A 58,344-nucleotide genomic window follows, 5' to 3' on the forward strand; every position below is an offset into this window, starting at 1 on the left:
TGAACGCTCCCTTGTCCAGGCGATTCACGCGTTGCAGTATGGTATATCTGCGGTGTGTTCTATTTATAGAAAATGAGATAGGTAAGTAGGTCATGCTAAGAATAGAAATAGAAAACTTGACTTACAGAGTAACCTCCCTTATCAATAAATCGGATCAACATTTTGACGAAATTGTAAATGAAAAAAATATGTTCTGCACTACAAATAAGGAGAGGAAAGATAGATAGCATTGTTTTAAATCACATAATAAGTTGCATTACATACATTTTTTATGTTTTCTTTTTGCCATTTTTTTGTTTATTCACTAAAATCTATTGTGCAATATCGTTGATCCTTTTACAAACTATTCACTGTGTTCAGTTTATCACTCCGAAACTATTCATTACCATCTTTACAGGGTCCGAAATAAAAGTGTATCCCATATACTCGACGCCGCCATCTGGGCGGCGTCGAATAAGCATGAGCACTTTCCTAATAAAAAGTTTATTTTCGATTGTTTTATATGACTCCGATCGGGAGATGTTCATAACCTGTTAGAATTATTTTGCCAAAAACATACAAGAGGACCCAGTTCAGTAATTTGAATGTCGCGTGATGGGCACGCGCAGTCCAGAAGACACGAGCTCACGTGATACGGATATTATGCATATCTAGTTATAACAAACGTAATGATATATCCATCTTAATACATGCATACGGCGGCGTACCGGTATTTCAAATAGTAACCTAGGAAAATAAATTGACTTACAGTTTCATCAAAGTACTGTGACAAAATGTCATGACGAATCCATATTATTTAATGATGCGATTTTAACAACTGAAACGACAAACATTGCTGACCTATAATCATCCCAATGTTAGCAAATGTGCGCGGGGTCTTAATGCAATACAAATGGCATGTCGTATACATGTATTTACAAGTGCGCAAAAAGATCTGATAGTGAAAACTTGGAAATATTTGGTTTGACAGAAGAACATTTACTGCAGAAATTACAACAATGATTAAGGTCAGACAAAAGAAAGAGATCTTACCACTACATTTATATACAATATTTACAAAAAACGGGCAAAGATTTTATCATAAACATGCAGCCATTGTTTTATTGGGTATAGATGAACACATCTGTCTCTTCTGCAATGATATGACATTAGATATAATGTTTATATTGTTTTGAGAAGTAATTAGGCCACTAAAATCAAATAACAAAACGTGTATTTCGAACTGCTGAACTGTTGATAAGTAGTTAAGTCAGTTATCATTCTTGGAATAAGTCTACATGGTGTTCATAGACCTTTGAGTGGATTTGGAAGACTTATTCCTAGAAAAATAACTATATGAGCCGCGCCATGAGAAAACCAACATAATGGGTTTGCGACCAGCATGGATCCAGACCAGCCTGCGCATCCGCGCAGTCTGGTCAGGATCCATGCTGTTCGCTTTTAAAGCCTATTGGAATTGGAGACACTGTTAGCGAACAGCATGGATCCTGACCAGACTGCGCGGATGCGCAGGCTGGTCTGGATCCATGCTGGTCGCAAAGCCACTATGTTGGTTTTCTCATGGCACGGCTCATATCTTATTTTTCTTATTATCTCTCTTAGTCAAGTTGTCTTGATCGAAACGAAAAGTGCTAAAGCAAATTAATTCAAACTGCATACAAATATAGAGAACATATAGGAAAAGTGCAGTGTATGGGAACTGTACATAACTCTTTGTTGAAAAACATTCGAGATAGCTCCCTTAGTTTTTCTTACCCCGAGCATATTTCCTAAATTATTCAAGACATTTCAATAAGAAGGTATTATTGCGAGGGTGCAAGGGAGTGCATTGCAACACAAAAAGCAATTTTGGATGTTGGTTCCAAATTATCACGCATTTTGTAATATAGAATAATGCTATTGAGAGGGAGAGCATTGCATAAAGAGCATATTTAAATTTTTGATATTTTTGTTTCACATCATCTCCCATTTTGCGTGCTTCCTTGTTTCAGAAATGCTGACCAAGCAACCAAACGAAATTTCTTGGTAGTTTATAGATATATGTATATTATTGTTTCTTAACATTGTAATTATTTTAGACCAAAAGACTTGACTCACACTGCATTCCCAAAATAGATGTTTTGTCGATTCAACATGCATGTTACAAAAATCACAAAGGCTAGAACAGACTATTTTGCACTTGTGTAAAAATGTGTTTGTCGGCAAAATTCTTGTTACATATTTGTATTGAAAAGGTCTAAGTCTAGTGTCGATAGTGCTGTTATTTATAAGCGTTAAGATGTATATTTCTCCAGTTTAGACTTTAAAAGATTTTGTTCCAGTTTTCCCCAGCTTTATTTTTAACAGAAGTGTTATTTGCTTTTAAGATTGTGTTATACAGAAATTGATTGGTTGTTTTCTTTGTAAGAAGTTTTCTTAAAGGAGATTCTACACTTATAGAGTGGTCATATTCCTGTAGCATACTATTTTTTAATTTTAGACTGATGTATTTAATCAAAATCTGGTGTTCTAGAAAGTCTGCGTTTTCGATACCAAAGTCGGTTTTTACTTTTACGAAATCGTAGAATTTTCTTTTGCTAAAATCAAAAATATGTTCTATACATTTTATACCCTTTTGGTACAATTTTTTGTAAAACAATGCTCTTTTGTTTACTTTGATGTGGCTATTATTCCACATCACTTGTTTCGCTACATTTTTTTTTCTGAATTGTAGTTTATTCTTGCCCATGAACATACAACATCTGGTTTTCCGTCCCATAATAAAGAGAAACGCGTTTTATTAAGGTTAATAGTTTTAACATATGGAGTTTCAAGTACAGTCGATGGTTCTACCCAGATGTCCACCCTTGATGAAATAGTGCACGGAGGGGCACCAGGGGTCTTCCTCCACCATCAAAGCTGGAAAGTCGCCATATGACGTATAATTGTGTCGGTGCGACGTTAAACCCAGCAAGATAAATAAATAAATCAACATATTTTGTCAAAATTGTAATTATTTGACATTTAGTAATGTTCTCAATAACGTTATCTCGGTGCATTATTTCATTACTCCCAGCAGAAACTTTATGAGTCAGGCCAACTAATTTGCATGTTATTTATATATAATAGATTAATCAAAAGACATTACAGTATATCGTTTTTTAAATTAAAATGTTATTCCTCGAAGAAATTCTATGTGCCTGGTCAACTGTAATTAAAAACTTACTTTCACTATATTCGCTAACTGTCCGTTATAATCATACATATTTCATAAGGTGGCCATATATCGCGAATATTTTACCTCGTGACAAATTGAGGCTAGAAACTACAATAATTAAAATCATTTAACGGTACTCGGGCACGGAATATGAAAGACTCGTAACTGCTTTCAAACCGAGACTGCTGTTATTTTGCTTGGTTGCGTGCTATGCTTCTAGCGGATATCTTCACAGATTTTATCAACTATCTCAACAACAGTCTTTAAGTGTCTTTGGCAGCTGTAAAATGTTTCCCCGTACTTTAACTTACTGTTGTTATATTTTCTGTCCCTTTGGGATCATGGAGTACATTTATTTTACTATGATGGAATTCCGCTTAGGCTTAAATAGTGTTGCACATTTCATTATCTCAATCGAACCTAGTCTGCTATTGTTTTGCTTTGTTGCATTCTATGCTCCCAGAGGATCTCTTCACAGATTGTATATCCTGATACAAACTTTATACAATAGAGATATCGATTTTCAATTGCAAGTAAACGTAAGATATTATTTCTAAACAAATCGATAGCCTTTAAATAGATGGAGGGTAAGACCGCCATTTTACTTTATAACATCTGTACCGCACTCGTCTAACAAAGTCCTTATAAAACAGGGCTACATGTTCACCGAATTGGTTTCAAAGAAAATCACTTAATGAAAACAGTTGAATCACCTCTCTTAATGTTTTTATATACCCGTCAAAAAATAAGTCTCTAATAATTTCAATATCGTAGCTGTTTAAATGAATAATGGTAAATGAAATCAAATAATGTCCATTAATCAAAATTTATAGCCTAAAAATACACATGGGATTAGTTTTCTACATACTTATTACAATTGTAAGGAAAATTAAATGTCATTAATTTCTATACAATAATTGAATAACTATCGTCTCTTTCCCCTTTATTTACAACATTATACTAATTTGGCATTATAAAAGCCGCGAATATGATTAATTTTGTTCTTTCAAAGTATGTTTTTGAATCAGAAAGCATCATGTGATAAATAACATTCACTGTCTGTGAATTATATTTTATTAAAACCAGGAATAACATATAAGGGTTATTATTATTACTTCTTTTTAAGAAGAAGAAGAAGAATATTTTATTAGACTCTAAACTTTACAGTTTCTGGTCTATAACAATAGGCAATCATATATACAAATATAAATAAAGGTCAATCTAAGATTAATTATCTACATACATGAGGGTGGATCAACATCTGGTTAGAATTTACACTTTCTCCTACACATACAGTATCTAAGCTCATGACATGATGGTATGAGGAATAAACTGTATAATACTAATGTAGTTCTTTAATGATATTGAACGACCAGATTTACACGCACCAACAAAACTTCTCCAGTGTCTTACAGAATAGCCATTTCTACATAAGACGGATTAAATGTTTGCCGCTAGTCGGAATTCTTGGGTGCGCACGGATATAGTTCTACTGTTACTGCACTGCCTCTTCTATCTTATATCAAACGGACATTCAGTTATTTCTTACACATATTTTCACTGTAATAGACTCACCCCAGGCATAAGTAAGTCCCGTTTTAAAAAATCCACGTACATTATAAAAGTGAGAAATAACTTATTTTTCTTAATTATATATGCCAATAAAATATTTTAAACAATGTTTCTTTATTAAATGTCTTGTCAACTATTACACCCGAATCTTCCCTTAATTTTAGTTTTCGTATTGAAAAAGAATCATGATTTGTTGTGTTGCTTTGTTGCAAAAGATCACCTCAGTGTGTTTTCAACGTTCTTGTTTTTAAAGGTGGTCAATCACATTTGAGCAGCATTCATGACATTCTTCAGTTTTCGTTTATTCTGTTAGAGATTTGTTCTAGGAACAAAAAGACCCATTACATAGACTTCCATCTGTATTGGAAATGAGTATACTTTATTACATTTTATGAAAATTTGTAATTACAACCCTTTAATATAAAAGTATTTAAAAAGTGTTCTATTTCTTTTGATTTCAATATCATGAATTACTATTTTTACATTTGCATTTGATAAATATTGGTATATTTAAATCACAAAAGTCAAGTTTGAAAACAGCGTGTAGCTTCATAGTTCATCTATTTTCAATGTTTTATTATTATTATTATTATTATTGTTACACCAGATTTATATAGCGCCCTTTTCATGATAAACACGTTCAAAGGCGCTTCACATATATACAAAGGCAGCCACTCAGGGCGCGAAGTCATCCTCTACTACGAGTAGTACAGACACAGAGCGATCTGACCAGAGGGACAGAGTGAGATAAAGCCCCAGAACAGATGGAGAGAAATCCTTTTTAGATACAGGCATGTCCGGCTAACCGTTAGCCTAGCTCTTTGCAAATAGACTGTCTGGTTGTTTAACGTGCCGGTGTATAGCACCGATTCACGCGAAGTCGTCTTTCCTGGGAAGAACTAGTACAGGCCTCGACACTCAAGAGCATCTATCTCAGAATTTTCCAGTGCCTGGACCGGGATTCGAACCCCAGACCTCTGGATTGACATTCTAGCATGTTACTACTAGACCACCGGCCCACCCATAAAAGTCTATCTTGGTTGCACAACCGAGATAGACATATGGAGGTAATAATAATTCTGTACACTTGCATTTCCAAACTGTGTACTTGTTACAACTTTAATACAACAGTGCTTAAATTCATATCATTCTTTAGGCAAAATATGCTTATTTAATTTATACTTATGATAAAATAATGCTATCAGGATAGGAAAATCAAATTTTATAAATACTTCCAGTGAAAATCTGAAGTGTAGTAAGAACTCTGTGGACAAAAATAAGTGTAAATGATCGGCTAGTTAAGTTTTGAACAAATAGATTAGTTGGCCAAAATCTGATTAACCATCTATAAAGATATAAAGAGGATACGTCTTTTGTTTAATAACAGGTGAATAACAGGTGTATGGGTAATTTTCAAGGTATATGTACTTTATTGTTAAAATTCCATCAATTGCTCTAAATTTTATCCATTTTGTTGTACAATAATATAGTTTGATATTGTCGCTGTAAAATGAACAGTTATATTACCTTTTAGGGTAGCCACTAGACTGATAATTGAAGGAAAACTACGATAAAATTATTTTATTTTTCATAATTTCAAGAGATTATTTATACGTCTGCGGCTTTCCTTTTGGTTATAATGGCCAATTTAGCAACAATAAATGAGATAAATGAAGATATAAATAATGCAATAAGGGAAGATGAGGTAATAAGAACAGTAAAGACACTAAAAAATAATAAAAGCCCGAGGGTAAATAACATTTTATAGGAACATATAAAAAGTACATTAAATACGGTATGATGATACCAATATATTTAAAACTATTTAACATTATACTTGATCATGGAATAATACCTAAATGCTGGACTGAAGGTAACGTTATACCAATATATATAAAACAAAGGAAACATCAAAGCACCTGAAAAGTACAGACCAATAACACTTTTAAGCTGCTTAAGCTATTCACTGCAATTAAAAACAACTGGTTGAATAAATTTGCTGATGAGTATGACCTTATAGTTCTGCCAAGCGGGATTTAGAAAAATCATTCCCCAACAGATTTGTTTTAACATGTCTATTAGATATACTAGGTGCACAAAAGAAAAAAAAACTGTTCTGCATGTTTATAGATTTTAAACAGGCGTTTGATACGGTATGGTGCCAAGGTCTTTGGACAAAACTACTTAACCATAATATAAATGGTAAATGTTTTAATATAATCAAAACATGTATATTGATATTAAATCTAGAATAAAAACAAATACAGGTTATTTTATTATTATTAGTCACAATTTTTCCCTTGTATGGCTGGTGTTAGACAAGGTGGAAACCTGTCGCCCATATTATTTTCAATCTTCTTAAATGACCTGGAAAATTATCTAAGTAATGAAAATGTGAATGTTATCAAATGTAACATAAGTCTTAATGATATTGGTATGTACTTTAAACTATATATAATACAATATGCTGATAGTAAGTGAAAGCTGTAAGATCTACAGAAACGCTTAAGTATATATATTAAGTATATTGAAGAATACTGTTATCAATGGAAACTTGAAGTCAATACTCACACAAGAGGGTCATTGACCCTAAAGCGCTCACCTGTGTACAAGTCTTCAAGTGTGTTTATATAACGTAATGGTACAATTACAGAGTTAGCTTTCTTCTGTGTTAGCCTATATTATATATAAAAATGTATATGTCACACACATTTTTAAACCTAGGGCAAAAATTTGAACAGTTACGGTAGATTGTAAAACACTGATATCACACGCCAAGTATCAAGGACCTAGCTATTATGGATTCAGAGAAGAAGATTTTCAAAGTTTCTTATATATAAGCCTATAAGTAAGTACATGTCACACACAGGGGCGTGGTCATTTTGACCTTAGGGCAATAATTTGGACATTTAGGGTAGAGAGTCAAACCGTTATATCACAAGCCAAATATCAAAGCTCTAGAGAAGAAGATTTTTAAAGTCTGAAAGCTAGAAAACCTATTTTTAACCAAAAATAGCCATATGTTCAATGAACCGAAACCTTTGAACAACTTTGTAAGAGAGCTACCAAGAGATCATTTGTATAAAGTTTCATCAAAATCCATTCAGTGGTTTTGGAGAAGATGTCGTTTAAAGAAATTGTTGTCGAAAAGTGATCACGCCCTCTGGCGGCCATGCTTTTTTACAAATCAGAAAAAAATAACAGTATTTGCAGAAGGTCACACAAGGACAATTTGTGTGAAATTATTTCAAAATAGGGCTAGCAGTTTCACACAAGAAGATTTTCTAATATTCTACTATATACATCACGCCCCACTGGCAGCCATGTTTTTTGACGAATCGGAATAATTTGAAAACTCTTCAGAAATAGCTTTAGAATCAAAACATAGCTTAATAATGGTAGGCGATAAATGAAGACCAGCTTAACATGCCGCACCACATTTATTTATTTGGGCTTTACGGCGCACCAACACAGTATAGGTTATATGGCGCCAAACAGGACTACAAATTTTGGTTCCGCATCTCATTTACATTTAAATAAAAACATGAGGTATGGAATCAAAAATGCCACACCACAAGTTTTGTGATATACTGGTATTAAACAATATGACTAATTTTCTACTCGAATTGCATCTAACTCCAGAACGTTACTTGGATGTTTGAAGCAACTCGTCTGAAATATTTTTCCATTACAGCTTCTTTTTGTTGATGGCCTACTATGCAAATGCGTGGCTCTGGGGCTGTGTTTTTGGTGCTCTGTGCTTCCGAGAAATCTACCCTTACCTATTATCTTTTGATCCTATTGCTGTTACAAATAATATTCATGTTTTTGATTCAGGGGTATTGGACCTCTTTCATTTCTTATCTATGCAAATGATACAGCTGCCTCACTTTTAAGTATTACTTAACTTTTCGCAGAATATAGTTCTCTAGCCGTATCAACAAGTAATATGGATACGGTGACAGAAACTCTTAATCATGTCCTCCACAAAATCAAGTTATTGTCAAAACATTGGTTAGTAAATTCTAATCCTTCTAAAACAAAAATTATGTTCTTTTCCTTTTGTAATAGAAATCGTCCAAATTCATATTTCGATAATGTGCACCTTTATAATAGAAATCATCCAAATTCATATTTCGATAATGTGCACCTAACATGTGTTGAACATCATAAACATCTTCATGTAACATTCAGTCAAGACGGGTCATGGCATGAACATATCGCCACTCTAGTTTCATCTGCATCAAAAATCTTAGGGTCCATGAAAATGTTTAAATTTCAAGTTCATTGAAATACCCGCAATAAAATATATATCTTATTTACGTCCACGTCTAGAATACGCCTCGTTGTTATGGGATAATTGTGCCAATTATGAGAATGAATCTTTAGAAAAAAATACAATACGAAGCTGCTAGAGCTGCAAAGGGTTTAAAACAAGAACAGTGCCTATTCAAAAAATATCAAAAGAAATCGAACGAGTATCTCTTGCGAATAGAAGAAAAATAAAAAATAATTTTAGTATACAAAGAAAAAACATCATTTATTGAAATTGTACCTATCACAGTTATTCCTCCTGTAGTCGAAAATATATATGAAAATTAATACTGGTTGAGAAACAACGTCGATTATGTATCAATGGCGAGAAGAACCGAAATATATTCTAAGAGCAATACAGCTTTGGAATTAATTTCTTTTAAACACTAGAGGATCAGACTCATTCGCAAGTTTTAAAAGAAAACTCAAAGATATATACAAACCACAATTGTTCCATCATATTTTACGAGTGGCGAACGTTCGCCATCAGTACACCAAGCACGCATTAGAAACAACTGTAGCAACCTGAATTTAGATTTGTATAGCAATCATCTTATTCCAAATCCTGAATGCGATTGTGGAGCTGTGATAGAGGATGCCGAACACTTAAATCTATTTCAGTGAATCAAAGGAGAAATCTTTTAATCATAACACGTCAATTACAGCCTCTAAGCATGAAGAAGTTACTTTTTGGTATTGATACCCTGAACGATTCTCAAAATGGGCTCTTATTTCATCATGTACATCATTTTATAAAGGAAACTAAGAAATAATTTTGGTATCTTTTATACAATTTTATTGTTTAGATTTCTGCATTGTTAATGATACACCTCAAGATAGAATGGACCACAGATAAAAAATAAACAGACAGGAGAGGTGGCGTCTGTAAAGGATCAATGGCAAATGTATCTAATTTTCTCGTATTTTTTATCATTGTCTTTTTCTTTACGATTCTTTTATGTTCATCTTTTCTTTTCTTGAGATGATAAGTGAGTGTTCACATATATCACGTAATGACAGTGTTTTTAAATAACATATCGTCGAGTTAGAGCAAAAACCTAGTATCTCCATTTTTGAAAACTATTCACGAGAAGCAAAAACAGTATCATTTTTATGTACCATTTATTTGTGGAACATTTTTTTACACATATACTGGAAATAATATATTCTATGTTCAATATAAGTGATTTGTCAGTAAACTTAGTAATTGTAGAGTTAGAAGCAAAAATTGTTTTTGCACAGTTTGTGTATATTTCAAATATAATTTTTGTGCAAAAACCACGTACTATAGTATATTGAGAAACAGTGTTTTTGTTGGAACAGTTACTCGAAAATGCAAAAGAAATCAACTATGCAAAAACATTGCAGATGCAAATACAGGCTTTTTGCTGGCACATTTATGTTAATTTCAGTCCTAATACACCCTGCAGAAACACTGCAGATGTAAATACTGGATTTTTGCTGTCACAGTTTGATTATATTATCACTAAATTGTTGCGCAAGAACATTACTAATAAAACTGAGTGGGTTATGCACTGAAGATACTCATAAAAGTACTCGGTAAAAACCGTGTAGAAACATAGTATATTCAGATAAAATATTTTGCCATAACAATTATAGCAAATTTTAAGAAAAAAATAATTACAATATGTAGCATATACATTTATACAACGTCTTTGCTCAATTGATTGTCTATGAAACGGTGTGAAAAGCAGAAAAATAACAGTATCTGAAGTACATTTCTTTAATAAAAAAGTACATATGGAAGCATACAGTAATTAATATTAAAGAATGTATGCGAGTTATCTGGTATATTTCCGATCTTTATTCCTGGCATTCAAAAATAGTCAGTGGGTAACTTTTTGTTTTGTTCCGCTTCCTTCAATAATAGTTCATACGAGGATCTGTGTCTATATCGCTTCCCTCAAAGTCGTTCTGCAAGAACTTCATTTGTCAATTTACTTGTCGGAAGAGACTTGTAATAATCATGAAACTCACTGGCAATAATTCTTTTTACAAACTGTAAAGAGGTTTTTCTTTTTGGCGGTTGATATACAGCTTCGGTAGTTGGTCTTTGGCTGGTAGTTGACTATCTTTTGTGAGTTGTATCCTCTAAAAATCCTTATCAGTCATACAACATTTGAAGTAACAAGCCTGGGATTGTCTTAAGTAAACCTGATCCACTTTATTTTCGTCCAGTTTACTTTCACTCCATTGTCCGAATGTGTGCTCTTGACTTAAGTTGTTTGAAATTAAGAAAGTTTTTTTTGTTTGTGTTTATGAAATAACTTGATGTACATGCATCCGACTAATATACCACTGTTTCAACTGTTTGTGGTAGAGATTGTAGGTAAATGTATATACCCGTAGAAATCTCATAGGAACTCATATTTCCACTCCTGACCACACATAACATGAACCGTTGACGTTTCCGTAACTGTAAACTGATAGATTAAAGCAACACAACTTCCTCATACACTGACTAAACTACAAGATGTGTACAACACTCATTGTAGATCAAAGGTGCATGTGTGTTGCTATTATTCTGCTTGGTTGCATTCTTTGCTTCCAAAGGATCTTTTTATAAATTCTATTTACTGTCTTGCTTCGCAAGATTTTTGTCTTTTCCCTATTTTCCCAAACTGTTATTTTACATTGTTGGTCTTCTTTCATTTTATCTGTTAACACAACATCTTTTTCAGCTACATTGTATTTTGCACACAAATTGCAATGATCATTCTTAGAAACATGGAACGAGAGATGAAACTCCTCATTAAATATACGTCTGTACATTCTGACCGTTTTGAAACGTTACTGTTCATAATTACGGTACGCTGCACTATGTTATCAATAATGCTTGTGTTTCCTGGTGTTATTTCATTGTAACACGCACTATTTTTACGCCTTCAACGTTAGTGACCATCACTATATTACTTTGCACTGAGTTATCATTATTGCTTGGATTTCCTGGTGTTATTTCATTGTCACATGCACTGTTTTTCAACGTTATTGTCTATCATTAAGTTTCGTTGTATTGCGCCAGCTTTATCATTGTTTATTGCTTGTATTTTAGGTATTATTTCTTGGCTTTGTCATACGCAGTATTGTGAGTGTTGTTAACGTTAACGTTACTTTTCATCACAGTGTTATTTTACACTGTGTTATTATCATTAATTGCAATCCAAATTGTTATTTCCTGTTATTTCCTGTTTCACATGCACTATCTGGACCATCGTCAACATTATTATTCATCATTGTGTTACAAGTTTTACAAGTTTACAAGTTTATTCATATAAATTCCAGAAGGTCTTAGACCCAAGAGGACATGTGATACATTATATTGTGTTATGTTGCTTCTTGCTTTTATGTTCAGATAAATAAAATTTTCACAAGGATCATTTCTAAATTCTTTAGTTTCATCATTCACTGTTATTGATATATTTTCACCACTATGCTGCTGATTTTCTACAGCTGAATTTCCGCCTTCTGTGGTACAAAACTCAGGGCACCTTTGACTTTGTGTGTCTTTGTTTTCTAGTTCAACTACATCTACTATTTGTTGTCCTTCATTTGAAGAATCAGACCACATCTATGAAAAATATAAGGTGCTAATAATGTTACATTTATTAAATTATGAGTTTTCTGTTTAAAAGTTATACTTGATAAAAAATACAATTTGTTTTATATAAAGTTTTCAAAGTTTCAAAGTTTTTATTTTCATTAAACCAGAAGGTCATAGACCCATGTGGTACATGGTACGCTATATATACATGGCAACAGTGAACATTTAATCCATAACACAATAAACAAATGATTCGTATAACAATTCCAACATCTTCAACAGTTCATGTATATTTATGCTTCAATCTGACAAGTCAAACAGATTCATCAAAGATTTAAATGTTTCCGTATTAACGTATAATACCCCAGTCACACATACGGCGCGGATAGCTACGTCTAGCTACGGATATAAACGTAGTAACCCGTATCGATCCGTACCTGAGCCGTACGAATTGGTACGGATTGATACGTATTACTACGTTAAGGTACGGCTCAGGTACGGATCGATACGGATTACTACGTTTCTATCCGTGGATAGACGTAGTTATCTTCGCCGTATGTGTGACTGGGGTATTAAGGCTATCTAATAGTAACTATACTAGATTGTGATATATATAACGGTAAAATGATCTTGATTGAAAACAAAAAGAAAACGAAATATCAAGATCATTTTCCTTTCAATACACTACATAATTTATAATATGAATGAATACATGACTAAAGCTATATTTGTATTCCACGGATGACCGTTCTTGTAAGCAAGAAAGCGAAAGGGCCTTACAAGAATCGGCTTGTGGAATCTTCGCCGAAATTGGCAAAACCATTGTAATAACACATTAGTAAAAAATTTGATTCAAATAATGATATTAATACAATGTAGTAATAATAGCGACAACTATAAGTGACAAGCACTTGCATCATTCCTACATTTCAGAAATAAAAATGGTCACTTACATTTTGCTTTAACTTGTCAATTTTATAACTACACAATAACTGTACCAAAACGTTTGATGACCTTTTCTATATAGATATTTATCGGCTATACAAAAGATGTGATCTTGTTGTAAATGCTTTTTCGATATAATTAGATAAATTCTTTACAATGCGTGGATTTTCTGAATTTACAAGTTCAATAAATTTATACATGCTAGGGCGTCTCCAAAAGTATGGTGGTATCAATCGTTTCCTTAAATCAATATACGTGTTACATTGTATTACGAAATGATATTCATCCTCTAACAAGTTACAAACATTACATATTCTTTCATTTATAGGTGTACTTACAGGCTGATTCCATCTACCAGTTTCGATACAAAGGCGATGAGATGATAAACGTAAACGCGATAAACTAACACAAAATTTCTTAATATCTAATATATCTAAATATGGCTGAAACCTAAAATTACATATTTGTCTATAGAACAGGGCTCTGCTGGAATCGTTTAATCTTTCGTTCCAATTTTGTAGAAACTGATCTTTTATCCTTTGTTTAACAATAGTTAAAAACATACTGGTATCACCTACTGTTTGAAAAATCCATGCTTCATGAAAACCCAATAAACACAGTGAATTTTTTTTATCAAAGAACACCAGTTTTTTCTATAAGGATAATTTAAAGTATCTTGATATAACATAGTGTACACTTTTCTTATATATTTTTTACAATCCGTATGTAATATTTTAATCCAAAATTTAATAATATTATAATATCTCATATTTTGCAGAGGCATCCGACCTAATTCACCATAAATAAAATCATTTTGTGTACTTCTTTTGACACCTAAAAGGCGTTTACAGAATTGCAAATGAATTCTTTCTAATGATTTACCGGCATGAAATCCCCATACTTCACTGCCATAATTGAGAATAGGTAATATCAGCTTGTCAAAAAGTTCTAATTTATGTTTTACAGATATGTTGGTAAACTTATACAGACATCTGTTCATTTTAAAGATCGCTTTCAGTGCTTGTCCAGATAAGGTATTTTGAGCTTCCGTGAAAGACCCAGCTGTTGAAAAGACAATTCCAAGATACACAAATTTATTGACTATTTCAAGGTCGCATTCACCATAATGAAAATTAATATTTAACGGTAAACGACCACCTTTTCTAAAAATCATAACTTTTGTTTTGCCAGAATTTACTAATAACCCCCCATTTATTACAATAATTATACAACAGATCTAAGCTAGATTGTAATTCATCTTTAGTATTTGCAAATATTACAATGTCATCGGCATACAGAATTAAAAATATTTTAAACATATCAACATCAATACCATCTAAGCCGCTTGCTACATACATATATAAACAAACTAGTAAAATAAGATATTTATATTAATTAGATTTTTAATAATTATTACCTTAACCCTTACCCTTCTAAATTTCTAAAACGGATTGGTCCATCATTCAATTTGGGCAGTACCACTTTATTCAAAGAGGTGTTCACTGAAAATTTACTGACTGTATAGCTAACAGTGCAGACCATGATCAGCCTGCACGGATGTGCATGCAGGCTGATCTTGGTCTGCACTTGCCGCCAGCAGGCTAAAGGTTAAAACTGTTTTTCAGTTACTATAATTAGTATTGAGTATAGTAAAGATTTGTTTAAAATATAATAATCTTACCTTGGTCTAAACAGTATTTTATTACCTTTTTAGATTGTTTAATGTCTTTGTTTTTCAAACATTAAAATACAGATACGGGTAAGGCTTAGAGGGATAAAAACTATATATTAAAAAAAAATAGATCATAAAATAAGTCATCCCAATAAGCCAAATGAGTAAGGCTAGACTAGCAACTAGTCTGATAATAAGTTTTTTTATATATATATACTTGTATTTCCTAGTAAGATATCTTTCATTTACAGATTGCTCCCTGTTGAATATCTGGCTGTAGAGGATGTAAACGGTGGAAAAAAATACATATAAATTATCCCCTCAGATGATTGAAGCATTGAATTCACCAGGTACATTATGCATGGGCTGTTAACAGTTTTAGATGCATATAACTTATAAACTCTTAAAGAAATGCAAATTAATCATAAGTAAACTTACTCCAAATGGCATTGGGATATGGGGAATTCTGGTTACTGATCACAAGTAGATAGGCTGCTTTGATGGCCAAGACATCAGAGTCACTGACTGGTAAACCACTGTTATTTTCAATACTGGGATGTTTTCAAACCTTGCTGCGGGCTATGTTACATAGCTAGTATTGTTTAGATGAAAAGAAAACGTCTGTCACCCTTTGATTTAGTCAAATTCCAGACGATTCCCCCACAAGACTATTCACTCCAAGACGACCCCCGCAGCAAAACCTGAACTGAAACCCTAAATGTTTTTTTTTTTAATTTTCATAATATCTATGTTACATAAGTATTTTATCAGTGAAAGGCTGAATGAAACTGGCTGGTTGCTGACCATACTAGGTAGAAACGGGTAGAATATAGGTATTTTTTAAATGACTTTGTGTAAAAACATTTCAAGGACAGGCCTCTCTAATGTACACATGCTTATAAACATATTTGTTTTTGTCCCGTGTTCCTTTTCATTCCATTTACACGTCCCGGACAGTCTCGTGTTCCATTTCATTCCATTCACACGTCCCAGACAGAACATTCAGAACGTGTCCAGAATGGTCGAATGGAACGCAATATACAATAAAATTTGATAAAACTAACGACTTAGGAGACGGACCTGGTCAAATTTTTGCGAGCCTCGCGGAACTTCAGTTCAGTCAGCGAGGGCTATACCCGACACACGGAAGTCCGTGTACATAGCAATGGAGAAAGTGATTAGATTAAAAGTGTCATTTCTTTAAATATCATCGGTAAATTCTGAATATTTCAAAGAAACATTTAAATCGGACGTTTTGGAGGTCGTTTTGGGACAGCATGATAACTTTTGACTGTCGCTGTCCCGATGATAGAGGGATGACAACTAGCTCTATAAAATAACAGATCATAAAATAGTAAAGTCATCTAGGTTATTTGGTGACTATATATGTAAATTAAGAATAGGCGAATTAGCGGCTAAATGTCCAGCAATGTACCCGTGTTGTATGGCAACCAGAAAATAGCAGATCCCAGCTGCAGGCTACTCGCACGTGGACGCCGAGGGAGCCTTGATGTTTTGCAAATTCGCCAAGTACCTAACAGATTTGAAAACTGCCCGCCCAGCTTGTCCTAGCAGGAAATCCGTTTTTTAACGGCATTACATCAAGTCATGTGACCAAACTATTTATATTTATAATGCCATGTGACCTTCATGCTATTTTAATCAATCAGGTCAACTAAATATAGATCAACGCGTTGTGAGCTAAATATAGATTTTAGCCTAGCATGATGAAATATGGTGAAATACTATACATGTATAATCTAGGTATGGTATATATAGGTAAAATTTTAAACTGAATCATTCATTTTTGTCTGAAAAGGTAAGCATTAATTTAGCAGTGTAAATGTTTAATTACAAAATATACATGTAGAATCTACTGTAAGACTAGCTATTTTATATTAATATTAAAAATAATCTTATGTTAATTGATGATTTTTTTTCTTTCAGGTGAAACAAACTATCAATGATGGAATAATTAAGTGACAATAGATACACACTGATCCCTAGCAACAAGTGTTGCTAGGAAAAACTGCTTTAGACAATGAAAATAGTACATAGTAACATTTCAAAGTGTGCTGTTGCTAAGCATTTAACTTAGCAACAAGGAATGACAAATATGACATGGGACAAGGAAGATATTTGGAATAACAAGTTCCAGATAATGCAGATCTTGTTATGGGGGATGCGATTTTGGTAGGTTTGCGGATTCATAGGAACTAAAATCTTTCCTTGCCATCAATATGACCTGCACCCCAGATCTTCGGAGTCTGGGGCAAGAATCACCTTCACCACGGCGTCAGAATATCCCCTGTCCCCGCTCCTGCAGGCCCGTCTGGAGTTTCTGGGTGTGGCTAGGAGTGGGGACATCAACATTTTCATGGAAATATCAAATCTTTCTGGACTCTCTTTCCACTCGACTAAGTACCAAGACTGCACTGAAAATCAATTTTCTGAAATAGACTATACAAATCAAAAAGTAAGTGAAACAAAATCAACAGAAAGTGAGTATCTGAAAGACAATAAATTGTGCACAAACTCTTGTCCTACTCCGTCTCTCAGTGAATCACTTTTATCTAAAGAACCTTCTGGAAAAGTTTTAGACAGATCAGCTGCTGGAAATATCTGCCAAGTTTCATACAGTTTCAACACAAACACATTGAAGGTTTACGACTGCCTTCACAAATTCAAAATTCCGTATGAAACTGAAATATACAAACCAAAAGAAGAACGTCTCAACGTGGATTCAAATATATTCTACTGCAAGAATTTATTTCTCAAGGACAGGAAGGGACAGTTTTATCTGGTAATATGTCACGAAGATTTCAACATGGACCTTAAGCAACTACGGAAATCTGTGAATGCAAACAGAAATTTCAACTTTGGAACAGCAGACGACATGAAGCAACTTCTTGGAACTGAACCAGGGGGAGTAACTCCATTAGCTCTGATTAATCCAAATGCAGCAGATGTAAAAATGGTCATCCATAAAAGTCTCGTGAAAGAAGATGCTTCACTTATGTTTCATCCGCTAGACTTGAAGCTGGCAACCAAAATAACATTACCTAGTTTACTAAGATACTTAAAATCCTGTAATCACTCGCCCATCTTTGTCAAGTGAAAAAGTTAAATGCACAGTTTTCAATTTGGTTGATGTTAATTAAATTCGACTCTTTCAGTAAATAAAGTGGAGATACAAGAAGGCTTTAATTTATTTCCTTATTTGTTAGTTCAGCTGAATGAATGATCAGGTCAAGTAGAATCCCGAGCAAGCTGATACATTTGCCTTATTAACTGTGGTTAAATATTAGTAGTCTCCCGCAGGCTTAAACACCCCATGTATACCATGTTGAGAACCCGCAAATTTCTCATTTGCAGTAGTTGCCTTTATGCATGCCTATATTTTGTATGTTTCCGAAAATTAATAAGGAATCATAGAGTAGAAATTTCTTTAAAACTACTGAACTTGACAAAGTTTCATTAGATAATTGTACATGTTGAAAGCCACAGGTGCTCGGCGCATGACCTGGTCCGAAAACATGCTCCCCCCTACTCTACAGCCTCCCAGTAATAACTAAACACTTAAAATAGTCCATTTGCATATAGATATCATCCAAAATATCATGTTACAACATTGTCACAAGTTTTTGATAATTTTCTACTAGTGACATATAGAATCATTTAGTACATATAACATATATATGATATATAAACAATATAAAGGTCATGAAACATCATAGGAATATTATTCAGCATGTGAAGTTGTGCATACGGCATTTTGTTCTGGATTTTTATCAGTCAGACAAGAGTTCTGGCCCTCGATTGTAAAAAATTATGCATAATTTGGATACATGTTTGTGTTATATGTATCTCAAAAAATAAATTGTTATATAGCATGTGAAGTTGCGCATCTGGTGTTCTGTTTGGGAATTCACTCATATGGTCCTTGACATAGTGAAAAATACACATAAAGAGCTTGTGTTGCATACATCTTGAAACAAGAGCACCGCCTTGCGGGTGCAGACACTCCTCTGATTTTTTTTGTCTCTGTATAATAGAAATGTCCTACCAATGATTTCAAAAGTCCAAAAGGGGCCATAATTCTTACAAAAAGCAGGATGGAGTTATGTTTCTTCATATACAGAGTCAGCTTATGATGGTAAACAACTGATGCAAGTTTCAAAGCAATAGCTTTGATAGTTTAGAAGAAAAGTTTACCTAAACGTAAAACTTAACCAAGAAATCTCATATTTTCTTAGTCCAAAAGGGGCCATAATTCTTGCAAAAAGCAGGATGGAGTAATGTTTCTTGCTGTATGGGGTCAGCTTGTGATGATGAACAAGTGTTGCAAGTTTTATGGCTTTGATAGTTTAGGAGAAAAGCTGACCCAAACACAAGTTTTAACCAAAACATCTGATTTTCTAAGTCAAAAGGGGCCATAATTCTTGCAAAAAGCAAGATGGAGTTATGTTTCTTGCTGTACAGGGTCAGCTATTTAAGGTGAACAAGTATTGCAAATTTCAAAGCAATAGCTTTGATATTTTAGGAGAAAAGCTGACCCTAAACATAAAACTTAACCAGGCAACGCCAATGCCGATGCTGATCAAGTGACGACAATAACTCATCATTTTTTTCCAAAAAATCAGATTAGCTAAAAATCACCTAGAATCATGAAATATCCAGCACTTGAATTTGTGCACTGCATGTCAAAATCTACTCGACCTAGAGTCATAAAACAGATAATTGTTTTACAGCTTATGCACCAGGTGTTCTCAGACTTACTGTCCTTCACAGTGAAAACTAAAATGTGTCTGTAGGACACAGGGTGTGCCCCCCACTGGTACATTTGTCACAAATAAGGGGCAATAATTCAAATGTTTGCAGTCTTAATGGGGTATAGCCTCAACAAACATTTTATGAAAAGGATTCATTATTCTTGGCCCTATACTTTTTGAGCTATGAGCATCACAAACAAAAAATCCACTATTTTGGCTATTTCAAGGGCCAAAACTCTGTAATAAGCACTAAGATTCTCAAGATGAATGCAAAGTGTGCAAGGTCACATCACAATAAAGACTCCAGCAACGTTTCCTGAATTTACATCTAATACTTTTTGAGCTAGGCACATAATTAGGTGAACAAGTGCATATTTTTACTATTTCAGGGGACATAACTTTAAAAACTGGGGGTAGAGTCAGCCAAAAAATTAGAGGTGTGCAAGTTTATATCATGATAAAGACTTATGCATGTTATCAACCATTTATATTAAATACTTTTTGAGCTAGGTGCGTCACAAGGTGAAAATGTACATTTTTGACTATTTCAGGGGCCATAACTCTGAAAATAGGAGGCGGACCCAAATGAAAAATAGTAGGTGCGCAAGTTCATATCATGAATAAGACTAATGCAAGGTTTCATGAATCTATATCAAATACTTTTTGAGCTAGGCATGTCACAACGTGAAAATGTGCATTTTTGACTATTTCAGGGGCCATAACTCTGAAAATAGGGGGCGGAGCCAGATGAAAAATAGGAGGTGCGCAAGTTCATATCATGATAAAGACTCATGCAAGGTTTCATCAATTTATATCAAATACTTTTCCAGCTAGGCGGGTCACGAACTTCGGACAGACGGACGGACAGATACACGGACGGACAAGACCAAATCTATATGCCTCCACCACTCATGGGGGTGGCACAAATACACATAAAATTCTTAAAAGTTTGTGCTGCAAACATGTTAAAAAATGTTAAACCTCGAGTCATAAAACCATATACAGTGACAGGAGTAGAGGGCACCTGTGTCCTAGTCTTTTCACTAATTCGTCAGTTTTGCCTCTAACATAATGGACAATAAAAATTGATACAGAAATACCGCAACATTCCTAACACAACATATTTCAAGACAGCAGGTCATGATTCAAAAACAACAAAATGCACAATCTAAATGGTATATTTATTTTTCATGAATAAATTAAATATTACACTTTTCAAAAGCTTATCAAGATGTTTCAAATTTTTACAAAAGGACTGGTGTTAATAATTTTTAGCCACAGTTTTTAGCACTTCATACATGAACTAATATACAGATAATACAATGTCTAACAGAACAATGAAGGGGGCAGATGGAATAGTTTGCTTCAAACAGTTCTACTTTTTTTGATCCCAATGTTTCATCTAGAAAAATGGAAAGTTTAAACGTAAACCTTGTATATCAGTTCTAATCACTTTGCAGTCTGTCTGCAGGAGACACAGAAAACTAAAAGTAACATTTTCAAAAATAAATTTTCTAGCGGTATATTTTTTCTTTCTTAATCGTTAAAAGTGTACTTAAACTGATTAAAAAGCAACTGCAGTTGCTAAAACGTAAAGGTTAAAAAAACTTCTTTTTCTCTTCTGTTTTCATTTTTATGCTGAGTTGCAATGCATTGTACATTATATTTCCACAAAATCAAAGTAGTATTCCAAGTACACTGTTCTTAAGTTTTTTTTTATATTATAGGTAAACTTGTTTAGTTTGTAACTTTACTCCTTAAAAGTGCAATGATTGGCAAACATTACAGTGGTGTAATTCTTCTGAAACGCACAAATTAAGTTACTTTCAAAGATTTGAAATATCAACTTTTCATTAGTTGCAAACACCAATATTTACATAGGTGATGAAAACCAAGTATCACCATTTAAATGCACAATCACAACTTGACAAACTTTTCAAAAGAACAGCAACAGTATCAATTACAAGCTAAGGCTGAAGCCGAATAAAGCAAAATATTCCAACTGCCCCCTTAACTATAAAGTTAATTTCTCAAAGCACTGTTTATAACCTTTAAAAGAGAGACACATGATGTTTGTAACAAAAACAGTCTCAGTCAGCTAGTAAAAAAAATTAAAACAAATCTGTGTCACTGGAAGCTTGCCAGAAACACAGTCTGTAGAAGCTTCAAAACAATTTTAATCTGGTTGAAGGAGACGCTCTTATGTCGGATTACTGCTGTACAGTCTGGGCCTGCTGGGCCTGCATGATTTCCAACGCTCGTAGACTGGTCTGTACGTTAGACAAGTTCTGTTGCCATTTGATTAGATTCTGATGTAACAACTGCCAGTGTTGGCGTCCAAATGTACGATGTGTCGTCGAGGTAATCACAACTTTCTTCTGCAGCTGGTCAATTTTAACTTGCACCTGTCGAGTCTTTACAACTGGAACCAAGACAAAAACTTTAGTCAGTTGAAGCATTTGATAGTAGTTGATAACTAGACAATATAGAAGGAAGTTCTTTTTACATAGATTAATAAATATAATGTACTATACAAACACAAATGCTCACACTTGCTCTGTTAAGAGAGGTTCATTTGCTAACTTTCCCACTTTTCTGTTATAGGAAGACCCAAGAAATATTTCAGTAAGCCAGTTTCAATTTGATAAAATTTACAATATCACAGTGCAACTTTGGGAAACTTTTAAGGTGTTAAAGAAGTTATCAAATAACTAAAACAGACCTTATATTTCTGTTAAATTGAACATTTAAACAATTTATGTAATAATAAGACCTAGCTGTTATGGAGGAACACACATTATCTCCCTTGGCATTAACACTGCGATGGGCTAAAACATTCCTAAAGCCACTGTAAGCATGCAGGATGGAATCCTTGCGTAAAATATTCCAACTATGGCAAGGCTCAACCCCACAGTAGTAATGGGCATGTAATTTGAAGTAACAGACATAGCCACTTGACTATGGTGAAACTCCGTAACTGACCTTAAAAGCAGCATAAGAAGTGGAGCTAAGTTTACATATTTTTATCATACCATCAATGATGAAAATTTCCACTTCACTTTCAGACATGTCCATCTCTTTCTGTATACTAGCATAGTCAATATCCTTTCTGGTCTCAGCCATCTGCATGAATGTCAACAACCGCATCTTACGCAGATTCTCTTCATGTGATAATCCTGTTAGCAATGGAAGGAGGATTTTAGCAAAAATGTCAATACCTTACAGAGTTACTTTTATTTTTTATTTTGTTGGGTTTAACGTCGCACCGACATACGGAGTTACTGGTTATTTTGTTTGGACACTCTTAATTTCTTCTAGTTTGAAAGTACAAAGTGAAGGGAAAACTATACATTGGGTACTGTATGCCATGCTTTATTTTTCATCAATATTTGCAAACAGAGCTGTATCTGAAACATCTGTATGATTTTTGTTTGGGGTTTTACAGTGCCCCAACACAGTAAAGATTAATATATGGCACCAAACAGGACTAAAAATTTTGGTTTCACATCAACTTTACATCAAAACAGAAATATAAGGTATGGAATCAGAACTTCTATACCTGCTGGAATTACTGAGATAGAGCAAAACCAGGGGTTCAGACCCTATTAGTTGCCACTTCTGATCAGGTAAAACCGTTGCTACAATTCTTTTCAAACACTAGTCATCCCACAACCATGAGGGACCAAAAACACTTGTGAGAATTAAGCAGAAATATCTTAAAAAATATGACTGTACTGAAGCCCAAATTTAAGGTAACGTAAATATGTCCCTTGTCTTTCAAATCCCAAACTTAATACCCAGTCAACAGTTATATATGAGTTGTATGAAGTGTGAAATAGAATCAAGTGAAAACACTCAATTCCTTAGAATCTTCAATTTTTCTTGCATCAATGATTTTCTACATCAAACAACATGTTCAAAATAGACTTTCAATGATGCCTTAGCAGTGCAGCTTTAGTAGAACCGAGAACCTTTAGCAGAACCTAGAACCTTTAGTAGAACCTAGAACCTTTAGCAGAACCTAGAACCTTTAGCACATACGCAGAAACACTGGAAAGCTGCTACATGCTTGCACAGGACTAGCGCGTACAGGTCTGGAATCCAGATAACTGACTGCAGATATATACATGCAATACTGTTGAAAATAGACTATAATATAACCTTTTCATTCACAGCAGTATCAGACATGTAGTGATGGGCCGACAATCGGCGACAATCGAATAATCGTCGGTGTTGTATTCATGAACGCGATTGCCGGCTTCACTTTTCCCTGACCGATTAATTACTTGGCACCCTAAACGGATAATTTAGTTGTTTCTGACCTTTTTCTTTCTGGTACTTACTGTTCTGTGGGGCAATTACGCTAAGGGAAACTACTCTACGTAAAAATGGCTTCCTCCAAAGTCTCGAAGGAAATTGAATTCGTCTTTGACCACCCAGATTTTGGAAGATATATGGCTTTTACAAAATTAAGCTGGAAAAAACATCAATCTAAACTCTTGACATTAGTATGGCAGTATGCATAGCATGCTGTTAGACTTACAGCAAAGGTATTTTCAATTTTTGATTTTGAGGGATTGAAATCATTCCAGTCGTTATTAATTTAAGAATTAATAAATCGTTAATACTTTTTTAGCTCATTATAATTTTAATTTAATATCACAATATATCACTGGATAAGAGTCTCTAGTGAAATTGAGACCAGTACCTGATTTGAAGTTTACTATCTTCCCAAATATTTTACTTTTATGCTGTTAACTTACTTATGTTTATAAAGGGATACAATAGAAGTAGGATATTTGATGTCTGTGTGGTTCATTTCTTAAGTAATGACATAAAACATACACTGTACAACTAGAGTAACCGATTATCCGATTATATCCGATTAATCGAATCGGTTGGCTTGTCCGATTATGCCGATTAATCGGTTGGCAAATCTAACCGATTTGCCCATCACTACAGACATGTGAATTTTTTTTTTATTTCTTCCCTCTATAATAATTCAAACCCAAAATATATCACTTTTTAAACTTTTTACCTTGATATACAATCTGTGGTTTGAAGCTCCCTAAAATTTGCAACCTATTTTCATTGAAAGCTAGATTCATAAAAATTAAGGTAGACATATTCTTGTAAATAATGTATGAAGCGTGAAATAGAGTTTAGTGAAAACACTAAAATCCTTAGATTCTTCATTTAATATTGCATCAATGATTTTCTACGTTGAACAAAATTGCTCGACATAGATTTTTCATAATGCTTCATACAGGTAAAAATCCTACAATGTCATTAACTGATATGCCATTCTGATTAAAAACATTAAATGCTAAAACTGCAAATAGCCTGTTAATATGGATTAACTTAAAAGAAATTCCGCAGAAAAAATGAATGTATGAAGTGTGAAATAGAGTTTAGTGAAAACACTAAATTCCTTAAGAGTCTTCAATTACTCTTGCATTACTGATTTTCCACATTGAACAAAACAGTTCTTGATTTTACATAATGCTTCATAAAGGTATTAAACAAGAATGGTCATTATTCATGACAAATGCCCTCAAGCGTGCCCAAGAATGCTACAGTTGTCTGCGCAAAAAAAATCACACATCATTTCCTGATCTTTACCTTGACCCGGGTCCTAAGCGAGACACATCTCAATATATTTAACATTTGTGTCAAATATTTTCAAGCTAGGGGTCTGGATCTTGCACACTACACGTCATCTCATTATGGCGAACATTTATGCCATTATTTCAAAATCCCTTCATGAGTTACAGCCCGAACAAGAATTTACACAGAAGGATGGATGCACACAGAATCCATCGGGGGCATAAAAATCCTATTCCAATTAAAAACACTATATGCTAAACATTGCAAATAGCCTGCTAATATGATTAACTTAAAGGAATTCCGCAGTAAAATTGAATGTATGAAGTGTGAAATAGAGTTTAGTGAAAACACTAAAATCCTTAGAATCTTCAATTATTCTTGCATTAATGATTTTCTATATTGAATAAAACAGTTCTACATAGATTTTTCATAATGCTTCATACAGGTAAAAATCCTATTCTGATTAAAAACACTAAATGCTAAACATTGCAAATAGCCTGTTAATACGATTAACTTAAAGAAATTCCGCAGAAAAATTGAATGTATGAAGTGTGAAATAGAGTTTAGTGAAAACACTAAAATCCTTAGAATCTTCGATTATTCTGGCATTACTGATTTTCTATATTGAACAAAACAGTTCTACATAGATTTTTCATAATGCTTCATACAGGTAAAAATCCTATTCAGATTAAAAACACTAAATGCTGAACATTGCAAATAGCCTGCTAATACGATTAACTTAAAGAAATTCAGCAGAAAAATTGAATGTATGAAGTGTGAAATAGAGTTTAGTGAAAACACTAAAATCCTTAGAGTCTATGATTATTCTGGCATTACTGATTTTCTATATTGAACAAAACTGTTCTACATAGATTTTTCATAATGCTTCATACAAATGTGGAGTGAGTGTGTGAGTGTTCGGTTTAATGTCTTTTTCAACAATTTTTCAGTCAAACAAAAGAGAAACATTCAGAATTCTACATAACAAAGTGAAGTCATTCATAATGATTCAAACCAGAGTGAAACAAGAAAGAGTCAAGAAGAATCATTATTCATATATGAATGAGAGGTATGAAGAGTGAAATGAAAAGCAACCTGAAACATCAGATTCATTTGATTTACCGTTTAGAATTCTGACATTAACTTACAATGAATGTAAAATTGTTGCACTAAGCTCCTTAAAATTCCCATTAAATACAGAAATGGTCACAAGGTATATGTATGAAGTGTGAAATGAAATTTAGGGAAACCTCTAAATTACTTAGATTCTTCATTTAATGTTGCATTATTGATTTTCTACATTGAACAAAATTGCTCCACATAGATTTTTCATAATGCTTCATACAAATTAGGTTCATTCTCTACCAGTAGACACAGAGCTATCTGACCATAGGGACAAAACCAGAGAAAGCACCCACAACAAAGACAAAGAAATCTTTTCGATTTATGTTAGCCTAGTTCTTTGCAAATGGACTGCCTGGTTATCTAACATGCCCCTCTGTAGCACCAGTAAATGCGATGCCCTTTTTCCTGGGTTTAACAAGTACTGGCATATTAGTTGGGTAGGGGGAAAACTCAGGAGAATTTAAAAAATGTCTGGACAAGGATTTGGACCCTGGACCTCTGGACTGACAGACAAGTGTGTTACCACTAAACCAACAGTTGTTTTTTTCAATAATACATACCTAATGAATCAATAAATGGCTTCTTATTCTTGTAAAATTGTTGATAATCTGACAGCTTCCCAGACACAAATATTGTCAGCAACTGCAAAAAACATGTTAGAAATAGTTCTAGTAAATCGCTGGTATATTAATGAATATGGCTACAAAGTACATCTCAAACCAAAGCGAAACTACATATAGTAAAGTTTATGATTGTTTGTTCCTTGTTGGGTTAAGTCCAGGTCATGTCACTTTCCAGCTTTAACTGGTTGAAGAAGACCCAAGGTGTTCCTCTGGGCATTATTTCAGGCTCAGTCCAGCACTTATCTGAAAACCAGTTGAAGTACATACAAAATATCTGGATTCAAATCACCAAGCTAAAGCTCTTAGATGAGTGGTATAAGGACATGGCCGAGATGCTCAGTCATACGTTCACATTACACAGTCTTATAATGGTATATTTGTTTTATAGTATTTTGGTAACTATCCAATTTTATAAAGCAAATCTTCTGTAAAAAAGCTTCAATTCAGAATACTTAATCTACACTGCTTTGGCACTATGTTCAGATGCAGACATATCCTCAGTTTTGCTTATTACGAAACAGTTGAAAACTTACATCATGTATAGGTGCTCCCTCTAAAAATTTAACAGGTTTCAAGGTTAAAAGATGGTCTAACAAGAATGTGTTTGTATCTTCTAAACAGGTCACTATACACCTACAAAACAAGAAAAGAGTACTATGCATACTAAAAATAGGTTAGGCCAGACACTCTGTATTGTAAAGAAAATGTAACATGTAAATGAATCTAACATTCTAAAGAATTAAATGCTAGAACATTCTCTTGCACCAAGGGTCATCTAAGTTTCCAAAGTAGAACCTGTGTGTCATTTCTTCCATTTTTTCTTACTTACATTTATAGCACAGGTGAGAAGTTTGCTACGATTCCTTCATGAAACAAATACTGTGAAATCAATTAAGTTTGTGGGCACAAAATTTTGTGCTTCTGACTGCAACAGCTATTCTGGGGATATAAATTAATGGATTTAAACAAAGAATAAACAGGAATTTTACTGCTTTGTAGAGATTTAATTTTGTGGGTTGACGCAAAAATTAAATCCCCAACAAATATTAACGATTTAACAGTAAACAATTCAAATTATAATATTTGCCCAAAAGTGGGAAAGCAGCTCTACTTTCAATCCAAAGTTAATGCCGCTGATGAAACTCATATTCATTAAATTTCACAAGTCAGAATTTCGGACAATTAGAGGAGTAAAACTTAATGCACAAAACAAGAGGACCATGATGGTCCTGAATCGCTCACCTCTTTCCACATGACCTAGTTCTGAGTATGACATCGTTTTTTCTATTATTTGACATAGTGACCTAGTTTTTGAGCTCATGTGACCCAGTTTTGAACTTGACCTAGATATTATCAAGATAAAAATTCTGACCAATTTTCATGAAGATCCATTGAAAAATATGGTCTCTAGAGAGGTCAAAAGATTTTAATAATTTTAGACCTACTGACCTAGTTTTTGACCGCAGTTGACCCAGTTTCAAACTTGACCTAGATATCATCAAGATGAACATTCAGACCAACTTTCATACAGATCCCATGAAAAGTATGGCCTCTAGAGAGGTCACAAGGTTTTTTTATTATTTGACCTACTGACCTAGTTTTTTAAGGCAAGTGACCCAGTTTCAAACTTGACCTAGACATCATCAAGGTGAACATTCTGACCAATTTTTATGGAGATCCATTCACAAGTATGGTCTCTAGAGAGGTCACAAGGTTTTTCTATTTTTAGACCTAATGACCTAGTTTTTGACCGCACATGACCCTGTTTCGAACTTGACCTAGATATCATCAAGATGAACATTCAGACCAATTTTCATACAGATCCCATGAAAAATATGGCCTTTAGAGAGGTCACAAGGTTTTTCTGTTATTTGACCTACTGACCTAGTTTTTGATGGCACCTGACCCACTTTCAAATTTGACCTAGATATCATCAAGATGAACATTCAGACAAATTTTCATACAGATCCCATGAAAAATATGGCCTCTAGAGAGGTCACAAGGTTTTTCTATTATTTGACCTACTGACCTAGTTTTTGACCGCACGTGACCCACTTTCTAACTTGACCTAGATATCATCAAGGTGAACATTCTGACCAATTTTCATGAAGATCTCATGAAATATATGGCTTCTAGAGAGGTCACAAGGTTTTTCTATTTTTAGACCTACTGACCTAGTTTTTGACCGCACATGACCCAGTTTCGAACCTGACCTAGATATCATCAAGTTGAACATTCAGACCAACTTTCATACAGATCCCATAAAAAATATGGCCTCTAGAGAGGTCACAAGGTTTTTCTATTATTTGACCTACTGACCTAGTTTTTGAAGGCACGTGACCCAGTTTCGAACTTGACCTAGATATTATCAAGATGAACAATCTGACCAATGTTCATGAAGATCTTGTGAAATATATGGCCTCTAGAGAGGTCACAAGGTTTTTCTATTTTTAGACCTACTGACCTAGTTTTTGAAGGCACGTGACCCAGTTTCGAAACTGACCTAGATATCATCAAGGTGAACATTCTGACCAAGTTTCATGAAGATCTTGTGAAATATATGGCCTCTAGAGAGGTCACAAGGTTTTTCTATTTTTAGACCTACTGACCTAGTTTTTGACGGCACGTGACCCAGTTTCGAACTTGACCTAGATATCATCAAGATGAACATTCTGACCAACTTTCATAAAGATCCCATGAAAAATGTGACCTCTAGAGTGGTCACAAGCAAAAGTTTACTGACGCACGCACGCACGGACGACGGACACCGCGCGATCACAAAAGCTCACCTTGTCACTTTGTGACAGGTGAGCTAAAAACCCAAAAAAACTTTGAGACAGCTTTTCATGGTAGAGGAAAACTCCAGGTGCCCATTCAGGCATTGGCAGGCACCTAGGTAGAACCATCAACCTTCTATAAGCCAGCTGAATGGCTTTCTCACATGAAGAATTCTACACCCCAAGAGAGGTTTTGAACCCACATCTTTGAGGTGTGGGTAATTTGAAGTCAGCGACCTAAACCACTTGGCCTTGGAGGCCCCAAGTAAAGTTTCAGTAACTGAAATATTATCTGTATGAGCATTTAACTACATGTCCTAAATCAAAAGTTTGTTTGGAGAATATGCTGAACCTTTGTTGGCATGAATTAAGATTGTTACAAAAAAATCTTAATGTTTTTTGGGGCTCCAATTACTGAACTGAACTTATCCTTTCTCTCAATATCATAGCAGTTTCCTTTATTACAAGTACAGTTACTAACCTCTGTGCATCATCCCTGGCTTGAGAAGCATTGTCTTCAGTGTAGGTTCCCAGTAACTCTATCATCACTTTAGTTGCATGCTCACTGAAAATAACATCATGGTCCAAGTTACACACTACATGCAAACTCTTACAAATGAGGTACTTTCAACTATTTCCAAGGAATAAACACCTAATAACAGTAACTGTAAACACTGAATTTTCAACTAAAATTTCATATACAGAATTTTTTATTTGTTTACATGTATGCTGAAATTATATCCGAGAAAAATAAAATCTAACCTCTGGGTTATACTTATCAAATATTAGAATGACATGCTTCTATGCAGTTCAAGGTTTAAAAGCACTTCAATCTGATTTCCACACCTATGCTGCAGAATTAACTTAATCTAAATTAAAAATATTTCCAACTGTATGTAAAACATCCATAAAAATATTAATTTTGTTTTTTGTTTTTATTGGGTTTAATATCGCACCAACACAACTATATGTAATATGGCAACTTTCCAGCTTTGATGGAGGAAGACCCCAGGTGCTCCTCCATGCATTATTTCATTATGGCAGGCACCTGGGTAGAATCACCGACCTACTATAAGCCAACTGGATGGCTTCCTCACATGAAGAATTTAACACCACAAGTAAGGCTCGAACCCACATCAGCAAGGGGCAAGTGATCAAAAATATTTGATCTGTTGCACCAACCTATTTTTAGCTGCTATCAGTGTTTCATGTAAGGCCCTGTAGATATTCTGGATTTTCTGTGTGCCTATATCCCACTCTGAGATCCACTTTTTAACCTGTTCCAGGAAATAAAGTTTATATATATTAGTTCCAGGAAATAAAAGTTTATATATTAGTTATGATCAAATAGTAAGACTACTGTCCAGCAGTAAAAGTCTCCTACCTGACAGGTTATTTGCCCTATTCCTTACCATAAGAAACATATTTTTACATTGAAACTGAATTATATTTTTTTTTTTTTTTTTTTTGTTGGATTTAACGTCGCACCGACACATGATAGGTCATATGGCGACTTTCCAGCTTTAATGGTGGAGGAAGAGAAACTGAATTAAAGGTCGTACATAATCTTCAAGTAACCTCTGTCCATGAACTGGGATTCATGAAAAAAAATCTTGTACAGTCATCAGAAGTTAACACAGTATCCATCTTTTGTTGCTAACAGATTGGCAGACAGACTAACAGACAGAAAGTAGAACAAAATAAATTGACATGCATAAAGGTGTTTCATGAAGAAGTGTTTTGCAATTTTAAAGTTATGGCAGATTCTATGATTTGTGACTGACTGAATGACAGGCAGTTGAATGAACGGACAAAAAAACTAAAACAAGACCACCCCAAAAGAAAGGCAACACACACCTGAAGTTTTAAATCAAGTGAAGTTGAGCAACACCACCTTGAGGATGTAGCCAAGCCAAGTGACAAATAATGGGCAATGTTTTTATACTGCTGTATTTGTAATGAAGGTGGAGGGATACTATCATATGGTATAAGAAAGTAAAAGTGAATTTTTTTGGGGTGGAAGGCTAATGTTGAAGTAGATCAAGTATACGGGCCAGTGGGGAATGTAATGTGGGTTGTTGCACTCTGTACAGCGTCTCATCGCCACCAACCTATATTCCAAGCTTCAAATCAATACCTTGAATAACTTTTAAATCATGCTCTGAACATGAAAGATGACAGACAGATCTGAACTTGCGCAATTTGTGACATTAACCTTTGACCTACCCACCAACCAAGTCCATGTGCTCTGCCTAAGTTCCATGAAAAAAAAATTTTTTACTTTTAAAGCTATTACACAAAGCCACTTTTTGGTCAAGTTATTTGACTATTTGCTACCATAGCAGTATGTATATTCTCTAAATTGTCATCTAGTACAGTGCGATAATGAAAACAAGAAGCTGCCTTCAATAAACGCTTGATGCCCCCGGTGGCATCCTTGTCAATACAAAGCAACCTAAGTCCAAAACGAGGTCAAGTTCAAGGTCAGACTGAGGTCAGGTGATGTCTGAAGATGAGGAATGGTCAAAGGTTACATCTGCATTAGTATCAAGTCATTCTAGTAAGGGGTACTGATGCTAGACGAAACGGTCCCATTTGGTTAACCAAGAGATGGCCCAGTACAAAGCAACTGAAGTCCAAAACGAGGTCAAGGTCAAACTGAGGTCAGGTGATGTCTGAAGATGAGGAATGGTCACAGGTTACATCTGCATTATTATCAAGTCATTCTAGTAAGGGGTATTGATGCTAGACGAAATGGTCCCATTTGGTTAACCAAGAGATGGCCCATACAAAGCAACTTAAGTCCAAAACGAGGTCAAGGTCAAGGTGAAACTGAGGTCAGGTGATGTTTGAAGATGAGGAATGGTCACAGGTTACATCTGCATTAGTATCAAGTCATTCTAGTAAGGGGTATTGATGCTAGACGAAACGGTCCCATTTGGTTAACCTCAGACGTACGTACGGACGTTCCTACATATGTATACTTATGTGGCTACTTTTTTGTTCTCTCTACATGTATTGTTCTTTTAGCCACGTAAGAGAAAAATAGCCACATAAAAGCCTTACGGAATGAATGACATCAAAGAAAAAGTACAGTTATCTATTGTTCCTATAGCCACCTAAGTATGCAAATGTGAGCTCGGACGAACGGACGGACAGACGAATGGACAAGACAATCACTATATGCCTCCCGCATCAGTAGATGCCGGGGGCATAAAAATAATTTCAGTGTATTCATAACAATGCTTTTGCTACACTATTCAGCATTCTATTTCTGACAAGGCACCATCGTTGTTATTTCCATGTCAATAACAACAGTGATGAATAATTTGGCTAAAATGCAAAAAGATTAGCCTTCAGAAATTGGTTTTTTTGGGGAAACTGCACTGCCATTTAAAAATGTGACTGTGCAAATGCCTTTGAGGACATTAATGCAGTTTTTCAACAATGTTTCCAGTATGTAACAGTTGTATGTTAACATTACAAGTTAGTCTGGATTCTGCATCACTACTATCTCAGGGCCCTCACCCTACTTTGGGGGAAGGGGTCCGCAGCCGTCAGATGGGGGAAATTCAGCGTCGTTTATTTTGCTAAAAGGGGGAATATTTATTGTCTGTACAAATAAGCTCACAAAAGTCAAAACAAATTAAAGAAACAGTTTGATAGCAATAGCTGGTGACATACACACAGAAAAACATCCATAATTTGACTATTTCTTGTCCGATTTTGATCAGTTTTTTTCCAACCTGACCGTGACAGTCAGTAGGGAATTTTAAGCCCATCCTAGGGGGAAAAAACCTATGATTTCAAGGGGGTAAGCAGCCGAAATTCGGTGGTAAAAACAGCAGACTGAGGGCCCTGCTATCTTGTTCTGATAATTTCTGTTACATGAACCTGAGTTGGAGGACTCAGTCACTAATGACTTCAGCCACAAAAGCTGCTGATATATAAAACACACATCACAACCAGGGCTTATCTTGCTTTTAAACTTCTGCGTCCTTGAAGGAGTGTCTGATGTTTTCCACAGTGACTAAAGATGAATCTACAAGTAAGTCTTTATTGTAACTTGAAACCCAACAAAAAACCCAAAGAACCTTACCTGATCCAGATCTGTGATTACCATTGAAGCAAGGTCTGCATCTCGTGAGAGACGTAACAGGCTCAGATACACGTCAGCTTTCAAGTGAGACTTGTCTTCTAACCCATGGAACAGGTTCGATAATCTGGAAACAATACATTACTAAAGATCTTGTCTACTGTGAAATTTTGATGGCATGGCTTTGGCCATTCCATGGGTACAGGAATTCGTGGATTCAACTTATGCAAATAAAACAAATGACAGTTTTGTTTGATTGTTAGGCTTTTGAATTTGGTGGCTTGATACAACCATAAAATCCATGAAAAACTAGTTCTCTAAAAATATTAATGATTTTACAGTATATATATGACAATGGAATATTTCAATAACACTTCAGACACAAGCTGATATACCGGTATCTTGTAGAACACACTGGTGTGACCAAAAAATAGTCTATATTTGCAAGATGTGGTCTTTATTCATAGGTTAAAATACACTGTAAATGTTTGAATACTTAAGAAACAAAACTGGTGGTCTTTAGGACAGTCCAACTGGCCTCTCTACTTGTCTGTAATTTTGGTTAGACTGTTTTATCAATATATAAAACACAGACTAATTCTACACGAAATACATTTAACAGATGCAGCATTAAATATATGTTAACTGTCTGTTCCTTTACTCTTTTAAAAACCAGATGTGTGTCCCTAGGACACTGGTGACCCAACTTCCTATCACTGTACATATTTAAATAAATAGTTTCGAGACTAGGTGAAATAGTGTCTAAAATACAGGCAACAAAAACTATTTTCACAGTAAAAATGATTTTCTATGCCAGTCCTTTAGGATGGCACATTCTATTTAACTTACATTCGTAATCTCACGCTGCCCTTCTTGTCCCCTTTAGGACAATCTGCAAGTTTTTTACTGAATAGATGCACAGGGTCTTCATTTAGTTCCGATGGAATAAGCAACATCATTGAGATAATCCCATTGAACACCATCTCCAAATCTGAAAGAAACAATTTAACTTTATATAAAATCAAAGACGCTTTTGTGAAAACATATTACACTAAACACAACCACATATCACACCACAATTCACAGTCGAGGAAGCTCCAAAAGGCAGCTTTTTTCTTTGCTACATACTTTGTATATTGAGGCTGGCAACTCTGCTGTTGTAAGTTCGAAGTTTCTGTCCAGAAATGTAAACATATGAAATCATTATTTTCTATTGAAATTATGAAAAGCACTCTTTTGTGCTGGCATGAATTTATTATTTTCATTCTTTTAATCATAAAGTGAAGTCAAAAGACTTGGTGAATCTTAGAAAGATCTGTCTGTAAAACATGTAAGCCCCCCATGATGACCTGTCCTATTTTCAGTCCCAAGATGACTAATCACTATGACCGTGACCTTTTACCCTCTGACCCCCATAACAGGGGTCATATCAGCCACAGGCAGTTATCCTATGAAGTTTGAAAACTACAGGCCAAACTAGGATGAACCATTTTCAGTCTTGAGGTCACCATGACCTTGACCTACTGACCCCAAAATAATATGGATCACCTACTAAGCACAGGCAATCATCCCATATGTTTAATGGCTGTAGGCCAAAACATTTTCTAGTACTTGAACAGAAACCATTTTTGTCTAGATGTCAGTGACCTTGACATTTGACCTACTGACCCCCAAAACAACTGGGGTCATCTACTGACTACAATGAACCATCCTATGAAGTTTGACAACAGTAGGCCAAAGTTTCCTTTAGTAATTGCGCAGAATTAGATTTCAGTCCAGTGTTCTCATTCATGTGCCCTAGTACGGCCATGCGCATAACAAAACTGGAAAATGGAAGGGTATTTTTAACAAGAGGGCCATGAAGGCCCTGTATCGCTCACCTGACCTATTGACCTAAAGATCATCAAGACAGTTTCATTAAGATATGGTCATAAATACTGCCTCTAGGGTTTAAACAAGCTTTTCCTTTGATTTGACCCGGTGACCTAGTTTTTGGCCCCACATGACCCAGATTCGAACTTGACATAAAGATCATCAAGATTAACATTCTGACTAGGTTTCATGAAGATACAGTCATAAATATGGCCTCTAGAGTGTTAACAAGCTTTTCCTTTGATTTGACCTGGTGACCTAGTTTTTGACCCCACCTGATCCAGATTTTAACTTGACCTACAGATCATCAAGATTAACATTCTGACCAAGTTTCATTAAGACACGGTCATAAATGTGGCCTCTAGAGTGTTAACTAGCTTTTCCTTTGATTTGACCTGATGACCTAGTTTCTGACCCCACATGACCCAGATTCAAAATGGAATTGAGATTATCATGATTAACATTCTGACCAAGTTTCATGAAGATACAGTCATCAATATGGCCTCTACAGTGTTAACATGCTTTTCCTCTGATTTGACCTGGTGACCTAGTTTTTGACCCCAGATGACCCAATATCGAACTCGTCCAAGATTTTATTGAGGGTAACATTCTGACCAAGTTTCATTAAGATTGGGCCAAAATTGTGACCTCTAGAGTGTTAACAAGCTTTTCCTTTGATTTGACCTGGTGACCTAGTTTTTGACCCAAGATGACCCAATATCGAACTCGTTCAAGATTTTATTGAGGGTAACATTCTGACCAAGTTTCATTAAGATTAGGCTAAAATTGTGACCTCTAGAGTGTTAACAGTCAAACTGTTGATGACGACGGACGACAGACACAGGGCGATCACAAAAGCTCACCTTGAGCACTTCGTGCTCAGGTGAGCTAAAAATCAATAAGAATCCCAGTCATCAGAATTTATTTATCTTTATCCATGTGGTAGTTTATTTATAACCATAACTCTGTAGTATAACTAATAATTCATCCCGTGCTGTCACAATGGACTGGTTTTTCTTTGTGCATTAGCAGTCGCTCCAAGACTATTAAATTTCTGAACACAGTCCAGTGACTTTTTTTTTTCAACACAATCAGTGGCTTTTTGCACAGGAAATGTAGCATGATAAATGCAATACAGAAAAAAAAATTTAAAATCTAGTCATTAGATTATCATGTAAACAGGCAAAGTACCAATTTGCAAGAAATGATGCCAATGTACTTTTGAACTTTGGCACCTAATAAGAAGTAAACAAAGTTAGTGTGACAACAGCGGCACAAGTTGTAAATCTGAAGTAACATGGGGGTAATCGGGTTTGAAAATATCTAAAAAAAATATGGGATAATATAGCTATTTTGGGCTAGGGGAAACAGCCTGTATTTGGCTATAAAAAATAGCAAAAAAATCACTGCAGTCTAACACAGGGTAAGCGCTGACATCAAATAAACTTTATGCATTACCATCGTAATGGTACAAGGAAAACTGACACTTTTCATCAGAAAATGAACCCAAATCAAGAGTGCTATTACCCAGTCTGGCATGTGTACTACAGATTTTTTTTTTTAAGGCCTAAAACTTTCAAGTTAACTGGGTCTGAACATTCTCATGGCTATGTTTTTTGCTCTGAAGAAAATTCTGTTTTTCTTAGGTAAGGGGTACAAAAACACAAAAAAGTAAAAAAAGTAGAGTAGTGTTGTATATAGACTTGAAAAAGGCCTGGGTGCTGAAGAATAAGGGCCTGGGCTTGGGGCAATTTAGTACCAGTACTAACCATGGACTACCGTAGTTTCCTGGAAATTACCAGTACTTTTCTAACTGTGACTTGTCAGCTGATATTTACTACCGTATCGACCGAATTTTGATACACGCTTTAGGGCATACTACAGTATACATGATCTGTGTGACAGGTCAAAAACAGAAGGATGCCGGTGGGTGGAGTCAGTCAATTAAGGCTGCTAATGTCAGCAATTAATGGGTGGGCAGAATGAAAAAAGGGCATTTTTAAGAGTTTCAGACGGTTAGGGCAAGTGGGCAGGGCTTAAAAAGGCTTGACGCCATGCCAGGCTAAATAGCGCTAGATGAAACACTATAGTGGGAACACAGCAGTCTCAAGATCACTGTGGTCTTGTCATCTGACCTACACCACCCCCAACAGAATAGGGGTCACCTACTGACCATAGGGGTAAGGCAATCATCCTTTGAAGTCTGAAGACTGTGAATCAAAGCATTCTGTATATATTTAATATTATTCTACTGTCCGATTGACATTGATGAAAAACAATACACTCCTCCTCTTTAAAATGGGCGTAAATAATCAACCCTCTTCTTCAAAGGGAGTATAATAAATAATCAAATAAAAAACACACCTGTATCTGAATTGATTTCTTTCCAACAGACATCACTGCCCTCTATACAATTTACCAAGTCCTTGACATTGTCTTCACCACTGCTCTCGGCAATGTCTGCTCCTAGTTCCTTCAAATATGAACGTAACTCATTTGTCTGAAATATAAGTTTTGAAAACAATTCAATCTTTTCCAAAAATGAAAAGAAAATGGTTCAAAGTTAGTGTAAACTAGCTATATATTGGCTAAAAGTTATGGGCAAATTCTGGAGCAACCACTACTTTCAACCCAAGAAAAAATTTTGACCCCTAGCAGAATTTAGAGAAAGGATCACAACAAAGATGTATACATAAACTCCACCAGCATTTGGCTTTTCAGATAAAACAAGGAGCTGCGTTCAATAAATGCTTGATGCCCCCGGTTGCATCTTTGTCGATAGATTTTCCAAAACAAGGTCAAGGTCAAACTGAGGTCAGGTGATGTTTGAAGTTGAGGAATGGTCACAGGTTACATCTGTATTAGTATCAATTCATTCTTGTAAGCGGTATTGATGCTAGACAAAACAGTCCCATTTGGTTAACCAAGAGATGGCCCATACAAAGCAACCTAAGTCCAAAACAAGGTCAAGGTCAAACTGAGGTCAGGTGATATCTGAAGATGAGGAATGGTCACAGGTTACATCTGCATTAGTATCAAGTCATTCTAGTAAGGGGTATTGATGCTAGACAGAACGGTCCCATTTGGTTAACCTTGTAAGGACGGATGGACAAACGAACAGACGGACAGTAGGGATTTTTCTAGACCTCTAAAAAGGGCAGGGTGCTGCTTAAAAGGGGCAGGGTGCATTTTGCGCGTTGCGTACCTTTGTCTACGAAAATCATAAGACAGATTTCCATGGTTTTTGTTGTAATGTCTACATTGTAAGGTACTACAGAAAGATTTGCAATGAATCTGAATGTCAGGAAAAAGCATTAATACCTGTTGGTATATATAACATGCTTATCATTTATAAATACATGCAGTTTGTTTTATGTTTGCATACATTATTTTTGTCTTGAAAGTTTTCTTGATTAGAAATATACCATAAAGATACTAGTCTATTGAATAATTCTGGTGCATATCTGTCATTATACATTCATTACATTACTAAACGTACCGTTGATACTCGTGTATAAATGCACAGTTTTTTTTTTAACCCGGACCCCTCCCCCGAGAATCGTGGGTGCATATTATACAAAGGTGTAGACAATTTTCCAACTTCAAAATAATTTTGTTTACGATTTTCGCCATTTTGGTAAAGGGAAACTACTCTACGCGCTGACTGTCTACGCTAAATTCTGAGATTGCCGTTACGTTCTGCAAAAGATCGAGTGGTTTATTTTTCTTTTAAACAAAATTAATATCATACAAATTTAATAGTATTTTGATGAAATAAATATAACAAAATCATAGATATTCTGATAGGCGTACTGTTATCTTCAACCGAGATCAAACTGTGAACAACAAAATTGACACGAGGTGCCACGCTAATTGCCGATAATTACTGGCCATTAATCGGCATTTAATAAGCAGCAGACTTTGTTTTAAGATATGTTTTTTCTACTTTTTTATTCTGTTTTGCAGTTTGCTTTAATTGCTGACCTATGTAATTGTTGTTTGTTACGATTCGGTCGGCCGTCGTCTGCATGCCGATACTTCATACATGCCTCGGGCAAATACACAGCACCTGTGTATAGTCGGTGCGTGTCATAACTTCGTATCGATTGACAATTATTTGGGATGGTATTTTGACAGCTGATTGATGGGCAGTTCGTTTAGAAATACTTAATTAATGGTAAAAGGGGCGGTGCTAAAAGGGCAAAGGGGCGTTAAAGAAAGGCAAAAGGGCGGCGATTTCGGGCAGAAGGGCGGCGCTAAAAATGGGCAGGGCGATGCGCCCTGCTATTACGCTCTAGAAAAATCCCTAGACAGGACAATCACTATATGCCTCCCGCATCAGTAGATGCCGGGGGCATAAAAATTAAATCTAATTCATAAACAAGAGCTCGTAGAACACGAAATGCCCCCTTGATGCATTCTGTAATTGCACAAGGAACAGAAATTGTGTGCTCACTGTAAACAAAGATTCTACTGTTCTGGTTCAATCTTACTGGTCATGACCAATCTCCCTATCAAGTTTTGTGATCCTAGGCAAAAGCGTTCTCAAGTAATCATCTGGAAACGGTTTAACTGTTCCAGGTCACTGTAACCTTGACCTTTGTCCCAATGACTTTAAAATCATTACCGGTCATCTGCACGTCATGACCAACCTCCCTATCAATTTTCCTGATCCTAGGCCCAAACGTTCTTGAGTTATCGTCCAGAAACTGTTTTATTGTTCCTGGTCACTGTGTCCTTGACTTTTGACCTACTGATCGCAAAATCAATAGGGGTCATGTGATGACCAACCTCCCTATTAACTTTCATGATCTTAAACCCGAGCGTTCTTCAGTTATCATCCGGAACGGTTTAACTGTTCCGGGTCACTGTGACCTTGACCTTTGACGTACTGATCTCAAAATCAATAGGGGTCATCTGCTGGTGATGAACAACCTCCCTATCAACTTTCATGATCCTAGGCCCAAGCGTTCTTGACTTATAATCCGGAAACAGTTTAACTGTTCCAGGTCACTGTGACCTTGACCTTTGACATACTGATCTCAGAATCAATAGGGGTCATTTGCTGGTGATGACCAACCTCCCTATCAACTTTTATGATCCTAGGTCTAAGCATTCTTGAGTTATCATCCGGAAACGGACTGGTCTACATTCCTACTGTCCAACCGACAGACCAACATCTGCAAAACAATATACCCCTCCTTCTTCATTGGGGGGGGCATAATAAAATGTCACATTTTGTATCTACTTCAACACGTTCACACTGAATGTTGTCTCTGACAAGGATCAGGCTGCCTCCATACCCATCTTGTTGGTCTTTGCAGTGGACACTGTAGTTCAAGTTTGGTGAAAGAATCTCTGCATCGCTGACGGAAGGGTTGTGCCAAGTCTCACAACCACATATCACATCACAATTCACAGTCGAGGAAGTTCCAAAAAGGCAGCTTTTTTCTTTGCTACATACACTTTATATGTTGGGACTGGCAACCCTGCTGTTGTTGGTTCGAAGTTTCTGTCGAGGATTTTTCATAGGACTTGAACAAGACGGCCATTTGACAGATTTGTACTTCTACTAGGAGAAGACTCTGAAAGGCTTGCATTTGTACTTCTACTAAAAGTAGAAAATTTTGAGATGTTTGACAGGTTGGAAATGTCAAGATTGGAAAAACTCTCTGGATCCGAAATATCAGTCATGAATGGAACCCCGACTTTTGGTGTTAACTGTTGAGATGATTTGCAGATCACGAGTGCACAGATTCAAAACAGACTTTTGGAGAAGTTTGGAATACCAACTAAGCCCATTATGGTAAATTTGTGCATTTGCACCTGGCTTGTAGCCACTCCATCTACATCATCCACACTTTACTATTACGCCATGGGTGGTGCTGGGTCAAGAAAATTATGAAGAAAAAAAATGTATGAAGAGGTTGGACAGATTTACGGGTTGGAAATAAAGATAGGATAAATCCTGTTCTCCGGTATTTCCGTAAACAGGGTCAGGGTGGCTGGCAGGATTAACCGATAAAACGACCGTGTATAAAATTAGCGATTATTTTTGCCAGAAGGTAAGGATTTAGGAAAATTCTTTTGTTCTCACAATAAAAATACTATTTTACGACCTCGGCAACAAAATCTTTGCACAAAAAATTTGTTTACCCTGATAAATTCGAATAATTTCACATCAGTATCAAGCTACGGAAGCGGCAGCATAGAATAAACAATAAGTTTTAAAAAATAAGTAAACTTTGGGGTTATTTTTGCTACATCTTAAATATAACAATGTTTTATGATAATCTGCAATACCTTTTTTTTTTATACATTTTCTTTGTTTAAACCCTGAAACAAGAAGCTGCATTCAATAAACGCTTGATGCCCCCGGTGGCATCCTTGTCAATACAAAGCAACCCAAGTCCAAAACAAGAGCTGTCACTAATGGTGACAAATGCCCCGCAGCACCCTGACCTTTGACCTGGTGACCCCAAAGTCAGTAGGGTTGGTGTACTCAAGAAGTACTATCAGCATGTAAAGTTTGAAGGTCCTGGGTGAAGTGGTTCACAAGAAAAGTGCTTTCATGCAAAAAATTAACGTTGGCCCCTGTGACCTTGACCTTTGACCAGGTGACCCCAAAGTTAGTAGGAGTGGTGTACTCAATAAGTACTACCAGCATGTGAAGTTTGAAGGTCCTGGGTGCAGTGGTTCGCGAGTAAAGTGCCTTCATGCAAAAAGTTAACGTTGGCCCCTGTGACCTTGACCTTTGACCTGGTAATCCCAAAGTCAGTAGGGGTGGTGTACTCAATAAGTACTATCAGCATGTGAGGTTTGAAGGTCCTGGGTGCAGTGGTTCGCGAGTAAAGTGCCTTCATGCAAAAAGTTAACGTTGTGACTAACGAACGAACGAACTAACGGGCGGACAGTTGAAAACTAATATGCCTCCCTTCGGGGGCATAAAAAGGTCAAGTTCAAGGTCAAACTGAGGTCAGGTGATGTCTGAAGATGAGGAATGGTCACAGGTTACATCTGCATTAGTATCAAGTCATTCTAGTTAAGGGGTATTGATCCTAGACGAAACAGTCCCATTTGGTTAACCTCGTAGGTCAAATTCAAGGTCAAGGTCAAACTGAGGTCAGGTAATGTCTGAAGGTAAGGAATGGTCACAGGTTACACCTGAATTAGTATCAAGTCATTCTAATAAGGGGTATTGATGCTAGACGAAATGGCCCCATTTGGTTAACCTCGCAGGGACGGATGGAAGAACAAACGAACAGACAGGACAATCACTATATGTTTCCCGCATCAGTAGATGCCGGGGGCATAAAAAGGATAATCTTAAACGTTACCACTATATAGCGTAATGGCCGATACCCACCTCACCATAAAACAGAAATGGGTATTTATTGGTGACTAATACCGGAAAACAGAATTTATCCTATAATGTCGATATGGAGCAGGGGTGTGGAAATCCCAATATTTTTCAATTGTCCACGGACAAACGAGACTTAAAAATCTACTTGTCTGCAGTCAAAGCTTACTTGCCCGGATTTTCAACACGTTAGCATGCAAATAATTGTTTATTTTGGACAATAACAAAAGCAAACATAATAAAGTGTAATACTGTAGCTGTTTTAAAAATAAGCTGTCGACACTTTAGCTTGTGTTCGTCCGCGAGGCCATTGAACATTCAACAGAAATACCTAAAAGATTGCTCATCATGCCATGTGAACCAGTGTGACTCACATTATGTGAGAAAGCATGACACTTTCTGACTGTTAGAAAAAAACAACATGAAACTTCCTGACTCGTACTAGCTAGCTCTTTGTGCTTTGACTGTTGACTTCCATTTTTGTTTGCAGACGAAGTTGTAACAACGAATTTGTTCAAAACTTTGTGATAATTGTTTACATTTCCGGTTTCAATTTGCCAAGTTACTGTGTGCAAAAATCACGCGAGATCGTGACAGGGAACCAATCAGAATGCAGAGAAAGAGCTGCTAAATTTAGACGCAGTATGGTTTTCCCAAAACTGGAGAAATCGAGAGGCCCTCAGCGGGTGAAACATCCGTTTTGTACGTCAAATTCTTTTATAAACTCCATAAACTTGAAGCACTGTTCAGCGTTTCTAAATTTTTCTTTCCTTTTTTTCATTTCAAACCAGAAAATTTGTGCCTGTCCACGGACAAACGGAATGCGAAAACTCACTTGTCCGCCATCAAAAAGTTCAGTCGGACAAGTTGAACATATGAATTCCACACCCCTGCTGGAGAATAAAGTTTGGCCAGTTACGTTATCGTCTCTTCAACCCAGACCTTTACGGTGGCCGTGGCCTGCACAGCAATGGGAATCACTAGAAAGTACTTGTAACTGGACCCCTACAGAATAGAATGATAGTAATCACAGCCCTAGTCCAAATAATTGTACTCGAGAGTTGAATATCGTTATATTATTTTGACTTGTCGATATCCGCCTCAGAGTACAAACCAGAAAAGGTAAAGAATGTGGTAGCACTGTCCTCTTCTTTGCGTAGGTAACACCCAATGGAATCCGTTGGGCGGGAATTATGTTATAATAATGCAACGGATAAAAAAAAGAAATACATACATAGAAAGCCTGTAATTTTTCCTTTTAAATGATGTATATATTACCGAGATTTCTTGAGAAAAATTCAAACCATGGCAGTTAAAAAAATGCCAAGGTTTAACGCAAGTGTACTACATATTGGAAAATGGCCGATCACCGGTAAACATTACTACACGCAGCGTTTTCATTGGTCATGCCTCCGACCGCCATTACATGAAGACGATTGAAACGTTAGAGGTTTAAATTTTTTACAACAGAAATTCTTGATAAACATGTCCTGTTCTTATGTTTTTTATTTACTATTTATGATTTAAAACAACAGGTAAGCAGTTAGGGCTAAAGAAAAATCGTGACTACTGATAAATCGTAATTTCAATTGACCACAGTTTCCACCACAGTTTTGACTGTTTCTGGTTGAGACCTCTAGGTAGACAACGTAAAATATCAAAAGGTCAAAGGGAAGTAACTAACAGGGTGTTTGATTGGTTGAAAAAGTATATGGTATTCCGAGACAAATATTTAAGATGTAAAGTGGTCTCTCATTGGTGAAATATCTGTTGAATATGTTTGAAAACTGTTTTATTTCTTAAATTGAGGTTCTAAGCCATGATTAATGGAGGAAAAAATATTTGAAGATGTATTTTGCTTGAAAATTTTGCTTGTTTTAGTGATATAGTATTTTCATGAAATGTAAACAATAATTAACTGCCGGACTTGGGGTTACTGACTTGCGGGTGAAAAAAGTGCCCAAAAATGATGGTCAACATATATATTTCTGGCTGTTTTCTTTTAGGTCTTGAATAGTTCTTTCACCCTGGGTAGGTGGCATCAAAAGTTTAAATGTTAGGAAAGGGCTATAACCCAAAACATTACAATGTAAGTCTATGGGAAAACTGTTATACTCAACATCACTAATCTCGCGTCATCACTAATTTCGCGGTATTTGAGTTGCGCCACCTACGTGGTGTTTACCGGGGAAGTTCATGACCTATTTTACTCATGCTGGCGAAAAATGTTCCTACCTGCAGTTACATTGCTAAATATCTGTCAAGATTTATTTAAATCGTATTTTTCACATATTTATTGCAAAAATCCCTGACTTAAGGAAATATTTGCAATGTTTATAAGTTTGTCTACCAGCCGATCGGCATTTGTCCTCATTAATTATGCAAATTAAGTCCCGCCTATAGGTTAGAGCACACAAAATTTTACATAACATCCCCCAGCTACAGAAAAATGAATGAAATATCGGTATCGGGCGAAACATCAAAACGTCTTAACTCGACGGATTTTAAGGGGGAGGAAGGGATGGGGGCCCTCTGACCATCTCCTCAAAATACACCCATGCTACTGAGCAGTGAATTTTAACATGTTAGATAACTATCAAACAGAAAATATTAAGTACTAGTACGATTCTTAGGCTTCGCTACATTATGACCATGCCCGCGACCTTGTGATTTACTTGCAAAATATCTGGTGTGTCTGCTGCACAGAGGAGAATATTTTCGATAGTGCCAATGTAAACAGATAATATAAAACGTTTAAATTGGCGTTTAATGGCTTTTGAGTGTTCCTGTTATTTTGACTTATATAGCTTTTCAATGTTTGAATTATATTTAGTGTTTTATAACCTATGACAGTTTGACTGACACAATTGTTGACCTATACCGCGACATTAGTGATGTGACGTCACACGATAACAATGGCTGACTGTTGTTGTTCAAAGTACACATGAATGTTTCTTGAATGATATCTTATTCATTTTCACACAGTTACTGATGCATATGACATGAAATATTGTGGTAAAGACAAGAAATACACTGTTGTGTTGTTTCTTGTTTAATGTGGTTACGTCGAATGTCAAGTACCGCGACATTACGGGTGTCAGCTCTTTCACTCCCAAGTCTTTTCACTCCCCTGACTATTCACTCCCATTTTCTTTAAAGAGGTGACTTTTCACTCCCATTTTTATTTTGTTCTCTAGAAGTTATATTTTAATTATTGGGAGGTCAATAAAAATTAATGATTTTGAAATGTTTTATGTATTTTTTCTTGTAATGCAGATTATATATACTGAGTATTGTGAAAATTTGTAGCATTATTTTTTCTTAAAGGGGTAAAGATAATCCAAAATATACTTTGGAAATATTAATGAAGGTTTATTTTTTATATATATTATTGACTGTGTGATTATTAATAAGTTCTGAAAATGTAAGTTTAATTATTAATATTCTGAAAATGCAAGTTTAGTTTGTTTTGAGTATTTTCAGTATAAAGAGGATATTGAAAAAGAGACAGTATATTAAGAAATACCTATTTAATAAAACTTTACTGTGATTGCCTAAATATGTAATTTAAACTGCTGAGAACTTTTGGGTTTGCATTTATTGAAATGGACTAATAGAAACTATAAATAGAGACTTAAAATGTAACTGGAAAACATTCTAACAAAATTCATACTTCACTGTATCAAAAGAAAAAAAGAAAAAAAAAGAAAACTTTTGATTTTTATGTGAATATTTTTTTAATCCTTTTGTCGTATAATGACTTTATGAATTCATTATACTTATTTAGATAAGCATATTTTATCATCTTGTTTTTCGGTCAGCAAAATGTCATCGGTCAGTAAAAAGTCATACACAAAGAATTTCGGAATGCTACTTTAAATAACTTCAGCGTTTGTTTACATCTGGAAAATGACAGGTTAAGATATCTCGTCCAGGTTAATTACCCTCTGGCCACGTTATTCGCTGCGTCATGATTGTTGTTTTGTTTCTAACTAATTGTAATGACAGATGACTAAATGAAATAATGACATGTTTTTATTATTATGGTCAAAATGCGTGCCCTTTTGGAGAAAAACAATTTAGTCATCCCTACGAAGTTTTCCTTAAATACCGCTAAATTCTAGATAGAACTTCAGTATCAATCTGCCCGTGCTAATGTTAGTAACCAGGGCCCTCGTTTGCCGATTTTTGGGGCCGAAATTCGGCCCCATTCCCCCCTCGAAATAGTATGTTTTTTTCCCCCCAAGTATAGAAAAATTCCCCCTTGAAAGAAAAAAAAAAATCAAGAAAAAAATCGATACCCGATAGTCTTAGGAGCCCGTGTCCGGGAGATTTTCAAAAGACGCTCAAAGGACCCGGCATGATAATTGCCTGTGCGTCACTCGGGACCCGGAGACATTTTCCTTTGATAATCCTTCCTCTTATCAGTCATTTCCTGAAGTAAAACTATGTCCACGATAAACACGTGTATTCAAAATAAACACTCGCGGTCATGCCCTCCTGCCTTTGATCTTCTGCTAAATTCCCGCCCTTTATCCTGTGGACATGCCACGCTGATTTTTCTTTACGTCACGGCGAGTGCACATAGGTAATGAATCAATGAAGTGTTAACATTAATTGATAAAGCGTTACCCGTATTGAGCCTGCATACTGTCAAAAAAGGCGCCAATTATTAAATTATCGTAATTACGCGACCAGCTGATTACCGAGCATGTGAAAAGTGTCCTGCAAGATTTCTTCATGCAAACTTTAAATTAGATCATTGTTTAATGATTGTACCTTAACTTCAACGAGAAAATCCACAAATTTAAATGAATTTGGAAAGTAAAAATAAGTTTAGAATGTCCATTCACGATTCTAATTACACCCGATCACATATGCAATTTTTCCAAAATTCACTAAAAAAACTTGACTTTCAATGCAATTTTTAATGAAAAGTAGCATCATTATTTGAGGAACTATCTCTGGTTTACCTTAGTGAACCAATTAACTGGCAAAAAACAACATTTCAGACGACATTCCAAAAGTGTACCAGTATCCGGATAGTACGTTTTTGGATACATTTTTACAGAGTGTTTTACTAACTTTTAGCACTTTTCTGCTAACAAACAAAAATATTGAAGAAAAACCTCATCAAATTAAAATGAATTTTGATAAAAATTTATTTACAATATGAGATTATATGACCTGAAACAGAAATTGTTATTATGCTGTAACATGTTCTTGGTTGTAGTAGCTATTAATTACGTAGTATTACTTTATAAGAAAATATAGTCAATTGTATCGATGTGTTGGGGCAGGACTCTTGTATTTTGAAAAAGGACCCTTCAAAATTTGGACCCAAGGGTCCCGGGACTCTTGGGTTTTCAGGTCTAGTGGAACCCCTGGTTTTACTGATCCGTATAATACGCTCGTTTTTCAGTTCCCCGGATGCGTGTATGCAAAATTACTTCCCTTTGAAAAAAATGTTGCATAATGCACATCATACAGTAAAACGATCACAGATGCAACTGGGGCGAAATGCGCAAAAATAGATTTGCTTTTTAAGCAGCATGCTCTAAAAAAACAAACTACTGTCACGGACACCGCTGTTTCATCAGGGCCAGACATGCACAATCAGGTAGATACGATGAAGGGAAGCCCTGCTCCGGCTGCTGCTGAGACAATGTCCGTGGATACTGCTAGTGCTTCCCTTAATGACGACATGTGAACCTCGATTGGATGTCACCTAACTGATTTAATAAAAGAAAATAAAAGTTGCCTGTTTTCAATAGATTATGTTCTGTACAATACTTCAGATATATTCACATTAGTTTGATATCTGTAATACTCAATTGACCTTAATTTAAGGGGTTATGATCTGATGTCATATCTCCAGAATGAATTCCCCCCTCCCTTGAAAACGACGCGAAATTCCCCCCTCCAAGGGCCCCGGCCCCAATCCCCCAAAATGTAGGGAGGGCCCTGGTAACGTATGCCGATACTCCATACGATTTAAGATAGTTTAGAGCCGGGGCAATTAGCAATGAATTATTATTGTTAGAGTTAGACATTAATGAAATAATAGAGATTATGTTAGGAAATTGTGAAGAAAGACATTGTTGTATATATTAACTCAGAACATAGTACTATATTAAACAGTAGTTATCATAGAGAACAGAGTTGTTGTTGTTGTAGTTAGAATAGTGAACTTTAGACCCTGTTACACCACACTTTTTTATAAGTCGTTATAGCATTGTGCATGACAGATTTTTAAATTGTAATAACATTACCTTATACCTTGTGAAATAATTTGTGAAACATCTTTGATATTCCGTATACTTAAAAGCTACCAATTATCTCATCACCACGAGATGTAACCTCCTTGATTAGTTGTATATTAACAAGACATCAATTATCACTTGTGTTTGTTTAACACTCCTTGATTGAAAGTTGCTACCCTAATCATCACCTTTCAGATCAATATCATATAGTCTATTAGAAATTGCTGTACTTCTCATGTCTTTAAGTTAAATCATCATAAGATAACACAACAAATTATGTTAATTAGTTAGGTAAATTATTATTGCTTGTATGTCATGGCTGGATTATATTTAGAGTCATACAAAATGAATAATTTTTAATTTATTGACTTCTCTTTTATTTTTTAATGTAGATATGTAAGATAAGATGAATAATTACCCATACTGGTTTTTTTAAGTATCATTGTAGTGCAACAAAAATATACAAACATAGAGTAAAGTAAAAATCTTATAAAAACAAAATAAGCAATTTCTGAGGAAAGATACTTAAAATGTCTGGCATGATAAAAAGATCTTTAGCCAAGCAAGAAAGTTTTAAGTATTAGGTTTTAAGAAGAGTAACGTAAGATTGGCTGAAACATTATATATGAAGTTTGGTCATATCATAAACATAGATATGAGTTTAGTTTCTAAATATTTTTAAATTCCGAATCAAGAAAGAAAAAAAAGATGAATGCGCCGGAATGTAAAGTATCAAAACAGCAAAATTTTCATGTGTTCTGTAGTAAGATTCTATAGTTTGTCACAATTAAGTTTTAAAGCCTTCTTAAGAAAATGCATGTTGTGAATTTGCACGCTATAACGTAACGTAAATGTCATCACACCTTGCAATATTTTGTATGTAACGTCATATTAAAAAATATCGAACCTGGAACAGCTTTGTTATGCTAATTCCACTAATATCTAAGATATAGAATTGTCCTTCCAGATAATTAAAAAAAAAAGTGTTGCGACGGATTCGATGCAGTCTCCTGCAGAACAATATACAATATTTTATGCCTCTTGCTCTACACAAATTTGATCTATAAGTGAATTGCGATGATCAACTAGACTTCAAAAACTCAGAAGCATGTATTTTACGATGTGTACAAAAAGTTTAAATTGTCAAAATTGAATCATCGAAACCAATATGATTTTGATGGCAATAATGATCAACATTTTAGAATGGATAAAATTTGTGAAGTCTGTCATTTCACAGTGAAAAGGTTCCCTTAACAGTGAAAGGCCTTCTTCGATTTTGGAAAACGTCTGCAAAAGCTGAAGCCAGCGGAAGCTAATTATTTTTTAAATATTGATTCTGCAAAAAACAGAGCGGAAATCTGTGACCCAAGTAGTGAGTAACAACTTATTATATAATTAATAATAGCTGATGACAATTGACAAGCCAATTTCAATAGCTCACTGTATAAATATGTTCAATAAACATGATTATAACAATAATGAGAGAACATTTTACAAAAATAAAGAGAAAAAAATTAAATAAAATTATATACATGTCAAACAAACAAAATTCTAGTAAAGTATGACATACATTATAGTTGCAAATGTTGGAACTTAAATAATTGGTAGTCACTATTTCTCATAGTAATTTGGTTGAGAAAAGTGCCATGAAGACAGGATTGTTTGAATTTTGCAGAGTATCAGATGAGCATATATGATTAGTATGTTATTCCAGTTGTGGTCCCGAGTAACTCAAAGATTTATGAAAAATTCTATTTGCTTTTGGTATCTTTAGTCTTGTTTGATTTGATCTAAGTTACATAGATATTTGGCTGTGGTTAAATTTGAAGTAAAAATAGTCGGAGGATGCTCGACGAACTTCGTACAGTCAATACAAATCCAGCAATTTCATAATTCACTTTTCAAACAGTTATGACACCAGAAAAATTAGCATGTACAATATCTCAAGAATGAAATAAATTAAAATGCTTGGATTATATACTAGGGAATATACGTGATTATACAGTTTTTCAATGAGCGATGTAATTATTATAACAATGCATATTTTTATATCACTCTCTCATTAAATCATCAAAGGACATCAAAGATCTGTAGTAACAATACATAACTTTTAATTAAATACATCTTATTCATACTTCATATTGCTGATGATAGACAACTGAAACTTCGGTTTCGATAAAATAAATCGTAAAAGTAAAACCAATAAAAATACCATAAGGACACATTTGCTTGACGGGCTCTATTATTATGTCATTATTAACCATTGTTTAATAATTTTTGTTATTATGTAAAATGTCATTGATATATCATTGTATGTATAGCATTTATCAAATTATCCAGTTTCAGTATAATTTAGAGTATGCAAATTTCAATATTATTGATATTGCAATAACTATTCAAATATTCTTGGAATATCTATTTACAATTCGTTCAAACTAAATATTAAAATGCATAGTTTTGAATTGTCATAATAGAAAAAAATGAAATGAGAGTGAATAGTCACCCCATAAGGTGACTATTCACTCCCATTTTGGGAGTGAATAGTCAGGGGAGGAAAAGACTTGGGAGTGAATGGTCCGGAATTCCGACATTACAGATGAACGGTATACTTCCCTTTGACCAAAATGTAAAATCGGTCTGCCCGAGGTCTCATTATTTAGACTATCACAGCCCCTGCTTGAAGGATACCAAGTCAGAGGCTTCTGAAAACATCGGCAGGGAGGTTGTTCCCCGATGTAATAGACTGGGACGCAACAGTCCAAAAATTCGAAATATTTTTGTCGCGAAAACAGGTGACATAAATTTATAAATAACATACAGATCGCTATTTTGACCGATTGGTTGAGCAAAACCTTCATATATTAAATGTATACCATAATTCTAAAATCATGAGACTGGATTTTATGCTATGTTACCTGGTCTGCGACCTCAACATCGATAAATGTTGGTATGCTCATCGTGAGCAAGCCGGAAAATGGCGCACGTGTCTCTTGTTCCTCCGCGACGTAACAAATTTACTGCGGCGTCAACGGGTACAGACTACAGACCGCTAAATAAATAGGAACTCGGGGAATTCCCCGACTCGGTAAGGGATACATAAAAAGGCAACTATTCACCTAGGACAATTTAACAGGTTTGTGAAAACCTGGAATATTTCTGATCAATTGGATAAACAGTTTTTTTTAATTCAAACAATATGACAAGTAATAACTGCGATGAGATTTCTTATTCATTCATAACCAGGTTCAGGTTCGGATTGTTTACAAAGAGAAAATCGGGAATATCTTTGCAAAACAAGATTTCCGACATGACTGTTAAACTCTTATAATGGTTGAAATTGAGAAATATTTCAATTGCCCAATTTGTTTATGGAACACAATAGTTGTAGTTTTGAGAGACATCATAAATTGTCATTGGAGCAATCGAAGATTAATGTGTTGCAATTGCCCAATTTGTTTATGGAACACAATAGTTGTAGTTTTGAGAGACATCATAAATTGTCATTGGAGCAATCGAAGATTATTGTGGTTTTTAAGGAGTCTGAATTATTCAAACGATTTTTGCTTTAACAGTCATGTAAATAACAATAATGTTTGATATGAGACAGTTTGGATCAAGATAAAATTAACAGGCCCATCCTGTTATATTCGACATCCTCTATTTAATTGAATTTGAGAAGTGTCTGAACCTAGTACGCCCAAAGAAAGATTCGAAATGGCTGATCATTGGTAATATCAAATTTCCTAAATTCTTCTGGAATTATGTACCTTCATTGCCACCAGGCTGCGGTGGTTCTCGTATTTATGAAAAAATATAAACTGGATGACCACAGTCTTACACAAATGGTAAGCGAGAATGCAGTTCATGGAAATACCCTAGGATTATCTCTGACATCAAATCTTACACTTGTCAACAATGAAGAAACCTTCCCTGGTATTTCAGATCCCGATATTGTCTGTGCTTCTGTAAAAGTAGACCAAAATTTAATAAACAAACTCAATGTAAAATATACCTTTTCAGGATTGCAAACTAGGATCTTTTCAAAGCATACATAAACACTTCCAAAGCAGACATTTTAGAAAGCAATACCACATTATCGGCAGAAAAGATCTGGACAAGTTTTAAAAATATCATCCGCTCTGGCATAAAAATATGAACCAAACAAAAAGTTATGTAGTAAAAAATCCCTCCCTTGTCTAAGTAAAGAAATTAAAAAGCTGATTAAGGGATAAGCTGCACCATAAACTTAACACATACTTTACATTGCACAGCAAGAAAACAGTTGCATCATTTTCTTAAACAAATTCTCTATTAAAAGGCTATATAACCTCCTGAAAACTCCAGGCAAGATTTCCAGGGTATTGCTCCGCTAAAAGGTCCAATTTTAGGTACTCTTCAATCAGACAATGTACAGAAGGCCAATACAAAATACTAAACTGTCACTTCCGGTCAGTCTTTCCTAGTATATCTCCCCTATCTCTAAGTAAGTCCTGTCTCTGTAAAATAAGATCGTCATTTTCAGTCCAAACAAAATATCAACAAATGCAAGACTTCAACATAAACAGAAATGGTATCCTTAAGCTTCTCTGCAGTCTCTTCAAACCTCTGGTCTTATGAGAACTGATGGAAGAAATTGCTGATGGTGTCTGTATTATTTTCCAGAAGTCTGTATCTACAGGATCTCATTCATCACATTGTACCAAAGCAAATGTGGCACCGCTGTTTAGAAAGGGTGACACCAGTGACCCAGCAAATTATAGGCCCATTTCCATGACTTGTATTTTATGCAAGCTTCTTGAGCATATTGTCTCATCTAACCTATCTTGTTACTTTACCAGACATATTTTCTTTATGATTTGCAGTATGGATTTCATTCTACCTTTATACTTAACCTGCTATCTGCATTTATTTAACATTCTCACTATCTACTAAGAAATTTTCTATATGTATTTTGGGATCATGGAGTCCGCTCAATGTTCATGGGTAATAGAGTTCCGCCTATGCCGGTGCTAGGGGACGTAAGGGGTGTTGCACTTTCCACTACCTCTCATGAACAGACTCAATCAAACCGAGTCTGCAATTACTTTGCTTGGTTGCATTCTATGCTTCCAAAGGATCTTCTTGTCGGTTTTATTATTTATTATTTCACTTCACTAAATGTGGCATGCACTCTTGTCCATAACACTCAAAAGATGGGTATGACAGTAAACGAAATTGTGAAATAACTGTCACATGGTTTTGCAACAAAGAAACACCACAACTCTTTGAGATGACCTTAGAATTTCTGATAATTTCTTGAGGGATTTTTAACGTGAGAGGATTGTAAATTGGGGTATAGATTTTTCAAGAATTAATCTTGAAAGCCTAGCTTTATAAACTTTGTCTTGAAGATTAAATGTTCTCGTACAAATTTGGATATAAATATCGCTCTGCTGGAATATATTTCTTTCTCTTTTTTATATATGTGTATGAAAATTGGTCAAATAGTGTGGTGCACCCAAAATACCTCGTGATATCTAATTTAGTGTTAATTCACAAATTGGGTTTAAAAGTGTTCTAATTATTCTGAAATTCCCCTTTCATCTGATAATATTTTAAGAGAAAATAAAATATTTTGACAATGTAGGAATTTTGAAATTGTGCACTGTTAAATCAATAATAATCCTGACAAGTTTTTCAAGTTATCAGATATTTCATCTACCAGAGGACATTCGCTCAAGCTTTATAAACCAACTCTTAAGGACTATGTTATTTTGAAAATGAAAAAATCCTATGTAAAAATGGGATTGTCGTAACAACACGAAAAATGCGCGGGGATCAAAGAGAAACTAATAATAATAAAAAATGGATCTCCGAATAAATTATAAAGTATCAATGACACTCAAAAACATGTCCCAACAGTGCATTAGAAGAAAATGCATAGGAATTTTCGGGGTAAGTATTTGGAACCGTAAGTCTCTCATATATATACAATATATATATTCTTCAATCAAGGATATGTCAGTGTAAATGAGCTGAGCGTTAGTTTTCTAAGAAAACGTCGTTAAACTGTGTTACATGAATCACACGTGCACCGCTCTTTTACAAAAATATGTCCGCCATGTTTTCATCAGTGAACGAAATAAAAGGAGTATTTTACCTTAGATTTCCTTATTGTTGAGTACGATTGACTTTCTAATCTAAATAAAGAATCACTTTTTTATAACATCCCACTGTCCGATCTTTCTGATCACTTAACGATCATTCACAATTACAAAATAAAACCAACGTGTCATCAAAATTATCACTTTACACGGCTTCATGGACATCACGGCCTACTAACATTAAATTTGTAATCATGCGCCATTCAAACAAATGATGAAAGATCGGGACTTTTTCAAAGATATGTTTTATTTCCTGTAATTTTCTGATATTCTAACCTTTAAACAATCGAACTGTATGCACAGAAATAACGAAAAATTTATGCAATATAGCTTTTAGTTTAAATTTTGGACCTATCTTTTTCCAGCCCAACAACAGACATGTATATGTCACAAACCCGGGCTGGCCTCGAAATCAGTGTCAAAGGTTACTAGAACATAAATACAATAAATAAACAACCGCTTACTATATATGTTCTTGTTAGTCCTGTAAGATGAAATGGCCCGTTTTATACATTCATATATATTCCGTATCGGGAACATTGACAATCACAAGTCATTCCTTACCACGAACATGAAAACAGTTACTTTTATGCCTTTGTTTACATTTCAAACATGACGATTCACATATTAGTTCAAGAACGTAAATTTCGTGCTTTCCGACCCACATGGTGTGTAAACTTTTGTAATTAAAAGTATGGTGTATTCGGCAAACCATTTGTAATTTCCGACGTGGTAAATGTCATTGAGAGTATCAGTTATGTTCACGAAATTTTATTGAATATTTATGTTTTATACTTGCAAAAGAAAAACTTGATGGTCATGGCCGCTGGCTTCGAATTCCTCGCCCATCACCGACATGGGATCAAAAACTCACTTGAGGTGTAAAACTTTTCACATAAGGAAGCCATCCAATTGAGGTTAGTGTCTCGATCTAGGTACTAGTCTGAGCCCCAAACAAATGTCTGGAGGAGCACCTGGAGCCTTTCCCCACCAACAAAACCTGGGAAAAGTTCATTGTGTCGTTTCGGTGTTACTCTCATCATACAAAATAAACATTGTTCCCGTTTTTGTTTGTTTGTTTGTTTATATTTTTATATAAATGAATATGCAAAAAGGGTTTGTTTGTTTCAGTGTAACCTCAAAATATAATATTACAATTATATATCAACAGTGAACGCCACATGCATTATATTTTCACGAGGGGTTAATGCTTTAATCTTACACGTAAAACAAACATATTCCTAATGTATAAAAGGTAAAGGTAAATATATATGTATAATTATGTGTGTGTACTCGTGGAATTAAATGTTAAGTGTAAAAAGTATATATTCACAGTGCAAATCATCCTTGCTAAATAATACGTACGATATGTTTGCTTTCTCACTGTCTAACATGTCCGAAATGATCTATTCGATTTTTATCATAGAGTTCTAGTTTATTTTTCACCTTAAATTAAAGCAAACGTGTTCAATATAATTATAAACTTAAACTTTGAAGTTTAGTAGGTTGTAGCATTCTCTAGGTCAAAGGTATTTTTATTACCTTCTGTAGTCAGTTATTATCTATTGTAAAAAAAAATCTTTTTTATCCAAAGTGGAAAATTTCAGGTACTTGAAAATGCAGCTTTCTAAATGGTCAGTTAGAATTCTCGATGTCATTTGTCAGATATACCTTGTAAATAAATAATATTATTACAAAATTAATACTGCTATTTCTTTTGTTGCACTTTGCGGACTTATGATAAAGTTATATATATATATTTATCTGAGCAGTACAATCCCTGTAAATGAGCACTACGTAAGCGCTCAGGCCCTTCTCGCACACCATACCTATAGTTCGGACTTCTTTCATGTGTAAAGGCATGTGCACAAGAATGACAAATTTTGCCAACACCTGGTAAATTGTAATGTGTTTTTTAGAAAAGTAATAAACGGAGATAGAAAAATAGCTCTCAGCTCATTTACACGGATAGTTTAGCTTTATTATGTATGTTATAGTTTTTCGCAGTTATGCACGATGACATAGAATACTTACCCCGAAAATTGTGACATGAACATACTGATAACTTTTCCCACTTTACTTTTTTAATTAAAGTAAGAGTTCAGCACTTCATGGTTTTGATGTATTGTCACATTGGAATAACGTTTGTTTTACAGTAACTTCGAAATTCCTCAGAAATAATATCATGTACCCCACCCACCTAATTCATAATTTCAAAATAGCATAGGCCTTAAGAAAGGACTCCTTCTTCGAAAAAAATTTTTCTCCATCAGAATAGTAAATGCATGGAATGGATTGCCGGAAAGGGTTGTAAGTGCTCAGACAGTTGAAACATTCAAAAAGAGATTAGACCACCACTGGAATGTAACTAAGAGACATGGGACACAAGAGGCTCTGCCTAAACCTTAAACTTCCATCAAAACTGTAAATGTAAATGTAATAATG

At 35.0% G+C, this 58,344-nt stretch overlaps 2 protein-coding genes across 2 annotated transcripts; one reads left to right on the forward strand and one right to left on the reverse strand.

The window, feature by feature from the left end:
* The first annotated feature begins 14,475 nt into the window (after window positions 1–14,475).
* Window positions 14,476–18,379, forward strand: LOC128546138 (uncharacterized). Its single transcript, XM_053527836.1, has 2 exons — window positions 14,476–14,513; window positions 17,518–18,379. Exons 1-2 carry the CDS (start codon window positions 14,476–14,478, stop codon window positions 18,377–18,379), a joined length of 900 nt encoding a protein of 299 aa, XP_053383811.1.
* A 2,821-nt stretch (window positions 18,380–21,200) lies between these two features.
* On the reverse strand, window positions 21,201–52,797 carry LOC123536100 (eukaryotic translation initiation factor 3 subunit M-like). Its single transcript, XM_045318919.2, has 10 exons — window positions 52,672–52,797; window positions 38,498–38,633; window positions 35,111–35,252; window positions 34,265–34,388; window positions 31,348–31,442; window positions 30,647–30,730; window positions 27,922–28,021; window positions 27,326–27,407; window positions 23,066–23,209; window positions 21,201–22,455 (listed from the first exon to the last, which is right to left on the reverse strand). Exons 1-10 carry the CDS (start codon window positions 52,711–52,713, stop codon window positions 22,244–22,246), a joined length of 1,161 nt encoding a protein of 386 aa, XP_045174854.2. The 5' UTR covers window positions 52,714–52,797; the 3' UTR covers window positions 21,201–22,243.
* Window positions 52,798–58,344: the final 5,547 nt, after the last annotated feature.

Source organism: Mercenaria mercenaria, chromosome 17 (assembly GCF_021730395.1).
Source record: "Mercenaria mercenaria strain notata chromosome 17, MADL_Memer_1, whole genome shotgun sequence".
Classification (NCBI taxonomy): Eukaryota; Metazoa; Mollusca; class Bivalvia; order Venerida; family Veneridae; genus Mercenaria; species Mercenaria mercenaria.

Coding starts and splice junctions, on each gene's coding strand:
- LOC128546138 (XM_053527836.1), top strand. CDS start 14,476: ATGAAATCCCCATACTTCACTGCCATAATTGAGAATAG. Junction 14,514..17,517: donor ACTGCCATAATTGAGAATAG/GTAATATCAGCT, acceptor CCTGCACCCCAG/ATCTTCGGAGTCTGGGGCAA.
- LOC123536100 (XM_045318919.2), bottom strand. CDS start 52,713: ATGAGCATACCAACATTTATCGATGTTGAGGTCGCAGACCAG. Junction 35,253..38,497: donor AGAAATCAATTCAGATACAG/GTGTGTTTTTTA, acceptor TGTTTCTTTCAG/ATTTGGAGATGGTGTTCAAT. Junction 22,456..23,065: donor GGAAATTTTCATCATTGATG/GTATGATAAAAA, acceptor TCTTGGTTCCAG/TTGTAAAGACTCGACAGGTG.